Source organism: Muntiacus reevesi, chromosome 9 (genome assembly GCF_963930625.1).
Source record: "Muntiacus reevesi chromosome 9, mMunRee1.1, whole genome shotgun sequence".
Classification (NCBI taxonomy): Eukaryota; Metazoa; Chordata; class Mammalia; order Artiodactyla; family Cervidae; genus Muntiacus; species Muntiacus reevesi.
Genome location: NC_089257.1, coordinates 10987618 through 11059706, shown reverse-complemented (window position 1 = coordinate 11059706; position 72089 = coordinate 10987618). Strand labels below are relative to the sequence as shown.

Sequence of the window (72089 nt, the reverse complement as noted above, 5' to 3'; positions counted from 1 at the left end):
CTATGAAGCCAACCACAACCAAGTTCAAATCCTAATTGAGTCACTTTCCAGCTATGTGACTTTGAGCAGTTCACATCTATTTTGAAACTCATCTGCAAAATGGGGCTGAGGATCAACTGTTAAGACTGACTGAGAAATTGCACTTAACGTTTTGGAACACAGCAGTTGTGCAATAAAAGGTAAAAACAACTATGAGAATCAGAAGATCAACTGCAGTACTGAATGCAAAGGCATGAATCTGCCACTTGCAACAGCAAATGCTTCTTAGAAAACCACAGTTTGGGTCTTTAGTTTGTCAACTGAAGAGTTTGTTAGGCCTTCAGAAATCATCTTTTGCCCTTCATGAGAAGTTGCTTAGCAGACTTTGCAATCAGACTTAAAGAGTATGTAAATGATACAAGAATGCAAACAGCACATCCAAAGATAAATGAGTGCACCGAGAATTAAAGCCCTAAGGACACTCTGACCAGGTGAGAAAGAGCAGGCAGGGATCTCACTGAAGTCAGTCACAGGGCTTGGCACTGCTAAGGTGAGACAGGAGCTGGGGGTTTGAGCGGGGCTTGCACTCACCCCCTCACCTCCATCACAGAAAGCATATATGAGAGAGTAGAGTGTGCACAACTCTGGGCCTTAGCCATCCACTGAACCAGTTATTCACTCTGTAAGCGAATACTGAACACGAGTTTGTGCCTGGTTTAAAAAATGCAGAAGTGAAAAAGACATGCTCCTTGCCCTAAAACAATTGATGATCTAGAGGAGGAAAGAGACAACAGTGGCAACAGAAACACAAACAAGACGTGACCAAAGCAATAATCTCACCGTGCTGAAGGAATCGTGAGAACACAAAGGAGTTTCTCTCTATCAAGATTGAGCATGAAACAATACAAGTTTTTGCTTAAATTGAATTCTGAAGAATGAGCAGGAGTACCCTAGAAAGGCAGGGTGGTGTGGACTAACCTAGGCATGGCGACTTTGTGACATCACACATAGACCTTAACAGGAGTGCAGAAGGAGTGAGCGGGTGGGGACGGGAAACCACTGTGAGCAGAGGTCACACTCGGCCTTTCCTGTGTGTACCTGAGAACGCCTAGCAGGCTGTTTGGCACATATGTTCACAGGAGATAAATATTTATTACGAAATATTATATTATCTGAAGATTTAATCCGATATATAGCAGAGACAAGTATTTATTATGAAATATCACATTATCTGAAGATTTAATCCCATAAGCAATAGAGCAGAACCAGAAGTATACTTTGTCTGTGGTTAAGCAAGAACAATGAAGACCTAACTTTGCCAGAGCAAGGAAACAGACAGGGCTTCTTTTTATCTAAGAGCTGGAAGGAATCTCAGATATTATCCAATGCAGTGTTCAATGATCAGCCAAAACATAGCTCTTGATTTCTAATTCAGTATTCTTTGGGATCACTGAGGCCTTGAGAACAACATTAATGCATCACTCAATGTGAGATGAGGACTTGGAGGCCCCAAAAAGAAAAACGATTGTGCAATGCATCCAGCTAATCAGCAATGTTCAAACTACCGTGCAATTGCACTCATTTCACATGCTAGCAAGATAATGCACAAAATCCTTCAAGCAAGTCTTCAGCAGTATGTGAACCAAGAAGTTCCAAATGTACAAGCTGAATTTAGAAAAGACAGAAGAACTAGAGATCAAATTATTAAAATCAGTTGGATCATAGATAAAGCAAAGGAATTCCAGAAAAACATCTACTTCTGCTTCGTTGACTACATTGAAGCCTTTGACTGTGTGGATCACAATTGTGGGTAATTCTTAAAGTTATCAGAATACTAGGCCATTTTACCCACCTCCTGTATGTAGGAGAAGAAACAACAGGAAGGGGAAACGGACTGGTTCAAAATAGGGGAAGGATACATCAAGGCTGTTTATTTTCACCTTTCTTATTTAACTTCTATGCAGAGTACATCATTTGAAATGCCAGGCTGGATGAATGACAAGCCAGAGTCAAGATTGCCAGGAGAAATAACAACCTCATGTATGCAGATGATATCACTCTAATGGCAGAAAGTAAAGAGGAACTAAAGAGCCTCTTGAATAAAGCAAAAGAAGAGAGTGAAAAAGTTGGCTTAACACGCCACACTCAAAAAATGAAGATCATGGCATACAGTTACATCACTTCATGATAAATAGAGTAGGAAAAAGTAGAAATAGTGACAGATTTTATTTTCTTTGGCTCCAAATCTCTGCAAATGATGACTGCAACCACAAAATTAAAAAATACTTGTTCCTTGGAAGAAAAGTAATGACCAACCTAGACAGCAAATTAATAACCAGAGACATCATTTTGCCAACAAAGGTCCATATAGTCAAAGTATGGTTTTTCTAGTCATGTATGGATGTGAGAGTTGGACCATAAAGAAGGCTGAGCACCAAAGACTTGATGCTTTTGAACTGTGGTTTTAGAGAAGACTCTGGAGAGTCCCTTGGACTGCAAGGAGATCAAACCAGTCCATCTTAAAGGAAATCAACCCTGAATATGCATTGGAAAGACTGATGCTGAAGTTGAAGCTCCAATACTTTGGCCACCTAATGTGAAGAGCTGATGCATTGGAAAAGATCCTGATGCTGGGAAAGATTGCAGGTGGGAGAAGGGGATGACAGAGGATAAGATGGTTGGATAGCATCACTGACCCAATGGACATGAGTTGGAGCAAACTCCAGGAGATGATGAAGGACAAGAAGCCTGGGGTGTTGCAGTCAGTGGGGTCACAAAGAGTTGGACACGACCGAGTGAACAACAACAACAACTAATAATGAGTGTTAGAACCCAGATGCCTTGAGTAATAGCTGCTTTATCACATTTTAGGCACCATCTGTTTGAAAAGACAGCCACCAGCACCATGACTGTCAGGATCTCTAAGTACAGACCCATTCACAATTCACAATAGTGCAATTTATGTTTATGATCAGAGTTTCAGCTACCAGTTTATCTTGAACTAAAACTAAGTCTGTGGAAAGCAAACAGAAAGGGTCAGGATAAATGAGGCCAGCTCACAATGATAAACAGAGGACTTTTAAAAATCCCACATTCTCTGGCCTTGTCATATTACTAATTCGTGCCTTCACATGTAAAAGAGGGGTTTGTCTCACATTCTGATTAGATGGTACCTTGAGACTTCAGAGCCAAAGTAATAATTGTTGTTTTTTTCATTGAAGGATGGTGGCAACTGTATTTTCACCAGGGAATTTTAAAAGCAGAGCAATCAGTTTGTGCTGTTCTTTACATACATGTGATCCTTTCATCAGTAGTCACTGATGAATGGCAAGTTGATGTTATCTATAACACACTTATTTGGTGGCATCTTTGTCTGGTTTTGGAACTAGGGTGATGATGGCCTCATAGAATGAGTTTGGAAGTTTACCTTCTTCTGCAATTTTCTGGAAGAGTTTGAGTAAGTATAATAGCCAGGACATGGAAGCAACCTAGATGTCCATTAGCAGACGAATGGATAAGAAAGCTGTGGTACATATACTCAATGGAATATTACTCAGCCATTAAAAAGAATACACTTGAATCAGTTCTAATGAGATGGATAAAATTGGAGCCCATTATACAGAGTGAAATAAGCCAGAAAGATAAACACCAATACAGTATACTAACGCATATATATGGAATTTAGAAAGATGGTAATGATAACCCTATATGCAAGACAGAAAAAGAGACACAGATATACAGAACAGACTTTTGAACTCTATGGGAGAAGGCGAGTGTGGGGTGATCTGAGAGAACAGCATCGAAACATGTGCATTATCAAGTGTGAAACAGATCGCCAGTCCAGGCCGGATGCATGAGACAAGTGCTTGGGGCTAGTGCACTGGGATGACCCAGAGGGGTGGGATTGGGAGGGATGTGAGAGGGGGGTTCAGGATGGGGAACACATGTAAATCCATTGCTGATTCATGTCAATGTATGGCAAAAACCACTACAATATTGTAAAGTAATTAGCCTCCAACTAATAAAATTAAATGGAAAAAAAATAAAACATACTTAATGGAGTAAAAACTCTAGTACTAGAACTGGGAGATGAATGAACCATAGGGTGTGGGAATTCAATAAACTCTAAAAACCTATTTGTTCAGTAAAATCACCTGGGAACTTTCAGATAAAGCAGAATCTGGAAATCCCATCTTGAACTAACTGAATCAGTATTTCCACAGGCTGACACCTAGGATTCAACATTTACAAGTGTTTTCCAGGTAACTCATGATTATCTAATCCACCTAAATTCTTAAAACATTTTTCAGAACAAAAGATTCTAAGTTCAAACGATGGCATTAACTGTGGCAATCGATTATAATCCTACATGAGATTTAAGAACTAGATCTGCTGTCCCTTTCCTTCTTCCAGGTATTTCATCTTTTTAGAACCCTGCCTATTTATTCATTAAACAAATAATTCTTAAATGCTTATTCAGCTAGACCTGAGAGTATGATAGTGGACACTATAAAAATGATTATTTTCTCATGGAGCCTATTGCTTTCAGTCACTGGAATACTACGAGAGACCTATCCAGGAAATTTTCCTGAATTTATAACCTTGACTTTTTTTTTTACTGGTATTTCACCACTTTTTGCACTTGCTACAGACAAAGCTTTGGGCTTCCTGGCCCAAGTGGTGGAGATCAACTGTGGTCAATAACTCTTAAATCTACATATACTCCATTCAAGATAATAACTAACTCCAAAAGAATTTTCTGGCTCAGCTGGAGCTGAGTAGCTCTCCTGAGTCAGCCTCTGTGGCTTAGAGAAGAAAGGTCACCTTACAGAGACATAGTTGCTCCAGTTGAACTACATCATCAGAGGCTGGGCAATTCTTTTAGAAAGAGATGATGGATAGACAAATACATTTCAACAGCACTTTTTGAGGACAGTTCATTTGGGCTGCTTACTGTCTGAATTTTGGCTCTACTCAAATAATTAAGCTCTTATAGTCATTATTTCATTATTCACTGATAAAGCATTTATTATGCATTGACCTGGTCCCAAGGGTAAAGAGAAGCAAGAATTGGTTAGAGCTTAGCACTGAAGGCAAACAGGCCCATATGAACATTAGTCTGTAGTGAAATATTCTAAGTACCAAGAAAACACAAGAGACTTAAAGAAATCTTCATGTTTCCTTAGATGAGTCTTAATGGATATATAGACATTTTCCTGGTCAGATAAAGTGAGAAGGTTCCCAAACAAAGCATACTAGAGAAACAAAGTTTTGTGCAGCAGAAGGAAGTTTCATGGTCGAGAAGTGTAACTATGGCTAGAAGACTAGTCATTATGTAAGTGATTTGCCAGTCCTACCACTGTGAGCTGTGTGCATAGGAGCAAGTTACTAAAGCTTTTAGTGCTTGTCCCATAGGACTGTTGTGAGGATGAACTTTTCTAATGCCTGTGAAGGGTTTAAAATACTGCTGGCACATCTTTGGTGCTTAATAAATGTTTGATTATTGTTACCACTGTCAAATCATTATCACCATCATTTCAAACAAATGTGCTCTTCCTGGGAGTGTTTCTTTTACTTGTGAGAGGAGAGGCCATTTTGTTTATCATCATACCACAAATACTGTGATTTAGATGTGGCCCAGGTGCAAAGGAGTAAGTTCAAAGATCACAAACAGTAGATTACTGACAAGGTCATGGTAGATGCCATAAACTTAGCAGAGGAAATTCCATTCTTCAAAAAACCACATGCTGTTTTTACATAATCATATACTCCCACCATGAATTACCAATTCTACTTGGTTTCATAAAAGAGTTTTACTGGCTCTACCTGTCGTTAAGCCCAGTCCCCACCATGGAGTCTATAAATAAGAATCCAACTTCATTCTTTCAGAATAATGTTCCAAAGCATGAACCAGTCTCAAAAACATAACACCACATTGCAGAGACAGCTAAATTCCAACTTTAGAATTATTTCCTGCATGTTCTTAGGACTTCGGCTCAAGGGGTAAGACCAAAGCTCCCTTAGGTTTTAGTAGGAGTTAGAGAATTGTTTCTATCCCTGCCAATCCTTTATCTCTTCAGTCAATTACCAACCATGAGGACAGTATCATTTTGAACCAGAAAAATCCATCCCCAAACCACTATCTTTGTTGATTCTTTTATCTCTAGCTTTGCCAAGGACCCAAACCTTGCTTCTTCTGTACAAATAGGGCTCTTTCTATTAAAATTTGCCAGTCACTGTCTAAGTGGTTAGAAATGCAGATATAAAGGTCATGGTCCTTAGTAAATGTCCCTGGTTGAAAGTCAGATGATTAAAATGAACACATACAAGGTTGTAGGAACCAGCACAATGCTGGCACAAAATAGACGCTCAATATGAGCATGTTTAGGTGAATTTTGTTTCCTACACTGAGCCATAAGACACTAATTATATTTGGCTTGACATTTAGAAAGCAGCAATTATATATGTTTCCAACTAATGAGGGTTCTGATGGGATTAATCACTGGGTATTGTTGGAGCATGGGGAAATACCTACATGGAATAAAGATCTGGCTTTAAAAAATTCAACTTTTTTTTCCTTGCTAGAAAAGCAATATATCAGAGAAGAATCTTAAAGTATAAGTTCATTTGCACAATCTCTCCACTTTTACTGCCACTCCTCGTGTGTAATCCATCATCACCTCTCCCTTGGAGTACTGCAAGAGCTTCTTAACTGGCTTCTCCACTTTCACTCATCCTGAACTTGGGCATGAACTTGGGTGAACATACATGTACACATGTACACACATGTACAATGGACAGGAGTTTGAGCAAGCTCCAGGAGATGTTAAAGGGCAGGGAAGCCTGGTGTGCTGCAGTGCACAGGGTCTCAAAGAGTTGGACATGACTGAGCGACTGAACAGCATAAAATAAAAGAAATAAAAGCAAAAATAAACACATAAGAGACTTCCCTGGTGGTCTAGCAGTTAAGGGTTCACCTGCCGATGCAAGGGACACAAATTCAATCCCTTGTCCAGGAGGATCCCACGTGCCATGGAATAACTAAGCCACAACTCCACACAACTACTGAGCCCACACTCTAGGGCCAGCAAGACACCTGCTGAAGCCTGTGAGCCTAGAGTCCACACTGCCCAGCAAGGAAGCCACTTCGACAATGAGTGCCCCTTGCTCACTGCAACTCGAGAAAGCCCATGCTCAGCAATGAGTCTAGAGACCATACTGCCCAGTAAGGAGGCCACTTCAACAAAGAGTGCCCCTTGCTCACTGCAACTCGAGAAAGCCCATGCTCAGCAATGAAGACCAAGCACAGCGTAAAGTAAAATAAATAAAAATAAACTCATGGGACCTACTTAAAAGTTTTCCAAAACAAAGGAAACCACCAAGAAAACAAAAAGGACAACTTACTGAATGGAAGAAAATATTTGCAAATGATATGAGCAAAAAGGGACCCAAACAACTCAACATAAATGGCTCATACAACTTAACATCCAAAAAACAAACACCCCGGTTAAAATATGGGCAGAAGTAATGAATAGGCATTTTTCCAAAGATGATATGCAGATGGTCAACAGATATATGAAAAGATGCTCAATATTGCTGGTCATCAGGGAAATGCAAATCAAAACCACAATGAGGATTAAAGAAAAGGAAAAAGGAAAGAAAAGACCAAAACCCCAAATTGTAAATAGAAGCAAGAACAAAATAACACACACACACACATAAGAAATGAAAACAGAACCAAAAACAAACAAAACAAAACACAAAGGAACATCTAAAGAAACTAAAGAAACCAAAAAGGAAATCAAACAACTTTTAAAAAGCTAAAAATAAATAAATAAAACAAAACCAAAGCAGAGTGCCAACTGAAGAGTAAAGTGAAGAAAACAAAACAGACAAAAATAATCAGAAATCATTAAAAGATAATTAAAATGATAGAAAGATGAAATCTTAACACTTTTGGAAATAGCGATGGCCTTGAGAATTTGGACTTCCCTGGTGGCTCAGAGGGCACAGCATCTGCCCGCAATGTGGGGGAGACCCAGGTTCAATCCCTGGATCAGGAAGATCCCTGGAGAAGGAAATGGCAACCCACTCCAGATTCTTGCCTGGAGAATCCCATGGACAGAGGAGCCTGGGGGGCTACAGTCCATGGAGGTGCAAAGACTTGGACGCAACTGAGCCACTTCATTTTCTTGAGAACATTATACTAAGTGAAAAATCAAGTAGAGAAAGACAGTTACCATACGATTTCACTTCTTTATGGAATACAGAAATGAAATAAGTTAAAACAAACATACAGAAGAGTGCGGTGGCTACTCCAGTGGAAGAGCTGGGAGGACGGTAAAACGGGTAAAGAAGGTCAAGTGTATGGTCACTGATGGAAAATGAAACTCTTGGTGGTGAGCACGCTGCAGTGCTTCAGAAGGTGAAGTATCCCTTTGTACACCTGAAATTTGCATAATGTTATAAACCAAAGTAACTTCAATAGGGTGTTACGAACATTTTAAAGTCAAAAATTATTTTTTTTCAGAAATCTAAAGCCCTTCGGGAGAGAGCCCGCGGTCAGAAGCGCACTCCGCTGAGTGACTAGGGCGCTGACACCTGGTTCCGTGGCCCTCAGAAGGGGGGGAGCTGCGAGGGGTGAGGTCCTGCCCGCAGCTGAGATTGCGGACCTATGACACAAAGCCACAGAATTCTGTACGCAATCACGCTTCAGTTCAAAAACAGAAATTAGAAAAAAAAAGTCATCTGATAAAACCAGAACAAAAGGAAGATTTCCAACCTTAACAACAACCAAGAAAGAACATTTCCCAATTCCAGGAGGCGTTCATATCCTCCTAAAGGTTTTGAAACCTTCTGCTCATGTGTTGAATGAAAACAACTGTTCCTTTCAGAGACACGGGGGAGAGCTAATGCGCCTGAGCCAGCATGATCCAGTGCAAGCAGTCAGCAGAGAGGGAGCCCAGCCCCTCCTCCCAGGGGTCAGGCCACACCATCCTCTGGGCTGTGATTGGCTCCAGCTCTTGACTAAGGGGCATTTAATGATGAATAAGAATGCTGCTAAAAGATCAGCCAGCAGAGAGAGAAAAACTGAAGAAAGAAAGGTAGACTAATGTTCTAGGTGGGGGGAAAGGTAGTCCGGTCTTCATCAGGGGAAAAAAGACTCAGGACAGAGAAGGGAGAGGCTGAGAAGGAGCTCACTATCAGGTTTGCCAAGAGTCAAGTAGTCTAAGAAGTTTTCTGTGTAGGCTTCTCCATAGACTGAAAGGAGAGGGAAAAGGCCATTCTGTAGTTCAATCAGGTGAGAATTGGAAATTCCAGGTGTCAAGCCAGAAACTCTAGAAGTACAAAGACAATGATATTTGAAGAAAAACCTGAGAGCCAGCTGGACCTAGGTGAGAAGTATCAGGCAAAGAGGAAACCAATAGCAAATGGGAAAGCCAAGCTCTCTGCAAGGCAGAAGGCAAATGAGAAGTGTGACTTGCCCAGAAAAAGCCTCTGGCAGGAGATCCAGAGACACAATCAGGAGACTGACCAGTGGCTGGTGATCAATTGCAAGGTCTACGATGTTACTGGCTGGGCTGACAGGCATCCTGGTGGGCCCGAGGTCCTCAGCCACTACGCTGGGGAAGATGCCACGGTAAGGAACTCGAAGTCTGCCCTCTCTCTCTCGCTTCTGGGTGGCTGGACCTTGGCTGTCTTTCCAAAAGCATTTCAGGTACATGTTCAAGCTCCATGATCACTCATCTCTTCCCAAACCAATTTTCTGGATTTCTATCCAGCAAAAACTTGAAAGCTATTTAAGCCTCAAGGTCTAGCTGTTATTTACACTAGGTTTGGGGTGGGCTCAGATTCTGATAGTAGATACTATGTGTATTTCAGGTTTTGGTTTTTGTTCTTCACATTATGATTTTGTTTTATTTGTTTTGTTTTGAAATGGAGTCATTGTCTCATAAGAAGAAAATTACAAATAGGTGAGTAAAATCTGGAAAAAAACATATTCACCCAAGTAGAAATATTTCAGACTCCTACAACTGGAGTGCATGAAATAGACATCAATTCATCTGGCGAGCATCAAAACATTGAACGATCTTGAAGGCATACAATGTCACAGGCTTTTAGACTTCGTAGAGTTCTTTTTTGTCATGTAGTTCATTCAGTGTGATACAGGTAATACAACCCACTTTTATGGAAGAAGTAACTGAAATCAGAGTGGTCAGGTGACTATCCCAAATTCACCCAGCCAACAGATCTCAGAGTCAAAACACTTATCTTTCTTTTCAGTCTTAATCACTTTCCCTCACTGTTTTTCCTCATAACTCTCCTCCACCAAAATAGCTGAAAAAAATAGACTTTCAATGGATGCCTAAAATACCATGCATCATGTATGTTAAGTCGATTTACTGTACTGTGCAGTCGCTCAGTCGTGTCCGACTCTTTGCCACCCCATGGACTGTAGCCTATCAGGCTCCTCAGTCCATGGAATTTTCCAAGCAAGAGTACTGGAATGGATTCCCATTTCCTCTCCAGGGGATCTTCCCAACCCAGGGATCGAACCCAGGTCTCCGGGACTACAGGCAGACGCTTTACCATCTGAGCCACCAGGGAAGCCCCATAGCCACATTCGACTCTTTGCGACCCTGTGGACCACAGCCCACCAGGCACCTCTGTCCTTGGGGTTCTCCAAGCATGAATACTGGAGTGGATTGCCATGCTCTTTTCCAGGGAATCTTCCTGAACCAGGGATCAGGAAGCTGTTTCTTTTACCTCTCCAGCAATGGCAGGAATGTTCTTGACCATTAGCACCACTTGGGAAGCCCAAAGACATCATTCAGTTCAGTTCAGTTCAGTCAATCAGTCACGTCTGACTCTTTGCGACCCCATGAATCGCAGCACACCTGGCCTCCCTGTCCATCACCAGCTCCCGGAGTTTACTCAAACTCATGCCCATCAAGTCAGTATGCCATCCAACCATCTCATCCTATGTCATCCCCTTCTCCTCCTGCCCCCAATCCCTCCCAGCAATAGGGTCTTTTCCAATGAATCAACTCTTCGCATGAGGTGGCCAAAGTACTGGAGTTTCAGCTTCAGCCTCAGTCCTTCCAATGAATACCCAGGACTGATTTCCTTTAAGATGGACTGATTGGAACTCCTTGCAGTCCAAGGGACTCTCAAGAGTCTTCTCCAACACCATAGTTCAAAAGCATCAATTTTTTGGCTCTCAGCTTTCTTCACAGTCCAACTCTCACATCCATACACGACCACTGGAAAAATCATAGCCTTGACCAGATGGACCTTTGTTGGAAAAGTAATGTCTCTGCTTTTTATATGCTATCCAGGTTGGTCATAACTTTCATTCCAAGGAGTAAGTGTCTTTTAATTTCATGACTGCAGCCACAGTCTGCAGTGATTATGGAGCCCCCAAAAATAAAGTCTGACACTGTTTCCACTGTCCCCCCATCTATTTCCCATGAGATGATGGGACCAGATGTCATGATCTTAGTTTTCTGAATGCTAAGCTTTCAGCCAACTTTTTCACTCTCATCTTTCACTTTCATCAAAAGGCTTTTTAGTTCCTCTTCACTTTCTGCCATAAGGGTGATGTCATCTGCATATCTGAGGTTATTGATATTTCTCTCAGCAATCTTGATTCCAGCTTGTCCTTCTTCCAGCCCAGCATTTCTCATGATGTACTCTGCATATAAGTTAAATAAGCAGGATGACAGTATACAGCCTTGACATACTCCTTTTCCTATTTGGAACCAGTCTGTTGTTCCATGTCCAGTTCTAACTGTTGCTTCCTGACCTGCATACAGGTTTCTCAAGAGGCAGGTCAGGTGGTCTGGTATTCCCATCTTTTTCAGAATTTCCCACAGTTTATTGTGAGCCACACAGTCGAAGGCTTTGGCATAGTCAATAAAGCAGAAATAGATGTTCTTCTGGAACTCTCTTGCTTTTTCGATGATCCAGTGGATATTGGCAATTTGATCTCTGGTTCCTCTGCCTCTTCAAAAACATTCAAATGCATGACTTCCCTTAAACCTCACCATAAGGGAAGTGAATGGTAGCCCCATATTAAGGATGAAAAAAAAAAACTGATGCTAAAACATGAAAATTATGTATCACATAGCCCACAGATAACAGTGACACATTTTTAAATCAGATAGTTTTTTTTTTTTACCATAAAGCCCTTTATAGCTGATCTTAGAAATAAAATTTCCATTTAATATTGAAGAGGGAGGTCTTTCAATCATTAACTGCATTTTGGAATCCCTTCTAAAATATTCTATAAGAAAGTTGGTTTTAGTCCAATTAGGAACTTTTTCTCCACATTATACACATGAAGAAATGGAGAACAAATGTGTTAAATAAACTATTTCAAAATCAGAATATTAGCATATTATACAGTAGAAATTTAAACAGATTTTTTTTTTGTTGTTATCCTTGCTGTTTTCATGTTAGTATATAATTTTTCCAACTGGTTTCAAAGCATGGGATTAAAAATATTGATTCATGAAGCTCTGCTTTGTGAGTGTTACTTGACTGATAAACACAGAATACACAAGCATGTCTGCAAAGTAAGAAAGATTTTGTTTTTTGACACTAGCAGCATCTTTTCCCCCCAATTCTCATTTTCCCCCAATTTCTCAACTTCTCTGTCTAATCGGGGTCTTCTACAATCTTCTTGTCTTGATTCTGCAGTCAGAGGAATGCCTTTCTGAACAGATCCTTCCACATCCCCACCAAAGCTCAACCTTTTCCTGGGAAAGTGCACATGAGCCTGTGGCCCATAATGGGAGTCTCACAAGTGTCAGGAAGACCCTAGGAAACCAGAGAGCTGAGGATAGAAGAAGCCAAGTGACAGGCATTTGTGCAAGAATCAAGGGAAAGATTAACAAAAATAAAGGGAAAAAATACTTGTTGATGTGTGACAGAAAACCACAAAACTCTGTAAAGCAGTTATACTTCAATTAAAAAACTAAAGTGGCAAAAAAAAAAAAAAAGGAAAAAAAAAAATACCACAGATCTCATCTCCAACACAAAGAAAATATGGACAATGCTTTTCTAACACAAGTCACAGAATCAGCTCAGAGGATGTGTTAGCAAAAATATGTACCTTCAACCAGCTTGAATGTAACTGGTAGACATAGCTTGCAGGAAGCAGTTCAGCTGATGAATTTGTAATTTTCTGGTGAGTTTTTGTTTTCTTCTGAGTTTCTCAGAAGCTAGAGGAAGACCATGATTCTGCATCCAATTTTAGTGAACAGGGAAGAATTGATTAATAAAATAGAAACAATCAGAACCTTATGGGAAAATACCCACGATACCTTAGGATTTATGTCTTGAGAATGAATACCCTGAGCATGGTCAGTCATGTACCCTAGACTTTTAGAAGGTAGATCCAGAGTGTTCAGAGAAAAGTTTCCAGGAGATGATGTCTAGAGAAGAATGGAATGGTGCCAGGAGAATTCTGACAACCATGGTATTTCATGGCCACTCAGAGGACATGGAGCCTGAGGTGTGTATACTGGTTGTATAACCCTGGGGAAGTCACTGAAATGCTCTGGAACTCAGCTTCATCATCTGCATAATGGGAATGACCTTACCCATCTAATTAGAAAATGAGGCTAAAGTTTGTAAAGTGTTTAGCATAATGCCAGACACACTTTTCATTAGTCATAGCTATTATTATTCATATCACAGCATCCATAGCCTCAGAGGTGTGATTCACATTTCCTGTTTAAAACCTGCTTAGAAGTCCTGACTGCTGCCAACTCTTTGGGAGCAGAGGAGTACGTGGTGGAGAAATGGCATGCTCTCTAGGGAAGGAGGGAAGAACACAAAGTCAGAGAACCTGAGTTCAAATGCTCTCTCTCTACAGCCTAAAAAGTGTTTGCAGACTGTGCCCTGAAAGGCAAATGTGCACCAAATATGACCTCTGTGCACAAGCCCTGGACCATAGCTGCACCTGCCCAGAGCAGGGCGTCTTTCCCCATTTGCATGGAAACTCTTCCCCAAGCCTCCATCCTCCTCATGAAAAGTACATAATGATACCAAGGTAGTCTTTTTCATGGGGTCACTCACTCATTCATTCATTTATGTGGTGAGTCATTCTAAAACATTTTTATGAGTCCAGTCTAATGATTAAGAGTACAAATTTGGGAATGAAAGAGGTGTGGTTTGCATGTGGGCTGCACCACTTACTAGGAATGTCCTGAGGAGCTTGCTGAAGCTCTTGGAGCCTGAGCTACTTTATCTAGAAAGTGGGATAATGATACTTCTACAATGCTAGTAAGTAAAGTTGAGGCTAAGATCTTCTCACCTAGAAAAGTTTACCTATGAAAAGCCAGAAACAACCTATAAATCCAACAAGAAGAATTAATTAGACAGATTACAATATGTCCATATGAAGCATGCTGCATGATAAGTTGCTTCAGTCCTGTCTTACTCTGGGCAACCTTATGGACTATAGTCCACTAGACTCCTCTGTCCTGGTGATTTTCCAGGCAAGAATACTGGAATGGGTTGTCCTCCTCCAGGGAATCTTCCCAACCCAGGTATCAAGCCTTCATCTCTTATGTCTCCTGCATTGGCAGGAGGGTTCTTTACCACTAGCGCCACCTGGGAAGCCCCAAATTTTATATCAGTAAGTCAACAATATTTCTGGGCTCCACAAAAGATGTAAACACAATCTTGTGTGGTGTGCACAAGAGCAGCATATTCAGAACAAAGAAGTCAGGGCTATCACCCAATGGGCATGGTCAGCCACCTCCTTGTGTCTGAACATCAGGCTCTGAGAGGGACACTGAGGAACTCAAATTCTTCATCAGAGTAAAAATCCAATATGACAGGAAAGAGATGACAAAAGCCTAGAGGATATAGCAAAATTTGTTTCAACTGCTTGGAAAACTGCAAGGCGGAAGAGGAATGAGCTGTGTGCAAGTCCAAAAGAGTCATGTGGAATCACAGAGGCAAGCCTGGGGCAGGGCAAGAGAGGATGTGTACAGAGGTGGGATACAGATCAGGTTCACATCGTGAGTAAGCACCAGCAGAATAGGTGTCCCGGCTTGGCCACATCCTTTGCTTAGCACAATCCTGGTCAACATGATGGCTTGAGGATGAGAAGAGGAGAATGAGGAAGAGAGGATGAAAGGTGTGGGAGGTAACGGAAGAGACAAGAGAAGGAGGAGGGGGAGAAAGGGTCTTGAGTTCTGAGTGAAGGACCCTGGATTTTACCATCACTGTAGGTCTTCCTCCCCTCCTGCTGCAGGTAATGACACTTCTCTAGCCCAGCATCCCTTCCTACACCCAGTCCTACAAGGAAACCAACCAGGATTCCAGCTGTTTTTAAAAGGAAATTGTCATCAGTAATAACTGCATCTTTTGTGGGCTGTCAACATTTTTTTTTACTTTAAAATTAAATTTTAATTTGATTCTCATTTGAATGATGGTTCAAGTTGAAAAATAGGTACAAGAGTAAAGAGACAAGGGCAGTTAAAGTGCTAATGGGTGACCATGGCCGTGAAGAGGGACTCTTTTTCAAACACCGGCCTGGAGGTTAAGTAAAGGTTGAGGATCCAGAAGAGTTAGTCAAGGCAGAATGGATACAGGTATCCATATGGCTGAGTCCCCTTGCTGTCCGCCTGAAGCTATCACAACATTGTCAACAGGCTATGGTCCCATGTAAAAAAAAAAAAAGAAAAAGAGTCAAAATGAAGGAAGGAGTCCAGGGAACATGCTGAAGTCCTGAACAAGAAATGAGAGCAAGGGGATGAATAACCAGGAGACATAATTTATAATAGGGGGTAAGTGGCTGGGTAAGTAAGCAGGAGCAAAGAGTCTAAACTGCCTGATGGATGACTTATGTAGGTAAGTGTGTGATAGTTGTCATTATGAAATAATGAAGCCAGGATGATGAACAGGTTCAGTGTGGACACTGGAGAGAGTGAGTCTGGCCTGGAACTCAGTTAAGTATATTATAGGGAAAAAAAAAACTCAAATAATGAAAGTTCTCAAATAATAGAGTGAGTTATGGCAAAAAAAAAGAATAACCCTCTGTTTATCCCTGAAGGTGGAGGGGAATCTTGGTGACTTCATGTAAACATTCTCCACTCCAAAGTGGCTCTTTTTCAGAACGAAGGCAAAGACTGTATTTGCCCCGTAAATCAGCCTACTCAAAACTTGTGATCACCCAGAAATATGAGGAACCTTGATTTAGCATTTGCCTTGAAACAGGTGAGATTTGAGAAGGAACTAGAAGAGGAACTACACAAGGTGTAGGACTCGGTGTCCGTGGTTGGGTATTGAATATTCTAGTGAGGTTTTTTTTTTTTGGGGGGGGGAGTGGGTCTGTGCTACAAGGCATGTGGGACCTTAGTTGCCCAACAGGGATTGAACCCACACCCTCCATTGGAAGCATGGAGTCTTAACCACCAGACTGACAGGGAAGTCCCCTGGTGAGCTTTTTGAGATAAGTAAATCAAAATCTATGTTCTAGTTACATTGTTTTCTGACTATATACATAATTCACCATGGGCAGGTTTTTTTCTGAATTTGGGGAAATTTCAACCCACTTCAGATTGAACCAAATAATAATAATACAAAAAAATCATCATTTAATGACATCTTATTCCAAAGCTTAAGCTCTTTAATGCCAGGCGAAGTCTTCAGCAAGGTTTTATATTGACTTAATAAATGAGTGAAGGAATAAATGTGCCCATGGAACAAAGTAGTATCCACAGTTAGAAAACAGATTGAAGCTTCAAAGATTAAGCAATTTCCCCAATATAAACAACACACTGCACTGCTCCCTATACTGTATTTTTGATTAAATTTTATAGGCACACACTTTGGCTGATTGTAGAACAAGATTTGGCAAATGGAGTGTCTCCTGGATTTCAACCCATACATGCCCTCTAGGCTAAGTGCCTTGATTCAGGGCACAGCCTGTATATCATAGGTAAATTGTAAGGACATGATCCTTCTCAGGCATTCTCAATTTACATACTTGTCTCTCCCACTAGGGATCATACTGCTCTTCCAATAAAGGACATCTTTCCATCCCCCATTAAATAACAGCAAAAAATCAGCAAGATTTCCAAAGTCACATGTGAAAGCAAAGATAAGCACATCTTTCTCTGTGTTGATACTTTGGGAAAGAATCAGTTTTAAGAGGAACTACAGGGTAAATTTATAATTCGGTTAGGAAATAGTGATGATGGTTGAGAAGTAAATCAAAAGATAATAGATGAAATTGAGATGATAAAGTAGTTAAAAGGTAGAAAATAGAGATGCTGACAGTAGGGAAGACAGCAGTGCTTAAGACCCATATCCTTTGAACTCAATACTTCTCAACTTTCTCCTTGTTAGAGAAATCATATACTGCTTTATTCATTCACTTTTTCCCTTATTTATCAGACATCTCTTGATCACATGTCATATTCCAGGCACAGTGAAAAACATCAGGTATAATTTAATCAATAATGCATGGTCCCAGTCTTCAGAAAAAATTAAAAACCACTAGAGAAGGCCTTTGTGAATACACAGGTTCACTGCAACATCATTTGAAAAACTTTAGGAACACAGTGTCATGGGATCCCAGAAGAGATCATAAATAACTTCTCTGTTTTAGGAAGCCATATTTCATTTGGATGCTCAAGAGATCATAAATAACTTTCCTTTTTTTTTTTTCAAAAAACCAGCTTTTAGCTTTGTTGATTTTTGCTATGGTCTCTTTAGTTTCTTTCGCATTTATTTCTGCCCTAATTTTTAAGATTTCTTTCCTTCTGCTAACCCTGGGGTTCTTCATTTCTTCCTTCTCTAATTGCTTTAGGTGTAGAGTTAGGTTATTTATTTGGCTTTTTTCTTGTTTCTTGATGTGTGCCTGTATTGCTATGAACCTTCCCCTTAGCACTGCTTTTACAGTGTCCCATAGGTTTTGGGTTGTTGTGTTTTCATTTTCATTTATTTCTATACATACTTTGATTTCTTTTTTGATTTCTTCTATGATTTGTTGGTTATTCAGAAGCGTGTTATTTAGCCTCCATATATTGGAATTTTTAACAATTTTTTTCCTGTAATTGAGATCTAATCTTACTGCACTGTGGTCAGAAAAGATGACTGGAATGATTTCAATTTTTTTGAATTTTCCAAGACCAGATTTATGGCCCAGGATGTGATCTATTCTGGAGAAGGTTCCGTGTGCACTTGAGAAAAAGGTGAAGTTGATTGTTTTGGGGTGAAATGTCCTATAGATATCAATTAGGTCTAGCTGGTCCATTGTATCGTTTAAGGTTTGTGTTTCCTTGTTGATTTTCTGTTTAGTTGATCTATCCATCGTTGTGAGTGGGGTATTAAAGTCTCCCACTATTATTGTGTTACTATTAATTTCCTCTTTCATACTCGTTAGTGTTTGCTGTACATATTGCGGTGCTCCTATGTTGGGTGCATATATATTTATAATTGTTATATCTTCTTCTTGGATTGATCCTTTGATCATTATGTAGTGTCCTTCTTTGTCTCTTTTCACATCCTTTATTTGGAAGTCTATTTTATCTGATATGAGTATTGCGACTCCTGCTTTCTTTTGGTCTCCGTTTGCGTGAAATATTTTTTTCCAGCCCTTCACTTTCAGTCTGTATGTGTCCCTTGTTTTGAGGTGGGTCTCTTGTAGACAGCATATATAGGGGTCTTGTTTTTGTATCCATTCAGCCAATCTTTGTCTTTTGGTTGGGGCATTCAACCCATTTACATTTAAGGTAATTATTGATAGGTGTGGTCCCGTTGTCATTTACTTTGTTGTTTTGGGTTCACGTTTATACAACCTTTCTGCATTTCCTGTCTAGAGAAGATCCTTTAGCATTTGTTGAAGAGCTGGTTTGGTGGTGCTGAATTCTCTCAGCTTTTGCTTGTCTGTAAAGCTTTTGAATTCTCCTTCATATCTGAATGAGATCCTTGCTGGGTACAGTAATCTAGGTTGTAGGTTATTCTCTTTCATTACTTTCAGTATGTCCTGACATTCCCTTCTGGCCTGGAGGGTTTCTATTGATAGATCAGCTGTTATCCTTATAGGAATCCCTTTGTGTGTTATTTGTTGTTTCTCCCTTGCTGCTTTTAGTATTTGTTCTTTGTGTTTGATCTTTGTTAATTTGATTAATATGTGTCTTGGGGTGTTTCGCCTTGGGTTTATCCTGTTTGGGACTCTCTGGGTTTCTTGGACTTGGGTGGCTATTTCCTTCCCCATTTTAGGGAAGTTCTCAGCTATTATCTCCTCGAGTATTTTCTCATGGCCTTTCTTTTTGTCTTCTTCTTCTGGGACTCCTATGATTCGAATGTTGGGGCGTTTCACATTGTCCCAGAGGTCCCTGAGGTTGTCCTCATTTCTTTTGATCCTTTTTTCTTTTTTCCTCTCTGCTTCATTTATTTCCACCATTTCATCTTCTACCTCACTTATCCTATCTTCTGTCTCCGTTATTCTACTCTTGGTTCCCTCCAGAGTGTTTTTGATCTCATTCATTGCATTATTCATTTTTAATTGACTCTTTTTTATTTCTTCTAGATCTTTATTAAACATTTCTTGCATCTTTTCAATCTTTGTCTCCAGGCTATTTATCTGTACCTCCATTTTGCTTTCAAGATTTTGGATCATTTTTATTATCATTATTCTAAATTCTTTTTCAGGTAGATTCCCTATCTCCTCCTCTTTTGTTTGACTTGGTGGGCTTTTTTCATGTTCCTTTACCTGTTGGGTATTTCTCTGCCTTTTCATCTTGTTTAGATTGCTGTGTCTGGAGTGGGCTTTCTGTATTCTGCAGGTCTGTGGTTCCTTTTTATTGTGGAGGTTTTACCCAGTGGGTGGGGTTAGACGATTGGCTTGTCAAGGTTTCCTGATTAGCGAAGCTTGCGTCAGTGTTCTGGTGTGCGGATCTTGATTTCTTCTCTTTGGATAGCAATGGAGTGCCCAGTAATGAGTTTTGAGATGGGTCTATGTGTTAGGTGTGACCTTGGGCTGTCTGTATGTTGACGTTCAGGGCAATGTTCCTGCGTTGCTGGAGAATTTGCGTGGTATGTCGTGCTCTAAAAAAAAAAATAAATAAAAAAAATAACTTTCCTGACTGTTTTAGGAAGCCATATTTCATTTGGATGTTGAATGAGAAGGAACTTTTAAGTTGAAAAAGTGGAGGAAAGCAGTCAAGGCAAGGGGAGCCATATGTATCACGAAGCTTCAGAACTACACAGGGTCACGGAATGTTTATAAACAGGGAGACTTACATCGGGCAGGATGAGGCCTGAAGGGGATGGTGAGAGGCAAACCTGGAGAAGCAGGTTGGGGCCACAGACAAAGTGATGCACGTGATTAAGACCTAGGGTGGGAAACGCCTTTACTAACTGCCTAGCATGCGTATAGTGATCCTAACATCCTCCCAAAGCAATCTCGTGTCCCACCTCCTTCAGGAAAAGAACTGTTCATGTTAAGGCTGGAATGGACCTTATGGCTTCCTGGCTTTAAAGCCACATAGACTTGAGTTCAAATCCTGGCTCTCCCACTGACTGTGGAAATGTCCTGAGATTTGGGGTTTTTATATGTATAACAAAAATGATGGAAACTCACAAAACTAAGTTGATGATGATGAGTGGGCCCATAGAGCACCTTGTACACAGGATGCACTAAAAAGAAGGTGTTACTCCCTCTCCCCTTCACTCAGCCCAGGCTTTCTTCAGGAGGAGCATACTTGCCAAATAATGTTAATTTAAAAAAAAAAAAAAAAAAAACTCGTTTTTGAAGGTCTTTTGAGAAGGAGATTTCACAACTTACTGAATATCTAGACTCTAATAGGGAATTCCTTCAAACTGATTAGTCTAAGACTGCCTAAGCCACTTTTGTGCTGCCCACTAACACAATGAAAAGAGTTCCACGCAGCAGGGCAGCTCTTACTCTTCTGGGAAACTCGGTGGGTCTTCAGGCTCTGCTGTCACAGTACTCACCTGTGAATCTTGCTGAAGATCAGAAGAAGCAGTGAACCCAGAGGAACACTAGCGCCAGCACCCTGTCCCAGGGCTCCGGATGACTGCTCAGAGTAAGATGCAAATCCAGGGCCTCACCCCGCCTCGACACGCTGATCTTGATCCCTCAGAGTGTTTCTCACCCTCATCTGTTGCTTAACAACAGGCAGAACATGATTTTTCAGTATGGGCCACCCTGAAACGTTTAGTCACACTGGTAATCACCGAATGACTCTCACCCTGGTTAGGTAAACTAACTTTAGAGTCATTGAATGTGACAATGAAAACACATCTTTGAAAGCAGCGTTTCCCAAGGGGGTCAGAGAAAGTGTGCAAAGAATGAACAGTAGAGCCTGGACTGGTTCTAGCAGATGCAAATCCCTTCTTACATCACTGAATCTAGAAAAGTGAGTCTGAATAATTAATATTTCACCCTTCTGCATAATCTCATCATTATATATATATATGTATGTATGTATGTATATATAAAGTCTACACATATAAAAGGCTTGTATGTAGTTCTAGATATATCTAAAGTTGCTTTAGATTTTGAAGATGGAGGGTTCATTATATTCATTAAAATAATACATAGATCATTCCACATTAAACATCAAAGTATGGAAAGAAAATCTCTGAACTGTTATATTTTATTGAAGAGAAGGAAGGCAGATAACTCTTATCCCTGTATGTCTTAGTCACTCAGTCGTGTACAATTCTTTGCAACTCCGTGGACCGTAGCCCGCCAGGCTGCTCTGTCCATTGAATTCTTCAGGCCAGAATACTGGTATGGGTAGCCTTTCCCTTCTCCATGGGATCTTCCCAACCCAGGGATCAAACCAGGGTCTCCTGGATTGCAGGCAGATTCTTTACCATCTGAGATACCAGGGAAGCACAGAGGCATACACATAGGAAAGAGAACTAATATGATTGAGAATTTACTATAAACCACTCAGATTCTAATCAATTTACTTAATTTTTATAATAACTCTATAAATTGAGTAGCTATTACTGTCACTCCCGTGTTACGGAAGAAGAGAAAATAGGAGTATGGACTGGTCAAGAGACTTGAACTTAGTTGTAGGAAGGCTGCTCGGGGATCCAGTGTCTTAATCAGCACTAGGCAACACCAGCACTCCAAAGTATTGTGCATGGATTCCACACATCAAATTAAAACCTTGGCTATTGCTCTTCTTACTTAGTCATTTCTATTCTCAAAGCCATAATAGCAAGAAGTCCAGTATCTCACTTTTGGAGAAGCTTCCTTCCCCCCAAAACAGTTTAAATCCCTAGAGGGAAAAAAAAAAAGTATCTCATTTCCAAACTTAAACAGGACATGGGAATCAACACTGCTTCTCATAGCCACTGGGAGTTACTACTTAACATGGGAATGGAGTTGGAAAAATATAGTTGTTCAGCTTTATTTTGTGCCTGTCTCAAGCTCCTACAGAGAATGCTATTTTTTTTTTTTAAGAAAGAGTGCCAAGGCATCTTCAGTGATAAACTTAGCCAAGAAAGTACTACTTTAGACAGCTAAGTGTTTGAAGGCTTTGCTCCCATCCTCTTGAGAGAATCCATTCTTAGGCAGGTTGAGAAGAAGTCTAGGGGTCCCCATGGAGAGAGGGTTCTGGAATTCTCAAGAAGGAAAAAAGGACAAACGTTTCCCCCCCCCCCCACATTCCTTAGGATTGTATAACAATAATGTAGCTTGCTTGAGAACAGTCTCTGAAAAATCCTTCTGGCTATTTCTGCTATCTCAAATGTAAATTATGGGAGTGGGTCTGGTGAGGTCTTTACAACCTCCAGACATTCTTTTGATTCACTGTAGTAACTAATTTGAGAGTATATAATCCCATTGCTAACACTAGCAAGGGGGTACTCTTTCTACCCCCTTCTGATGCCTACGTCAGAAGCTTTCTCTATCTCCTTTATATTTTAATAAAACTTTACTACACAAAAGCTCAGAGCAATCCAGCCTCATCTCTGGCTCCAGATTGCATTCTTCTCCTCCGGAGGCCAAGAACCCTGGCGTCTTTGCATGATTTAGCAATCATCTTGGGGTCTCTTCTGGGATTCTTCAGGAGAAGGTAAGGATGCTTGGAGCTCTAGCTTTTTGTTCTCCCAGCTAACACATTTCCTGCTGTACTTTACTAACTCTACGGTGTGCTTGTGTGAATGAATGACACACCCTGTGGGAAGCAAGTGAGGAGCCCTGCTCTGTGGTTCCGCGGTGACCTCATAAGGCTTATGGCAGAAACCTGTCGGGGGTTTATACCGACCTGCCAATGCCAAGAGGCACCCAATGTCTCCTTTAGACCGAGCAGAAATGGGCAAAGCATGTGGACCGAACTCTCCTTTCTCGGTCAAGCTTTTCAGTCTCTTTTACCATTTCATAACTCCTTGAAAATTAGAAGTACTAACCAAATCTATCGGATCATAGACTTTCAACGGACTTGTGATCAGTTACTGTGCACTATGACTTAGATCTCAAACTTGGATTGGTAGTCAGGAAGCGCCTAGCCTCGCTAGGCTTGGAAAGCTTGGAAGCTAGATGGAGCTCTAGCTCCAAGAGCATCTCTGAGGTTAAAGGTTACTTAGATTGGAACTACAAGGGATTTTTCTTCCGTTGGCAATGCTGGCTCTTAGTGGATAAGAGGAGGCTCATACTGGTGAGGTGACATTTGGAAGAAACATCTCAGTTTCATGTTCGTATTGGTCTTACTGTGGTCAGGAATATATTCAGGGTCGTTCACAGGCACAGGTGATGAATGTTTCTCCCAGTGGTTTAGCCTGGGAGGCATTCCGGAAGGTTACTCTGATTGCACCCCGGGTGGCATCAGAGGCAAGCTAGGTTTTAATGGTGAGGAGTTGGACGTCAGTCAGAGATGCCATCAGGCCTACCCCTGGGGCATCTCCACCCGTCTCAGGGGTAGGACAGGGAGGGATGAGTAGGTCGCCTGCGTAGATAAAGGACAGACTAAGTCCGACCAGGGAAGGAAAGCTTTTGTGTAAAGTCTGTCTACACCCCCATCTAGAGCAGGTAGGGACACCTCCCATAGAAAGATGGTGCTGGTTGCTTTTTTTCTCTCTTACAGATGGGAGCTAACAATTCCAGCCTTACTCCTTTGAACTGTATCCAGAAAAACTGGGATAGATTTGATCCCCAGGGTTTAAAGAAGACACACCTGGTCTTCCTATGTGATACTGCATGGCCACGGTATCCACTGGAGGATGGCGAACGGTGGCCGGTTGGAGGGTCTCTTAAAGATAATACTGTTTTAAAATTAGATCGGTTCTGTAGAAAATAAGGGAAATGGGTGGAAGTAGCATATGTGTTGCCCTTTTTCTCTTTGTGGAATATGCCAGATTTATGTCCTTAGTGTATAGATTTGGGTGTGACACCTTCAGCTCCCCCCGTCCTCCTACTTTGCTAGATGAGATTGAAGACAGGAGACAAAGAGATAAAGAAAAGCAGGTTTCTACAATCTATCTCTGGGATCATATGTGTAGAGCAGGAAGAGAGTCTGAGGAACAGCCACACAAGCTGTTGCCTCTTCATGAAGCACCCACCAGGAGAAATAGTCAGTTCATGAGAGTTAATAAGCCTTTTTCTTATCAAGAAATACAAAAAATCAAGGAGGATGGGAGACCATTTAGAGGGCCCAGAAAAATATATTAGAGCTTTAAAAGGTGTTACTCTGCATTATGACCTTACTTGGAAGGATATGATGTATATCTTGGGACAAACCCTGACTCCCGACTCAAAGACTAGAGTTTTGGGAAAAGCGGTTGCTTATGGAGATGAATGGTTTGGTAATGAATCAGTAGGGAAGAGGGAGGATGAGATAACTGCCATCCCCACTGGGAATGAGGCGGTCCCAACAACAGAACCAGGCTGGGACTACAACACAGCTAAAGGAAGATGGGATCAGTCATTTTGTCAGATGTATTCTTGAAGGACTCAGGCAGGTGTGTGCTAAGCCTTTAAACTACAGCAAACTGGCAGACATAGAACAGGAGGAGAGGGAAGCTCCTGGTAAATTCCTAGAAAGACTGAGAGAAGCCCTTCGCAGCTTCACTGAGATTGATCCTGAAAGTGAGGAGGGAAAGGTGATCTTAAAGGATATATTTCTCACTCAGTCGGCTCCAGATATCCACCGTAAGCTATTAAAACAGGCGTGTGAACCAAATCAGTCCTTATATAATCTGTTACAACTGGCTCAGGCAGTCTGTTATGGAAGGGAATAAGAGGAAAAGAAAGAAAGGCAGAAAAGGACAAAGGAAAAGGCAGAAGCCCTCGCAATGGCTGTGAAAACTGTTCTTAAACAGCCTGAGAGAAACGCCCAGAGGGACCCAGGTGAAAAGGGATGGGCTTGCTATTGCTGTGGAAAGGAGGGGCATCTCAAGCGAGATTGCCCTCAGGCATCTAAGCCGCCCCCGGCTCCATGTCCGGTCTGCAAGGGACCACACTGGAGGAGAGACTGCCCCCAGAGGCGTAGGTCTCAGGGGTCTGACTCTCAAGGCAATCAGGACTGAAGGTGCCCGGGGGTCCCCACACAAGCTCCCGTCCTAATTACACCTGAGGAACCCCGGGTATTGATAACGGTGGGAGGCCAATCTGTCAATTTCCTTTTAGATACTGGGGCAACTTACTCTGTGCTTACTGAAGCCCCTGGCCCACTTTCTTCCCGATCCGCTTCCGTAATGGGACTGTCTGGACAAGCCAAAAGGTATTATTTCAGTTATTCTCTACCTTGCACCTGGGATTCTGTGCTATTTTCACACGAGTTTCCTATTGTGCCAGAATCCCCGTCACCCCTTTTGGGGAGGGGTATACTGAGCCAGGTTCATGCCTCTGTTTTCATGAATATAGAGCCCTCCCTTTCTCTCCCTTTAGTTGAACAAAACGTGAATCCTAGAGTATGGGCTGATGGAAGATCTGTGAGTTGAGCACAAAATGCTATTCCTGTAGTTGTCAAGCTCAAAGACCCGCTCTTATTTCCACATAAGAAGCAGTATCCCCTGAAACCTGAGGTTAAGGAAGGGTTAAAACCCATCATTGACAATTTAAAGGAGCAGGGACTGTTAGTTCCCCGTAACAGTCCATGCAACACTCCTATTCTGGGTATAAAGAAACCAAATGATAGATGGAGACTAGTTCAAGATTTACGAATAATAAATGAGGCTGTGGTTCCTTTACACCCCATGGTGCCTAATCCTTATACTCTGTTGTCTGAAATTCCTGAATGAGCCAAATATTCCTCAGTAATTGATTTGAAAGATGCCTTCTATTCAGTGCCTTTGGCGGAGGAAAGTCATTTTCTATTTGCCTTTAATTAATTAATTAATTAATTAATTAATCTTAAGCCACGTAGTCAGCTTCTCAGTTAACCTGGACAGTTTTGCCCCAGGGATTTCGTGACAGTCCTCACTTATTTGGGCAAAGTTTGTCACAGGATCTACAAAACTTTAATAGCTCTGAAGCAGTGGTGTTACAATATGTGGATGATATTTTGCTCTGTGCTGAGACAGCGGAAGCTTGTTCAGGAGCCTCAGAAGATTTCTTAAACTTTCTGGCAGGCTGCGGTTACAAGGCATCAAGAGAAAAGGCTCAGCTTTGTCAACAATCTGTTAGCCATCTGGGCCTAATCATATCAGAAAGGACTAGGGCCTTAGGCCCTGAGAGAATTAAACCTATAATAAATCATCCCCTACCTATGACTTTAAGACAATTGAGAGGATTTTTGAGAATCACAGGCTACTGTCACATTTGGATTCCAGGGAACTTGCCCAGCCTTCATGTAAACTTATAGCTGAAACTCAGCAGGCCCGAACCAACAAACTGGTTTGGTCTCTAGATACTCAAAAGGCTTTTAAGTTTCTTCAGACTGCTCTCCTGCAAGCTCCCGCTCTGAGCTTGCTCACAGGGTCAGAATTTAATTTGTTTGTCACTGAAAGAAAAGATGTAGCCTTAGTTTTGACACAACGTCAAGGACCTCACCAGCAACCCACTGCTTATCTAAGCAGAGAATTGGATATAGTTTCATGTGGGTGGCCCCACTGCCTAAGAGTAATTGGGGCAGCGGCTTTATTAGCACCTGAAGCTTTAAAAATAATTAATGGACAAAACCTTACTGTACTGACTTCTCATGATGTGAGTGGAATCTTAAATTCTAAGGTTAATATTTGGATGACAGACAGTAGGCTTCTTAAATATCAGTCATTTTTGTTAGACCAGTAACTAAGCTCAAAATTTGTGGAAATTTAAATCCTGCCACTTTCCTTCCTGAGAAGAAAAATGATACACCTGATCACGATTGTTCCCAATTCCTAACTTTAACCTCTGCAGCTCGGGAAGATCTAATGGATACCCCATTAGACAATCCTGACGTGGAAATATTTACAGATGGCAGTTCTTTTGTTTGGAATGGAAAGCGTAAAGCAGGTTATGCCGCGCTGACTGCTGAACAGGTTTTAGAAGCAAAATCTCCCCCAGGAAACCAGCGCCCAGTTAGCGGAGCTTGTGGCTCTGACCCGAGCTCTAGAGTTAAGCAAAGGGCAGCGAGTAAATATCTACACTGATCCTAAGTATGCTTATTTGACTTTACATGCTCATGCTGCAGTATGGAAAGAAAGACAGTATAAAACAGCAACAGGAGGACCTATTAAGCATTTCAGAGAGACTGAGAGACTTTTAACTGCATATATATTGTCCTAAAGAAGTAACTGTTATGCATTGCAAAGGACACAAAAGGGAGGGAGTAAAGTAGCAGAAGGTAATCAACTGGCTGACTGTCAAGCCAGAAAAGTGGCACTTTACGAAACCCCCTCACTGCAGACGCCTTTGATCTGGACAGGTCCTGTGGAACAGGAAAAAACTCAATAAACTGAGGAAGAGTTAGAAAGATTTGAGAAAAGAGGAGCAAAGATTACTGATAAAGGATGGTTACAGTCTGAGGATGGACGATTAATAATTCCTGAAAGTGCTCAATGGAAAATTCTTAAGGGTTTACACCAGAGTTTTCATTTAGGTGCAGAGTCCTTACCAGATGGCTTCTCGTTTGTTTGAAGGTAAAAATGTAATGAAAACTTTAAAGAAGATTATTTAAAGGTTTGAGGTTTGTCAGAATTAAACTAAATTAAATTATTGTTAAATTAAATAATTTAAATTATTTGAGGCTTATCAGAAAAATAACCAAAAGACTGAAAAGCTAGCAAAATCTGGATTACAATGATGTGGAAATTATCCTGGAGAGGACTGGAAAATTGATTTTACTCATATGCCAAAAGCTAATGGATATTCTTGCTTACAAGTTTGCATGGATACTTTTACTGGATGAATTGAGGGCTTTTCCCTGTTGTACTTTGGCCACTTCAAGCGAAGAGTTGACTCATTGGAAAAGACAGTAATTCTGGGAAGGACTGGGGGCAGGAAGAGAGGGGGATGACAGAGGATGAGATGGTTGGCTGGCACCACCGATTCGATGGACGTGAGTTTGAGTAGACTCCGGGAGTTGGTGATGGACAGGAAGACCTGGCGTGCTGCAATTCATGGGGTCGCAAAGAGTCAGACACGACTGAGTGGTGCTGAAGAAGAATCTTGAGAGTCCTTTAGACTGAAAGAGCTCAAACTAGGCAATTCTAAGGAGATCAAACCAGTCAATTCCAAAGGAAATCAATCCTGAATATTCATTAGGGGGATTGATGCTGAAGCTGCAATACTTTGGCCACCTGATGCAAAAAGTCAATTCAGTGGGAAAAGAAAAAAAAGAACCAACAACAACAACCTGATGCTGGGAAAGATTAAAGGCAAAAGGCAGAGGGTGGGGTGGAGGATGAGATGGTTAGATAGTATCACTGACTCAATAGACATGAATTTAAGCAAACTCCTGGAGATTGTGAAGGACAGGGAAGCCTGGAGTGCTACAGTGCAGATGGGGTCGCAAAGAGTCAGACACAACTTAGCGACGGAAAGCACACACACTAATTTATTTATAATCAATGGCCAGAGAAAAATTATCTTTCACTGACTGATTTCATCTTTTCAGGATTGGCAGATACACTGGAGCAGCAGGTTATCCGCTTTTTGCTCTTTTCTGTGATTTACACACTTACAGTTGGGAATGTTAGGATGATCCTCTTAATCAGGACTGATTACTGACTTCACACACCCATGTACTTTTTCCTGGCTAAGCTGTCCCTTTGTGGGTATTTTTTATTCATCCATCATGACTACAAAGATGCTGGTAGATTTATGATCAGAGAAGAAGACCATCTCCTTTGCTGGCTGCTTTCTGCAGATGTACTTATTTTCGGCCTTGGCCACAAGTGAATGCATCCTTTTTGGGTTAATGGCCTATGACCACTATGTGGCCACATGCAACCCTCTCCTTTACTCCTTGACCATGTCCAGGAGAGCCTGCCTGAAAATGGCCGCAGGGGCTTTCACTGTAGGACTGCTGACTTCCATGTTTCAAATTAGTTGAAGAAGTAGCTTTGCATTCTGCCGTTCTAATGTTATCCATCACTTCTGTGACTTTCCTTCAATTATTACGCTTTCAAGTTCAGACACATATCTGTATGAAATCATCTCATGTATAGGAGCTGTTGTGAATACAGTCAGAAGTTCACTGGTGATCCTCACTTCCTATTCCTATATTCTCTTCTCCACCTTTTGTATGCATTTAGGGAAGGAAAAGTGCAAAGAATTCTTCACATGTGCCCCTCACCTGACTGATATCATTCTGATTTATTCCACCTCCATCTACACTTATCTGAGACCTACTTCCAGCTACTCCCTGAGTCAGGATTAATTGGCTTCTGTGTTTTACATGGTGGTGATCCCCATGTTGAATCCTCTGATCTACAGCCTCAGAAATAAGGATGAAAAAAAGCGTTTATGAAATATAATTACTAGGAAAAGGGTTCCTTTGTTTTGTGAGTGGTTCATTTTCAGGACTAAATGGACTATGTCTTGAAATTTGAAATACTGGTCAAACTTATTTTCATTAGAGCATTGTCTATGTAATCATGTTCTGTTAATACTCAGTTCAGTTCAGTTGCTCAGTCGTGTCCGACTCTTTGTGACCCTATGGACTGCAGCATGCCAGGCTTCCCTGTTCAACACCAACTCCCAGAGTAAACTCAAACTCATGTCCATTGAGTTAGTGATGGCATCCAACCGTCTCATCCTCTGTCATTACCTTCTCCTTCCACATTCAACCTTTCCCAGCATCAGGGTCTTTTCAAATGAGTAAGTTCTTCACATCAGGAGGCCAAAGGATTGGAGTTTCTGCTTCAGCATCATTCCTCCCAATGGATATTCAGGACTGATTTCCTTTAGGATGGACTGGTTGGATCTTCTTGCAGTCCAAGGAACTTTCAAAACTTTTCTCTAACACCACAGTTCAAAAGCATCAATTCTTTAACATCCAGCTTCCTTATAGTTCAACTCTCACATCCATGTATGACTACTGGAAAAACCATAGCTTTGACTAGACGGTCCTTTGTTGGAAATGTAACGTCTCTGCTTTTTAATAGGCTGTCTAGGTTGCTCATAACTTTTCTTCCAAGGAGTAAGCATCTTTTAATTTTATGGCTACAGTCAGCATCTGCAGTGATTTTGGAGCCCCCCCAAATAGTTTGTTACTGTTTCCCCATTTATTTGCCACGGAGTGATGGGAACAGATGCCAAGATCTTAGATTTCTGAATGTTGAGTTTTAAGCCAACTTTTTCACTCTCCTCTTCCACTTTCATCAAGAGGCTCTTTAGTTCTTCACTTTCTGCCATAAGGGTGGTGTCATCTGCATATCTGAGACTGTTGATATTTCTCCCTGCAATCTTGATTCCAGCTTGTGCTTCATCCAGTCCAGCATTTCTCATTATATACTCTGCATATAAGTTAATATTATACAGCATTTATTTGAAAAATATAATTTATCCCCATTAGGTAAGAGCATAGAACTTTCTTCTAATCATTGTATATTTCACTAGATCCCTAAAATAGAGATTATAAACAAATTTAGATTAGGGAAATAAAGGACTAAGTATATAGAGACAAAAGCAACAAGGTCACATGAAATGAACTATTTAATGAATTTTCCCTTTTTTGATGTTTTCACCATTTATGATTTGTAAGCGATATATATTACTGGTGGCAAAATATTTTAAATTCATAATATATTTCCATTTTATTTTGCTGAATCATTTCCTGGGAATAAGCTTAAATAAAATTCAAGAATGTTATTTAAATGTAATAGTAAACTTTTCAGCTTTTATTTCCTTTGTTTCCACAAATGCATACATATTCACTAATATATGAACTGTGTGCAGTGTTCTATATAGAAAAGAGCTGTTTAGTTAAAAAGCACAGTTAGACCAGTTTTTTTCTATTCTTTTCTTTTTTTCTCCAACATATCCTATTCTTCTATGAGTCTCTTCTCCAGAGTGATACACATACACAAAGCACATGAACACACACTCAGTTTTGTTTAATTAGGGCATAGTTCCAAAACAGGTATATCAGTGTTTAATGGGTGAAACTGACATATTCTGTATAATAGACTCATGGATTTCCTGCTTATGGTAATCTTCTGTCGACTACCAACAAAATCCTTTAAAGTTAATCTGAATGTGAAAAGCAAGTCTTAATATGAAAGTGGAATGGGAGTGACTTAATAGAACTCAGGAGTAAATTGAGAGTGGGTCAGCTCTTGTTAAGATGGTAACTTTATTATATAGTTTTTGGAGAGAAATTCTTGAGCTTGCTGCTGAAGCGGCACCTGATAGAAGCTGTGATGTTCAAGTCAACTGGGATGCGGTGAAGCTGACCTCATGACCTGTCATAAAGCTGTCATCCAGCTCAGACATCTAGGTCCATTTGCGGCCCACATAATTCATACTGGTCGGAAGAATATTCATGAGTTTAGTAGCCAGCATCTTCTCCGATTTATTTCACTCAAACAGTGTTGGATTTCAGGTTAAACTTACCCAGAAATGTGGTGAGTTACATACACACTTTTACACACAGACACACACTCACACATATGCATACAGGGGGAGAATCATAATTTTGGAGTGGGTTATGTACCCTTTTGGAATAAGCTAAAATTATCAAAAAATAGGCAAGTAAATAGCCAATTAAAAAAATTGTTTATCCTTGGAAAGCAACTTTAAAGTAACACAGAGATATATAATCAAGTTATGATGAAAATCCGTACAGTGTATGATTCCATTTACCTGTATGTGATCATATTTTAATTACTTTTGAGAATGGAGTTTCTGCCATTAGAGTATTGACTCATAATTAAAAGCTATAGTCTAGTCCCCATTGTCTCCCAACCCTCTTTCAGGAAAAAAAAAATCCAGCTTGTGTATATATTCAAGACGTGTCTCAAATTTTTACACAGAAAGAATCCATACTGTCTCTGATTTCATTTCACTTCAAACATGAAAATTGTCTCTCTATAATTTTTATGCCTCAACTGAGTTATTAGAGAAGATTCTGATAAGAAAGAAAATAGCAGACCAGATGAATTAGCACTGGGAAGGATGTTATTGGGTACATGCTGCTGTCTCTGTTGCTCCCTGCTGAGGACAGGTGCAGGCACTGCTAGTATGGGCACTGAAGTGGTCACGTGTTTTGTAAATGAGAACAGTTGTGCGGTTAACTTTTAAAATGCTACATAATCATTCTCAAGAATATAATAGGTGTCAAAATACTGGTTATTTGAAACAGGCTATGCTTGCTGCTTGGAGAACATAAAACTGATGTACGGATGGCAAGTCATACATTTTGAAGATGAGGGAATATAGAGTCGTCTTTGTGAGAAAAAAATGCATTTGAGTTAAATAAAAACCTCCTCAGAGAATGGGAAAGACTTCAGCAAGGTTAGTTCTGAAACTTATATTTTGGATATGGGCAATAGGAGAAAGAATGGAACATGAATGCTGCATTTGCACAAAACTGAAGAGAAACATGTGAACTTAGACCAAGGATTTGTGGATGCCTCAACCTACATTTAATACAGAGAATCGCTTAATAAACTTCAGCATTTATTCATTTTTTCACGAATTTCTACATTATTTCAGTTGCTCTATTTACTATACACTTTTATCCAAAGCCTTTCCCCAACCCTCGCATGTGACACTAACTTCATTAACATTCCTATTACTTCATGTAAACATTGAACAGTGAAATGTTTCCATCTAATGCAAGTTGAAGCATGACATATCTGCAATAAATGGACAGAAAAAATTATACTTCACTGACAGAGTTCATTCTGTTGGGATTAACAGACACATTGGAGCTACAGGTTATCCTCTTTTGCCTTTTCTCTATGATTTATACACTTACATTTGTGGAGAATGTTGGGATGATCTTCTTAATCAGAATGGATTTCCGACTTCACACACCCATGTATTTCTTCCTGGCTAACCTGTCCTTTGTGGATGTTTGTTATTCATCCACCATCACTCCAAAGATGCTGGTAGATCTATTATCAGAGAAGAAGTCCATCTCCTTTGCTGGCTGCTTTTTGCAGATGTATTTCTTTATAGCCTTGGCCACAACCGAATGCATCCTTTTTGGGTTAATGGCCTGTGACCGCTATGTGGCCATATGCAACCCTCTCCTTTACTCCTTGATCATGTCCAGGACGGTCTGCCTGAAAATGGCCACAGGGGCTTTTGCAGCGGGCCTGGTGAATTCCATGGTAAACACCAGCTATGTAAGCAGCTTGCCATTCTGCAGTTCCAATGTCATCCATCACTTCTTCTGTGACAGCCCCCCGCTTTTTAAGCTCCCCTGTTCTGACACACACCTGCAAGAAAGCATCTTTTCCACATTCGCTGGTGTGAATATGTTTGGGGCTCTGCTGGTGATTCTCACCTCCTACTCCTACATTCTCTTCTCCATCTTCCGTGTGCATGCAGGGGCGGGGAGGCGCAAAGCGTTCTCCACGTGTGCGTCTCACCTGACAGCCGTCATCCTCTTCTATTCCACCTCCATCTACACTTATCTGAGACCTACTTCCAGCTACTCTCTGAATCAGGACAAGGTGGCTTCTGTGTTCTACACAGTGGTGATCCCCATGTTGAATCCTCTGATCTACAGCCTCCGGAATAAGGAAGTGAAGAAGGCTTTATGGAATGTGATTACTAGGAAAAGGGTTCCTCTATTTCTAGGATTGTTGCCTTTATTTTCTTGACTAAACAGAGCATGTTTTGATGTTTTAAAGTGTGGATCAAGTTTACTGTTTTTCATTAGAATATTTTCTAATTAATAGTGTTTTACTATTACTCATGTACTTGTATCCAATTGGGTATAAACTAACTCATATAAAATGTGTATCAGACTGTTACGAAATTATAAACTTTCACCTGATTATTTTATATTTCCATTGCATTATCAAAATCTGTGCTTATTCATAAAGTAATCATGGTTAGAGAAGTGAAGTTATTAAGTATTTAAAGACAAAAATGACCGTATCACATGAAACTAGCCAAGTAAATAACTTAGAATTTTCAGATTATTTTTTCCAGTGCATACGTTTTCACCATTTATGCTTTGTGATAGATTCTTATATAGGATATATGACATATTTTTAGTTTTGTTTAGATTCCCATTTTATTTCATGGAATAATTTCCTGGGGATATGCTTAAATCAAAATTCAGGAATATCATTTTAATAGTAAACACATCAACTTTTATTTCTGTTATTTCTACAAACATATTCATTATAAAGAAGTTATGAATTTATATAAAAGAATGCAATTTAGAAAATTATTCTCTGATTAGAGTGCACCACTTACAATAGTTTTTCTTCTATTGCCCTCTTTCCTTCTCAAAAATTTCCTATTCTTTTCTCACTTTCTGTCTTCCACGTGATTTATACACTCAAAGCTACCTCACACACATTTAGCTAGGTACTCCAGAATTTAATTAGTTCTACTGATAGATGTTGACATTGAATGGATGTAACATACATATTATGGAAATCAATCAATTATCAATAAGTAATCAAAATTAATCATAATACTAAAGCTAAGCAATAATATGAAGGTGGAATGGGAATTGGCTTATTAGAACTCTGGAGTAAAGTTAGTGGGGTTCAGGGTTTGCTAAAAAGATCAACTCACATATAATTTTTGAAGGAAATTCTCCATGGCCTTCCTTTGCTCTTTCTGCCAAAGTTGTGTCTGATAGAGGCTGCGATGCTCAAGTCATCTGGGGTGTGGCAGAACAGATCATGATCTGTCACAAAAGGTCATTCAGGTCAAGCGCCCATGGCCCTCTGTGGTCTGAAGAACATCCACGGGGTAATTCGTCTTGTCTCTGCACCCCTGGGCTGTGCTCTCGGTCCATATTTTTTCTCTGTTCCTGGAAGCCCTGCAACAAGCTCATCAGGCTGGTCTCAGCAAAGATTCAGTCCTTCACTAACTGACTCACCTGCATTCCGCTGCACCAGCCAGCTGCTCTTTGCTTGGTCTCTTTCTACTTTCTCTGTCGTAGGTATTTCTGGGATCAAGATAGTTCACTGATAAATACTAATATTCTTCTCCTTCCACTAAATGATTTACTTTCTAGTAAAACTTAGGAATAGAAACATTGTGTTCAGGATGAAATAGAGTTATTCTGAGATTTGGGTGTTTTGACATATTGCCTTTAGATCATGTCACTGTTCTCCTACTCAACCTTCTACATTTAATTAATCTTGTCTAATTAAGCTTGCAAATATTTAAAACTTTGGGAGGTTTTTTTTTTTTTTTTTTTTAATTAATGGATATGCTCCTTATATCTGGAGAAGGAAATGGCAACCCACTCCAGTATTCTTGCCTAGAGAATTCCATGGACAGAGGAACCTGCTGGGATGCTGTCCACAGGGTCAGAGTCGGACACGACTGAAGCGACTTAGCATGAATGCATGCATTGGAGAAGGACATGGCAACCCACTCCAGAGTTCTTGCCTGGAGAATCCCAGGGACGGGGGAGCCTGGTGGGCTGCTGTCTATGGGGTCGCACAGAGTCAGACATGACTGAAGTGACTTAGCAGCAGCAGCAGCGGCTCCTTATATACATTTAGACTAATTTTTAACCTGCAAATTTTGTAAAATGTGTTTTTAAAATTATTGTATGTTCTTTCTTATTAGGGCTTCCCTCATAGCTCAGTTGGTAAAGAATCTGCCTGCGATGCAGGAGACCTGGGTTCAGTCCCTGGGTCTGGCAGATCCGCTGGAGAAGGGAAAGGCAACCCACCCCAGTGTTCTTGCCTGGAGAACCCCATGGACAGAGGAGCCTGGGGGGCTACAGTCCGTGGGGTCACAAGAGCCGGACACGACTGAGTGACTAAACCGCCACCACTGCCTTTATGCCTGTGTGAGCCTGTTTGCTCTACTCCACACTACTTCCTCTTTGTCTGATTTTCCAAGACCTTTATCTCATTTGAAAGTTTAATGTTACCACCTTTTCCAAATATAGTTATCAATACATGTTTTGCCCTATTTAACTGTTTATGAATAATTTATTCACTGAAAGTAGTGAAGTTTGAAACCTACACCTTTGGCTTTGTTTTGCTCTACATTAGTGTTTAGGTCAGATAAATCAGGCTTATAATACCTGCGAATGTCACAGTTTGGAAAAGATGGAAAAAGTAAGTAAACAATTTGGAAGGAATGACATAATCCGTATTCAGTAACCACATGGATCCAAATAAATAACTAAAAAGGGGGATATTACTAAGAAACAGAGCCCTGAATTTAGGCAAAAAAAAAGTGCAGAAAGTGTTTGATATTAATATATAATGATGATTTTTTTAAAATTTAATTTGTTAAACAGAAATTTCATAACAGAATTTTCATGGGTCTACTGAAAGCTGAAAATTATACATTTTGTACACAATAATTAGGTAAAAGTTAGTACTGAGATTAAGTGAAGAAATAATCTTATTTCACTTCATACTGCTCAAGTTAAATTAAACACTGTATTAATTCATAATCACATTTCAATGGACAGAGATGAAAAAATACGATGTCAAAAAGGTAAAATGTAAATAGTTAGGTGTGCAGAAAATATTCTAATATGAATTAATTGAATTGATATGAGAATATTCAATCTAGATATTAATGTACACATAACGATAATGAAAATATGTAGTTTTATTGCAAAGATATAGCTTTATTGGACATTATATAACTTTATAGCAACAATCTTAAGGCAAATAATTTTATTAAAACTATGTGGAATATATGATAAATAGAACTGTGGCCAGAACCAGAACCAGAATACAGAAATTTGGTCATTTTTTGCTAATGCGGGATACAACTTATATCTTTGGTGGGAAAATGCTGAGATTCTCTTTAAATGCTGTAATATTAGTCCTAAAATGGAAACATTGCATGTACCCAGACACCACCCTTAAGTCTCAAAATAGTCCCTGGAATATTTTAGTTATAGAATAAATATTATTCTCCTCAGATTTGTTACTAAAAAAAAGGTAGTAATTATTGGCCATGGGATTTCAAAGTTTTGCAAACAAGAGATCAACCTGTGTAGAATAGCCATTTTGACAATATTGATTCTTCCAATCCATGAACACGGTATGTTTCTCCAACTGTTTGTGTCCTCTTTGATTTCTTTCATCAGTGTTTTATAGTTTTCTATGTATAGGTCTTTTGTTTCTTTAGGTAGATAAACTCCTAAGTATTTTATTCTTTTTGTTGCAATGGTGAATGGTATTGTTTCCTTAATTACTCTTTCTGTTTTTTCATATTTAGTGTATAGGAATGCAAGGGATTTCTGTGTGTTAATTTTATATCCTGCAACTTTACTATATTCATTAATTAGCACCAGTAATTTTCTGAAAGAGTCTTTAGGGTTTTCTATATAGAGGATCATGTCATCTGCTAACAGCGAGAGTTTCACTTCTTCTTTTCCTATCTGGATTCCTTTTACTTCTTTTACTGCTCTGATTGCTGTGGCCAAAACTTCCAACACTATGTTGAATAGTAGTGGTGAGAGTGGGCATCCTTGTCTGGCTATTCTACCCAAAGCAATCTATAGATTCAATGCAATCCCTATCAAGCTACCAACGGTATTTTTCACAGAACTAGAGCAAATAATTTCACAATTTATATGGAAATACAAAAAACCTCGAATAGCCAAAGTAATCTTGAGAAAGAAGAATGGAACTGGAGGAATCAACCTACCTGACTTCAGACTCTACTACAAAGCCACAGTCATCAAGACAGTATGGTACTGGCACAAAGACAGAAATATAGATCAATGGAACAGAATAGAAAGCCCAGAGATAAATCCACGAACCTATGGACACCTTATCTTTGACAAAGGAGGCAAGGATATACAATGGAAAAAAGACAATCTCTTTTACAAGTGGTGCTGGGAAAACTGGTCAACCACTTGTAAAAGAATGAAACTAGAACACTTCCTAACACCGTACACAAAAAATAAACTCAAAATGGATTAAAGATCTAAATGTAAGACCAGAAACTATAAAACTCCTAGAGGAGAACATAGGCAAAACACTCTCCGACATAAATCACAGCAAGATCTTCTATGACCCACCTCCCAGAATATTGGAAATAAAAGCAAAAGTAAACAAATGGGACCTAATGAAAATTAAAAGCTTTTGCACAACAAAGGAAACTATAAGTAAGGTGAAAAGACAGCCCTCAGATTTGGAGAAAATAATAACAAAAGAGGAAACAGACAAAGGATTAATCTCAAAAATATACAAGCAACTCCTGAAGCTCAATTCCAGAAAAATAAACGACCCAATAAAAAAATGGGCCAAAGAACTAAACAGACATTTCTCCAAAGAAGACATACAGATGGCTAACAAACACATGAAAAGATGCTCAACATCACTCATTATCAGAGAAATGCAAATCAAAACCACAATGAGGTACCATTACAGGCCAGTCAGGATGGCTGCTATCCAAAAGCCTACAAGCAATAAATGCTGGAGAGGGTGTGAAGAAAAAGGAACCCTCTTACACTGTTGGTGGGAATGCAAACTAGTACAGCCACTATGGAAAACAGTGTGGAGATTTCTTAAAAAACTGGAAATAGAACTGCCATATGACCCACCAATACCACTTCTGGGCATACACACCGAGGAAACCAGATCTGAAAGAGACACGTGCACCCCAATGTTCATCGCAGCACTGTTTATAATAGCCAGGACATGGAAGCAACCTAGATGCCCATCAGCAGATGAATGGATAAGGAAGCTGTGGTACATATACACCATGGAATATTACTCAGCCGTTAAAAAGAATTCATTTGAATCAGTTCTAATGAGATGGATGAAACTGGAGCCCATTATACAGAGTGAAGTAAGCCAGAAAGATAAAGACCATTACAGTATACTAGCACATATATATGGAATTTAGAAAGATGGTAATGATAACCCTATATGGAAAACAGAAAAAGAGACACAGAAGTACAGAACAGACTTTTGAACTCTGTGGGAGAATGTGAGGGGGGTGGGATGTTTTGAAAGAACAGCATGTATATTATCTATGGTGAAAAAGACCACCAGCCCAGGTGAGATGCATGAGACAAGTGCTCGGGCCTGGTGCACTGGGAGGACCCTGAGGAGTCGGGTGGAGAGGGAGGTGGGAGGGGGGATCGGGATGGGGAATACGTGTAACTCTATGGCTGATTCATGTCAATGTATGACAAAACCCACTGAAATGTTGTGAAGTGATTGGCCTCCAAGTAATAAAATAATATTAAAATAATAATAATAATAAAAAAAAAACCAGATCAACCTGATGATGATCATAGCAAAAATTCTGAACTAATAAATTGGGTTCAAAACATTCAATCTCCTGAAATTGTCTCATCACTTAAACCTTGCAGTGTGAAAAATAAAATTTTTAAATATAATTTATTAACTGTGGTTGTGTTGTGTGTGTCAATCATTAACTCACTGGTAAAGGAAAACAGGAGAGATTAAAATACATAGATCTGTTACACATATGCATGATTCTACTTCATGTCCCTGATATCAGAGCTCAAGTTATGTCCATTCAGTATGGAGGGGGAAATGGAATAAAATTCCCAAGTGTAAAAAATTACAACTACAGAGGCAAAGACAGAAAGATTTTCTCTAGGTTCTTATTCAAACAGTTGCAGGAAATGGCCTAGTTCAGCTGTTTGGTGTAACAGGCACTGTGGAACCAGTGACTTGGAGCCAGGTGAGTGCAGTTATGTGGTATATTATGACCATGTGGAAGGAGGGGGCAAGGGTGAAGGATGTTCTTGGATCATTTATGCAGAGGGAGAGGAGAACAAAAACAATGCCTCTGCACTAATTGGTTGAACTATGACAAAGATAGGAAACTCCTATAATTCTAGGACCTGAGGGCTCTAAAGAAGGGATTCTAAGACAACATCCCAGGTTTAGGGGAAGCTCCCTGTGACGCTGCTGTTCAGTCGCTCACTCGTGTCCAAGTCTTTGTGACCCCATGGCCTGCAGCACACCTCGCCTCCCTGTCCTTCACTATCTCCCGGGGTTTCCTCAGACTCGTGTCTTCTCCAGTGTACAGCTCCACTCTTAACAATCATTCAGGGTCAGGTGGCTCTGATACTGGTCAGTTCCATAGCTTCTGGGATCATTCTGAATGTGTTCTTTCCTATTTCATTGCCAAGCACTGAGTCAAGCAAGTGGAACGAGAAACTGGAAAAGCATTTGGGTTTCTGTGGAAAAAGATAAATGAAGGAGAACTGCATTGTTAGTGGTCTTTCAGTCTCTTTCATGGTGTATGATACAATCATGAGAACCAAGAAGAGATAGTGAAGGGAATCAAGGAGAGAAATGACATGATTTTATCTACCTCATAGAAAAAATACTATCTTAGAAAGAGAAGAGATTGATGAAAATTAAGTATGAAAAATAAAGTTGAATAAAGCATATTTCAATATAAAAAGTATACAAAAATATAAATTTTTCAAATTCCCATAAAAATAGAAGGAAATGAGTGAAATTAATTAATCTTTAGAAGAAACAGTAAGCATAATTTGATGACTGACTAATGTAGGTTAAATAGATGAAGAAATATAAATACATCATATTTTCTCTGGTGGTTGATTTTATGTATGATAAAATTGAGAATGAAAACAGAGGAACAAGTTTGGAAAGAAACTGTATGTAGATGCTGTGGCCATTTCTCACAATATACATACCATACCAACCCTAGTTTCCCACATGGGTTATTGCAACCACAACTGTCTGCTTCCAACTTTGGTGCACTAAAGTGTATTGTGTTGCTCTGTCATAACATCTCTCAGACATTTTCCTCACTACTAGCAATGGAAGAGTACACATTATATATGACTTAGTTCAGTTCAGTCACTTAATCATGTCTGACTCCTTGCGATCCTATGGACTGCAGCATGCCAGGCCTCCCTGTCCATCATCAACTCCCAGAGTTTACCCAAACTCATGTCCATTAAGTCGGTGATGCCATCCAACAATCTCATCCTCTCTTGTCCCCTTCTCCTCCTGCCCTCAATCTTTCCCAGCATCAGGGTCTTTTCAAATGAGTCTTCCCATCAGGTGGCCAAAATAATGGAGCTTCAGCTTCAACATCAGTCCTTCCAAAGAACAACCAGAGCTGATCTCCTTTAGAATGGACTGGTGTGATCTCCCTGTAGTCCAAGGGACTCTCAAGAGTCTTCTCCAACACCACAGTTCAAAAGCATCAATTATTCTGAGCTCAGCTTTCTTTATAGTCCAACTCTCACATCCATACATAACCACTGGAAAAACCATAGCCTTGACTAGATAACTTTGTTGACAAAGTAATGTCTCTGCTTTTTAATATGCTGTCTAGGTTGGTCATAACTTTCCTTCCAAGGAGTAAACCTCTTTTAATTTCATGGTTGCAATCACCATCTGCAGTGATTTTCAAGCCCAGAAAAATAAAGTCAGTGACTGTTTCTCCTATTTGCCAATCTATTTGTCATGAAGTGATGGGACCAGATACCATGATCTTAGTTTTCTGAATGTTGAGCTTTAAGCCAACTTTTTCACTCTTTTCTTTCACTTTCATCAAGAGATTTTTTAGTTCTTCTTCACTATCTGCCATAAGGATGGTGTCATCTGCATATCTGAGGTTATTGATATTTCTCCCAGCAATCTTGATTCCGGCTTGTGCTTCATCCAGCCTAGCGTTTCCTATGATGTACTCTGCATATAAGTTAAATAAGCAGGGTGACTATTTACAGCCTTGATGTACTCCTTTTCCAATTTGGAATTAGTCGACTGTTTCATATCCAGTTCTAACTGTTGCCTCCTGACCTGACCAGATTTCTCAAGAGGCAGGTCAGGTGTTCTGGTATTCGCATCTCTATCAGAATTTTCCAGACTTTATTGTGATCCACACAGTCAAAAGTTTGGCATAGTCAATAAAGCAGAAATAGATGTTTTTCTGGAACTCTCTTGCTTTTTTGATGATCCAGCAGATGTTGGCAATTTGATCTCTGGTTCCTCTGCCTTTTCTAAATCCAGCTTGAACATCTGGAAGTTCATGGATCACATATTATTGAAGCCTTACTTGGAGAATTTTGAGAATTACTTTACTGGCGTTTGAAATGTGTGCAATTGTGCGGTAGTTTGAGCGTTCTTTGGCATTACCTTTCTTTGGGATTGGAATGAAAACTGACCTGTTCCAGTCCTGTGGCCACTGCTGAGTTTTCCACATTTGCTGACATGTTGAGTGCAGAACTTTCACAGCATCATCTTTCAGGATTTGAAAGATCTCAACTGGAATGCCATCACCTCCACTAGCTTTGTTTGTAGTGATACTTCCTAAGGCCCACTTGACTTCATATTTCAGGATGTCTGGCTCTAGGTGAGTGATCACAATATTGTGATTATCTGGGCCATGAATATCTTTTTTGTATAGTTCTTCTGTGTATTCTTGCCACCTCTTTTAAATCTCTTCTGCTTCTGTTAGGTCCATAACATTTCTGTCCTATATTGAGCCCATCTTTGCATGAAATGTTCCCTTGGTATCTCTAATTTTCTTGAAGAGATCTCTAGTCTTTCCCATTCTATTGTTTTCCTCTATTTCTTTGCATTGATCTCTGAGGAAGGCTTTCTTATCTCTCCTTCCTGCTGTTTGGAACTCTGCATTCAAATGGGTATATCTTTCCTTTTCTATTTTGCTTTTGGTTTCTCTTCTTTTCACAGCTATTTGTAAGGCTTCCTCTGACAGCCACTTTGCTTTTTTGCATTTCTTTTTCCTGGGGTTGGTCTTGATCCCTGTCTCCTGTACAATGTCACGAGCCTCTGTCCATAGTTCCTCAGATACTCTACCAGATCTAGTCCCTTAAGTCTATTTCTCAGTTTCACTGTATAATCATAAGGGATTTGATTTAGGTCATACCTGCATGGTCTAGTGGTTTTCCCCACTATCTGCAGTTTAAGTCTGAATTTGGCAATAAGGAGTTCATGATCTGAGTCACAGTCACCTCCTGGTCTTGTTTTTGCTGACTGTATATAGCTTCTCAATCTTTGGCTGCAAAGAATAAAATCAATTTGATTTTGGTGTTGACCATCTGGTGATGTCCATGTGTAGAGTCTTCTCTTGTATTGTTGGAAGAGGATGCTTGCTATGACCAGTGCATTCTCTTGACAAAACTGTATTAAGCTTTGCCCTGCTTCTTTCAGTAATTTGCCTGTTACTCCAGGTGTTTCTTGACTTCCTACTTTTGCATTCCAGTCCCTTATAATGAAAATGGTATCTTTTTTGGTATTAGTTCTAGAAGATCTTGTAGGTCTTCATAGAACTGTTCAACTAAAGCTTCTTCAGAATTACTGGTCGGGGCATAGACTTGGATAACTGTGATATTGAATGGCTTGCTTGGAAACGAACAGAGATCTTTCTGTCATTTTTGAGACTGCATCCAAGTACTGCATTTCAGACTCTTTTGCTGACTATGATGGCTACTCCATCTTCTAAGGGATTCTTGCCCACAGTAGTAGATATAATGGTCATCTGAGTTAAATTCACCCATTTAGTCCATTTTATTTTGCTGATTCTTAATATCATCTCCTGTTTGACCACCTCCAATCTGCCTTGATTCATGGACTTAACATTTCAGGTTCCTATGCCATATGGCTCTTTCTAGCATTGAACCTTGCTTCTATCACCAGTCACACCCACAGCTGGGTGTTGTGTTTGCTGTGGCTCTGTCTCTTCATTCTTTCTGGAGTCGTTTCTCCACTAATCTCCAGTAACATATTGAGCACCTACCATTCTGGGGAGTTCATCTTTCAGTGTCCTCTCTTTTTGCCTATTCTTACTGTTCATTGGGTTTTCCAGACAAGAATGCTAAAGTGGTTTGCCATTCCCTTCTCCAGTGGACCACATTTTGTCAGAACTCTCCACCATGGTCTGTCCATCTTGAATGGCCGTACAACACATAGCTCATAGCTTCATTGAGTTAAACAAGGCTATGGTCCATCATTGAGTTACAGTTAATCTAACTGAGATGATTAGGTTTTACTGAATGATTCAATAAATAAAGGCTGAATGCATGAATTATTTTTCATAGTTTAGCAAAGATTCATAGTGCAAAAAAGTAACACTACAATCTCTCATATGTATGTAACTTTCAACTAAAGATAAATTCTATATATGGTGTGAAGAGAGGACCTTAACTCATAACAGACTAGATGATGGGTGAATTCTAGATAGTTTCCAAATTCCATTCTGTGTGGTTAAAGAATCGTATTTTAATACTTTTAAATTTTGGATGCACTGATTGCATAAATAGATACTGCCCAAGTTAAGACTGCGAGTATCTTAAACAGCTTTCCTAGGAAGACAATTACCCTACTCTCCAAAGACGTAGAGTACTTGGAGACACATAAGGGGACGTGGGTAGGTAGCTAGTGCTCCCCAGACCATATTCCATAGAGAGAGAAACTGTTGCAGCACTAATTGACTTGGAGGAGGCTGTGTTTATTTCTTAAGTTGTCTCAGTAAACAGCTTATTGTGGTTAAAAATGGAGTTTGTCATGAAGAGATGTCTCCATGGTAAAAACAGATCATTTCTATTTAAGTGCACTAATTGATTTAAGGTATGAGCTTCAAGGGAAAATAGTAAGGATTGAATTAGTTTCTTGAATAATTCAAATCAGACATGTATATTATATAAGGCAATGTTCATTATAAAAGAGAAAGGCATAGTGACTTCTTCACAACATTAAAAAAAAAAAAAGGTAAGCAGCAAGTATTTTCACCAGCTTATTTTATAGCAGTGTATTCTTTATAATTAAAGAATGAAAAAAAGAATAAAAAACTTCCTTTCAGTCAAATTCATTAATGAGATAAACCTCCTGAACTTGAAATATGCAGGCTGTAACCACAAGAAATCAGACTCTCGTTTTTATGACTGTGAGTGAGATGCTGCATTTCGCACTTGCTTTCTGGTAATTATCCAGACATAGGTATTTTAAATAGATACTACATGACCTTCACATGTCTATAATGCATTTTGCATATTCACAATATCTATGTAGTTTCATAAGTATACATGCATACTCATATATATATCTGGAGGTAGAAACATATGCAAAAGCTGACTTTGCATTTGTCTGTTGTCAGATCTGTGGCTGTTATGATCAAATTTCTTTACCCATTTTTTCTCTTTTTCTTATTTAATTACTGCTAAAGACTTCAGAATTATCTAATTACCTTTCAAGGTCTAACATGTAAAATATAAGTAGAAGCATTTTTCAGAAGATAGGGCCCTCTGTTACCTAGAGCAACTCTTATCCTGAAAATAGGCCACACAACATATTTTTTGTTGTTGTTTTTGTCTGTTTTACTGTTACTCACAAACCCATAATCCTTATGTGAGCCAAAAGAAAGAGTCTAAGATTATTTTTTATTTTTACATTGTGGTATTTTAGGATGCTGGATTTGATGTATTAACAAAAATACAACAAAAAAAAATGGGTAGCTATCATGTGAATTGATTTGAAATCATTGAATTATTTTGTCTGGTTTTGCTGCTGGACAGGGTGCATCTGAGTGACTTTAAACATTTATTTATTTTACTGCACAACATTGTATTGGTTTTGCCATGCATTGACTTGAATCCTCCATGGGTGTACACGTGTTCCCCATCCTGAACCCCCCTCCCACCGCCCTCCCCATCCCATCCCTCTGGGTCATCCCAGTGCACCAGCCCCGAGCACCCTGTATCATTCATCGAACCTGGACTGGCGATTCGTTTCACATGTGATAATTTACATGTTTCAATGCCATTCTCCCATATCATCCTGCCCTCGCCCTCTCCCACAGAGTCCAAAAGACTGTTCAATACATCTGTGTCTCTTTTGCTGTCTTGCAGACAGGGTTATCATTACCATCTTTTTAAATTCCATATATATGCATGAGTATACTGTATTGGTGTTTCACTTTCTGGCTTACTTCACTCCATATAATGGGCTCCAGTTTCATTCACCTTATTAGAACTGATTCAAATTATTTCTTTTTAATGGCTGAGTCATATTGCATGGTGTATATGTACCACTGCTTCCTCATCCATTGGTCTGCTGATGGGCATCTAGGTTGCTTCCATGTCCTGGCTATTATAAACAGTGCTGCGGTGAACATTGGGGTGCGCGTGTCTCTTTCAGATCTGGATTCCTCAGTGTGTATGCCCAGAAGTGGGATTGCTGGGTCATATGGCAGTTCTATTTCCAGTTTTTTAAGGAATCTCCACACTGCTCTCCATAGTGGCTGTACTAGTTTGCATTCCCACCAACAGTGTAAGAGGGTTCCCTTTTCTCCTCACCCTCTCCAGCATTTATTTCTTGTAGCCTTTTGGATAGCAGCCATTCTGACTGGTGTGTGATGGTACCTCATTGTGGTTTTGATTTGCACTTCTCTGATAATGAGTGATGTTGAGCATCTTTTCATGTGTTTGTTACCCATCTGTATGTCTTCTTTGGAGAAATGTCTGTTTAGTTCTTTGGCCCAATTTTTGATTGTGTCTTTTATTCACAGATGGAATCCAGAGGATAAAATCCACCAGAGTGGAAGCAGACTACATTGGTGGAGTTCATCTTGCTTGGCTTCTCTGATCTTTCTGACCTTCAAGGATTTCTTTTTGGGATGCTTTCAATCATGTATAGGATTATTCTGATGGGAAATAGTCTCATTATTATAATAACCAAGATGGATCCTTCCCTCCAGACTCCCGTGTATTTTTTTCCTAGGGAATTTTTCTTCCTTAGAAATATGCTATGTATCAGTCACTGTCCCCAGGTTATTAACAGATCTCAGTAGAGAATCTAGAAATATATCCTTTCTAGCCTGTGCTTCTCAGATGTATTTCCTTCTGGTGTTTGGGGTCACTGAGTGCCTTCTTCTGACTTCCATGACTTGTGACAGGTATGTCGTCATTTGTAACCCACTGCTGCATTCTCTCCTCGTGAACAGTAGGCTGTGTGTCCAGCTGGCTGCTGGCAGTTGGCTCAGTGGAATCACTGCATGCATAGGATTTACTTACCAGATCTCTCTAACCCTCTGTGGCTCTAACCAGTTGAATCACTTCTTCTGTGATGTATATCCAGTGTTTAACCTTGCCTGTGGGGACATTTTTATGATTGAGATATTAGTTTATGTGATTGCTGTTCTAGTTGTCACTATTCCTTTTATGTTGATTCTTGGATTTTACATGAGAATAGTTGAGACCATCTTGAAGCTGCCTTCAGCACTGGGCAAGCCAAGGCATTCTCCACCTGCTCTTCCCATCTCATGGTTGTGGCTTTATTCTTTGGATCAGGACTCATTACATGTTTAAGACCAAAGTCCAGTCATTTGATAGGAAGGGACAAATTTCTCTCTCTTTTTTACACCACTGCCACACCAATGTTTAACCCTATAGAATATTGTCTGAGAAACAAAGATTGTATGGTGGCTTTGAGAAAATTCCTACTAAAATTGGACTGTGATTTAAAAATATTAATTCATAAAATTTGTTTCTTATTCATTATAGTCTCCACTCAATTTCTGTTATTTTCCCATTAGCTGTGACTTCATATTATAGGTAAATGATCTGTTATTTTTATATCACATAAAGTCTGATGTCATTTTAAATAAAAAAAAAATAATCTCAACCTCTATTCAGGGTATTGAAATGTTTGATATAACACATAGCATTCATTAATGGGTCTTGTGAACTGTTGTTGCTTTTTAATTTTGCAGAACATTGCCTATGTTTTGTCTTTCCAATGAGATTATTCAACTTTCTTTCTCTAGTCCCAATGTATAGCCTGAAAACTAATAGGCATCAAATTAGCTTTATCAGATGAAAAGACTAAAAGCATGATGTAGCAGGCCTGGTATTGATAGTTCCACTAAAAGATGAGTGTTTGAGAAAAAATTATATTTGAGGCATCATATTCAAGACACAAAATGTTAACTCATTGGCAGTTGTACCTCTGCTGACTGTAGAGAACAATGGGAAGAAGCAGAGATCATTTGTTGCATTTAATTTGAGAAAGGCTTTCCAAATTTTCCATGTATGCTGGTAGGGCACCTTCAGATACTGGTTTCTGGACTTAGTTTTCATGTCAGAACATACTACCTGCATGAGAAGAATATAGTTTTTAGAAGAAATATTATTCTGATTGATAAAGGGTGGCAAAGAGAGATTTTCCAGCCATGACTGACTCGCTGACTTCCTGGATACAAGATCACTCCTGCAGAGATTTCCTTCAACATAGCATGCAAAGAAAGCCTTCCCAAATTTGAGTCTCTGGTTTTGAACACTTATTCAGGCTCAAAAATCTTATTTTTAACTGGGTGATTTGCTCTGAATATGCCTTTTAACATTCTGTCTATTACTATTTGCTTTGAAACATCCTTATTTTCCTCACTGAGATGGTGACTGAAGCCATGAAATTAAAAGATGCTTGCTCCTTGGAAAGAAAGCTATGGCAAACCTAGACAAAGTATTAAAAAGCAAAGACATCACTCTGCTGATAAAGGTCCATATAGTCAAAGTTATGGTTTTTCCAGTAATCATGTATGGATGGGAGAGTTGGACCATAAAGAAGGCTAGGTGCTGAAGAACTGATGCCTTTTAATTGTGGTGTTCAAGAAGACACTTGGCAGTCCTTTGGCATGCAAAGAGAGCAAACCAGTTAATTCTAAAGGAAGTGAATACTGAATATTCATTGAAAGAACTGATGATGAAGCTGAAGCCACAATACTTTGGCCACCTGATGGGAAGAGACAACTCACTGGAAAAGTCCCTGATGCTGGGAGTGACTGAGTTTAGGAGGAGAAGGGGGCAAGAGAGGATGAGATGGTTGGGTGGCATCACGGACTCAACGGACTTGAGTTTAAACAAACTCTGGGAGATGGTAAAGGATGGGGAAGCCCGGCATGCTGCAGTTCATGAGTCGCAGAGTCAGACACAGCTGAGTGACTGAACAACAGCATAGGATATTAAATAGAGCTCCTTGTGTGTGTATATACGCATGCATGTGCGGGCACACACTCACACACATACTCTGACCTTGCTGGTCATCTATTTTGTAAATAATAGTTTGTATCTGCTAATCCTAAACTCCAAATTTGCCCCCCCCTACCCTTTTTTTCCTTTGGTAACTATAAATTTGTTTCCTATGTTTGTGAGTCTCTGTTTGGTAAATAAGTTCATTTGTATCAGTTTTCAGATTCCACATATAAATGATATCATACCATATTTGGATATTTGCCTTTCTCTTTCTGACTTGCTTCATTTATGAACATAAGGAAGCATATATCTTTTCGAATTATAGTTTTATTCAGATAGATACCCAGGATTGTGATCACTAGATCATTTGGTAATTCTATTTTTTATTTTTAAGGAACTTCAATAAGTTTTCCAAAGTGGCTGCACCAGTTTGCATTCCTACCAACAATGTACTAGGATTCCCTATTCTCCATCAGCTCTCTAGCATCTATTATTTGTAGATTTTTTTGGTTGTTTTTTAATGGTGGCTATTTTGACTGGTGTGAGGTGACACCTCATTGTAGTTTTGATTTACCTTTCACTAACAACTCTTGCTGTTGAGCATCTTTTCACGTGCCTGTTGGTCATCTGTATGTTTTCTTTGTAGAAATGTCTAATCAGGTCCTGTCAATTTTTTCTTGGACTGTTTTCTATTTTGCTGTGTTGTTGTTATTGAGTTACATGGGCTGTTTGTATATTTTGGAAATTAAGCCCTTGTCATTTGCATGGTCTGCAAAAGTTTTTACACAGTCCTAAGTTTTCTTTGCATTTTGCTTATGGTTCCGTATGCTGGCAAAGGCTTATATGTTTCACTAGATCCTATTTATTTATTTCAATTTTTATTTCTACTACCTTGGAGTTTGAACTAAGAATATGTTGCCATGATTTATTTATTTCTCTCTGCAAACAGACTGTCTTCATATGGACACCTAGTGTGATTCATTTCTCTTTGTGATTTGTGTGTTTTGTATGGAATATTTGTAGTTTAAATTCTTTGTAAGATCAGAATCACAGACAATTTCAAAAAATAAATGTAATTACAGAATTTTGAAAGTATGTTTTTTTTAATATATTGTCTTATTTAATCAGAGTATTTAAAAGGGTTTTTAAAAAGGGTTGAAGTGAGTGTCGTTTTCTTATTTATTTCACTCAATTACTGAGTTGGAATAAAGGCTAAACTCACTGAGACAAGGGGAGGGGTGAACACACACATGAACACACATAAACTCAAACAGAAAAGGAAAAATAATAACTTGGTAGTGGGCTCTGCACCCTTTTGGAATATGCTAAAGCTACAAGGAAGCAATTAAACAGCCAATTAAAGTTAATATCTTATAAACATTGGGGAAACATTAAGGTAACAAAGAGATCAATAATCACATGAGGATGCAGGATCCACATCCCGTTTGACTGCATCTAACTGCATGTGATCTTATTTTAACTACCTCTGAGATTAGAGTTTATGCCTTTAGAGGACTGATGCCACAATGAAGACCTGTAATCCCATCCTCATGGTTAACCAGTCCTCTTCACGGAAGACAAAATAGAAGGCAGCAATGTGTATATGCTGAGTGTCTCAGATTTTTACTAAGAGGTAATTCCAAATTTCTCTGCTTTTCATTTCATTTAGAAAATGAAAATCTTCATTTCACTTTTGTGCCTCAACTGAGTTATTTGGCTTTGTAATAAAAAAAGAAAACAATAAACTAGACAAGTGAGTAATGGAAAGGATGCTGCTAAGCACTTGGCGCTGCCATTGACTGATGGGGACAGGTACAGTGTGTGCTAATAGTAATGCATGGCATTAATTTGATAGCGCGCTTCGTAATGAAAGACTTTGGCTTAATTTAAAACATGACAAAATCATGTTTATGAGTATGGTAAATGTCAAAATGGTGATTATTTGAAATGGACTTTTTTTACTACGTGGGGAATAGAGAAGTGATTTTCAAGTGTTGATGTACAAATTTTTTTTAATTTATTTATTTTAATTGGAGGCTAATTACTTTCATAGATTTTAGAGTTGCAGAATATATAGAGTGGTCCTGAGGAGAAAAAATTGCATTGATTTAAACTCACATACCTGTTCAGACCATGGGAGAGACTTCAGCTAGAATAGTTTGGTACTTTGCATTTTGGTTGTAGGCTAGAAGAGAAAGTATAGAATATATATATTGCATTTGCAGAAACTGAAGTGAAATATGTGTACTTAGTGCAATAATTTGAGAATCCTTCAACCCAGGTGTATTTTAACATGGAGAATTGTTTAATAAATTCCAATGCTTGTTCTTAGAGAAGAAAATGGCAACCCACTCCAGTATTCTTGCTTGCGAAAACACCATGGACAGAGGAGGCTGTTGGGCTACAGTCCATGGGATCACAAAGAGTCAGACATGACTGAGCGACTAAGAACAATGCTTATTCACTTTTTCACTAATTTTCTTCTTGCTTCACTTTTTCTATATATTATGCTCTGTTATCCTAGATTTTTTTTAGGCCTACTACTACCTGTAACTTTTTGAGAGGAAAATATTTAGAGTGAATTCAAGTTTAAGCATAAAATTTCTGTAATAAATGGCCAGAAAAAATTATACTTTGCTCACTGAGTTCATCCTGTTGGGTTTGGCAGATTCATTGGAGTTACAGATTACCCTATTTTGCCTTTTTTCTGTGATTTATACACTTACAGTTGTGGGGAATGTTGGAATGATTCTCTTAATCAGAGCTGATTCCCGACTTCATACACCCATGTACTTCTTCCTGGCTAACTTGTCCTTTGTGGATGTTTGCTATTCATCCACCATCACCCCAAAGATGCTAGTAGATTTTTTATCAGAGAAGAAAACCATCTCCTTTGCTGGCTGCTTTCTGCAGATGTATTTCTTTATAGCCTTGGCCACAACTGAATGCATCCTTTTTGGGTTAATGGCCTGTGACCGCTATGTGGCCATATGCAACCCTCTCCTTTACTCCTTGATCATGTCCAGGAAGGTCTGCCTGAAAATGGCCACAGGGGCTTTTGCAGCGGGCCTGGTGAACTCCATGGTTCTCACAAGTTGTATAAGCAGCTTTCCATTCTGCAGTTCCAATGTCATCCATCACTTCTTCTGTGACAGCCCCCCACTTTTTAAGCTCTCATGTTCTGACACACACCTGTATGAAAGTATCGTGTCTACTTTTGCTGGTGTGAGTATCGTTGGGACTCTGCTGGTGATCCTCACCTCCTACTGCTGCATTCTCTCCTCCATCTTCCGTGTGCATGCAGGGGCGGGGAGGCGCAAAGCGTTCTCCATGTGTGCGTCTCCCCTGACAGCCGTCATCCTCTTCTATTCCACCTCCATCTACACTTATCTGAGACCTACTTCCAGCTACTCCCTGACTCAGGACAAACTAGCTTCCGTGTTCTACACTGTGGTGATCCCCATGTTGAATCCTCTGATCTACAGCCTCCGGAACAGCGAAGTGAAGAAGGCTTTATGGAATGTAATTACTAGGAAGAGGATTCCTTCATTGCTGTGATTGATTAATTTTCTGAACTAATTCGAGTATATAGTTTAACTTTCAGAAACTGGATCAAGCTTATCTTCATTACAACCTAATCTGTATAACCATGTTCTGGTAATGTTCATGGACACGAGTCCTGTTAGATATAACTTATCAATTTAGGTAAGATCATGAAACTTTTTTTCTAATCAATGTATGCTTTCCTATAGGTTTCTAAAATGTGGTTTATTCATAGAGCTGTCTTTGTTATAGAAATAAAGGGTAAAGTATATGGAGATAACTTTTGCAATGTCACAGGAATCTAATTGTGTGTTATATTTGTAATTGTCAGCTTTTTTACTGTATTTTTTCAACATTTATGATTTGTAAAGGGTTGTATATATCACATGTGCAAAAATGCTTTCAATGTAGATTTCCACTTTATTGAATTAGGGCTATAATGCTTAAATTTTAAATTAGCAATATCATTTAACTGCTATAGTAAACATGTGGACTTTCATTTCCTTTATCCCCCAAAACATATACTTATTCATTAAAGAATATATAGGAATTTGTTTAAATGTATTTTGTTTAGAAAACTGTTGTCTGGTTAGAAGGCACCAATTGCAACAGCTTTTCTTCTCTTCCCATCTTTTCTTCTCAAAAATTTTCTGTTCTCTCACATTTTATCTTCCAGACTGATCCACATATTATACACAAAGCCACATGCACATGCAGTCAGCTATAGCAGAGTTTAATCAATGTATAGTTCAAAGTAGGTAGATCGATCTTTGAAAGATAAAACAGACCCATATCCTTTAAAAGTGCCTCATGGATGTCCTGATAATGGAAGTGTTCTCCCAGTCATCAATTACATCCATTAAAGTTAATCCGTATATTATATTAAAGGTAAGCAATAATATATAGGTGGAATGGAGTGGCATAGTAGAATTCTAGGGGAAATTGAGTGGGATTCAGGGCTTGCTAAGATGCTAACCACACTGAGAGCTTTTGGAGGGATATTCCCCATGGCTCTTTCCTTGCTGCTGAAATTGCTCCTGATAGAAGCTGCAATATTCAAGTCGTCTGGGATATAACAAAGCAGACCTCATGACCTGTCACACCATCCAGTGCCCTCTGCTGTTCACATATTCCAGCTGGGTCTGATGAATATTCATGTAGGCATGTAGTTAGAAGTTAGTGTCTCCTTCTAATTATTTCACTTAAAAACAGAGCCTCCATTTGGCTAAGTTGGTAAAGAATTTTCCTGCAATGCAGGAGACCTGGGTTCGATCCCTGGGTTGGGAAGATCCCTGGAGAAGGAAATGGCAACCTATTTCAGTGTTCTTGCCTGGAGAATTCCATGGACAAAGGAGTTCAGCAGGCTACAGGCCAAGAAGTCCCAAAGAGTCAGACACAATTGAGTGACTAACACACTCACTTTCAAGAACAGAGCTAGACTGAAGGTTAACTCCAGTCAGACAAGTGTAGGGGTACGCACACACACAAAAAAAGGGAAGGATCATAATTTGGTAGAGGATTATGTAACCATTGGAATCAGCTAAAACTTCAAAGAAAGAGAAACTTAAATAGATCTTTTTTTAATTTGGCAAATAGCTTTGAAATAACAGAGCAATCAGAGAGTTCCATATAGTGTTTAATCACATCTACTTGCACGTGATCATATTTAAATACTTCTGAGACTGCAGTTGTTGCCTTTAGAGGGTTCATGACACAATCAAAACCTATAATCCAGTCCCCATGGTTACCCAACCCTCTTTAAGGAAAGCAAAATAAAAGGGTAGCAATATGCATATACTCAGAATGTGTCTCAAATTTTTACAAAGTGTTAATCTAAAATTTCACTGCTTTACATTTCATTTAAAACATGAAAATTGCATTCTTTATTTTTTTTGTGTGCCTCATCTATGTTATTAAGGGTTCTAGTAAAAACAGAAATAATAGACTAGACAAGTTAGTACTGAGGAAAATGCTGTCAAGTGCTTGGTGCAGTCTCTGTCATCCCCCGCCATAAAGAGGTATAGCGTGTGCTCCCACACGGCATTAATTTGAGAGTGTGCTTTGAGAGGTGAACAGTTATTTGTGTACCTTAATACACTGCAGTTCATCATTAAGAACATGATAGATGTCAAAATATCAGTTATCAAACTGGGCTATTATTCTTGCTGCCCGGAGAACACACAAGTGGTTTCCAAGTGACCATGCATAAATTTTGGATTTGAAGAATATAGAGAGCAGACTTGAGGAGAAAAAAAATAATAAGTTCAGTTAAATTCAAATACCTGCTCAAAGAATGGGAAAAAAACTTCAACAAGAATGGTTCTGTACTTTGCATTTGGATATGGACTAGAGGGGAAAAAATAGATCATAGGTGCTGCATTCGAAAAAGAACCTTAGGTGATGGATGTGTATTTAGAGGAGTCATTTGTGAATCCCTCAGTCCAGAATTAATAGAGCCAATTACTTAATAAAATCCAATGCTAATCCGTTTACCAATTCTCCTCTGATTCTGTTTACCATTCTCTGTTGTCCTAAGTTTATTTTCCATATATATTTTACTTTATCATTATTTCTATTTCTGGTAAATTGTGCAACTGGAAATATGCATGCCCAGTTTAAGTTTAAGCATACTGTATCTGTAATCAATGGGCAGAAAAAGTTCCACTTCATTCACAGAGTTAATCCTGTTGGGATTAGCAGATACACTGGAGCTACAGGTTATCCCCTTTTGCCTTTTCCTGGTGATTTACATGCTTACAGTTGTGGGAAATGTTGGGATGATCCTGTTAATCAGGACTGATTCCAAACTTCACACACCCATGCATTTCTTCCTGGCTAACCTGTCCTCTGAAGATGTTTGTTATTCCTCCACCATCACTCCAAGGATGCTGGTAGATTTATTATCTGGGAAGAAGACAATCTCTTTTGTTGGCTGCTTTTTGCAGATGTCCTTCTTTATAGCCTTTGCCACACCGAATGCATCCTTTTTGGGTTAATGGCCTATGACCGCTATGTGGCCATATGCAACCCTCTCCTTTACTCCTTGATCATGTCCAGGACGGTCTGCATAGAAATGGCCGCAAGGGCTTTTGCAGCGGGCCTGGTGAACTCCATGGTAAACACCAGCTATGTAAGCAACTTGCCATTCTGCAGTTCCAACGCCATCCATCACTTCTTCTGTGACAGCCCCCCACTTTTTAAGCTCTCCTTTCTGACACAGGCCTGCATGAAAGCATCTTTTCCACATTCGCTGGTGTGAATATGGTGGGAACTCTGCTGGTGACCCTCACCTCCTACTCCTACATTCTCTCTCATAAAGTTGTCATGGGCCTCAACCAGCTGTGGTCCATGTTGTTCATCTCGGTCGATAGATATTCATGTAGGCCTGAGGTTAGTACTTATTTTCTCCTTCTGATTAATTTAACTCAAGAACAAATGTGGAATAAAAGTTAAAATTACTCTTCTAAGGGGAGGGATACACACAAACTTCACACAGGGAAGGCCAGTAGTGTGAATGTAGATTATATACCCATTTGGACTAAACTGCTAACACTACAAAGAAAGAAGTAGTTAAATAACCATTTTTTAAATAAAGCAAAAACTTAAAAAAGTCAGAAATCAGGAACCATATTATAATGAAGATCGCACTAGTGTTTGATTTCATCACTCTGGGTGTGATCACATTTTAATTACTTTTGAGACTGTAGTTTCTGCCTTTAGAGGATTGATTTCACAATCAAAATCTATAAGCCAGTCCCCAGGTGTACCCAACCCTTTTTAAGGAGAACAAAATAAAGAGGCAGCAATGTGTATATACTTAGAAGTTGTCTCAAATTTTTACAAAGAGTTAATTCAAATTTTCACTGATTTTCATTTCATTTGAAACATGAAAACTGTCTTCTTTTAATTTTTGTGCCTGAACTGATTTATTAGAGATTTTGAAAAAAAAGAAAATACTTGACTAAGTAAGTTAATACTGGGAAGAATGCACTAAGAACTTGGTGCTGTCATTCATTGCCATGGACAGGTACAGTGTCGTTACGATATGTCATTCATTTTACAGTGTGATTTGTGATGAGAATGGTTGTTGCTTTACCATAAAATCATCCTTAACAATATGCTGTGCTGTGCTTAGTCACCCAGTCGTGTCTGACTCTTTGCGACCCCATGGACTGTAGCCCACCAGGCTCCTCTCTCCATGGAATCCTCCAGGCAAGCATACTGGAGCGGGTTGCCTTGCCCTCCTCCTCTTAATAATACAACATATGCCCAAATTTTGGTTATTTGAAATGGGCTTCTTTTGCTGCTTGGAGAACACAAAAGCAATTTCCAGGTGGTGATGCATGAATCAATGGGTTGAAGAACATACAGAGCGATCTTGAGGAGACGAAAAAAAATGTTTTTGAGTCAAAGTTAAGTGTCTGTTCAGAAGATATGGGAGAGACTTCAGCAAGGACATATCTTTAATCTATATTTTGTATGTGGGCTAGAAGAGAAAGAATACAACATAGATACTGGATTTGCAAAAAAAAAAAAAAATTAATCTGAAATGAATTATCTGGACCTTGACCAGTCACTTTTTAATCCCTCAACCCGAATATGATACAACTGCTTAATAAATTCCAACGGGCATTCATTTTTTCTACTAACTTAACTATTATGTTAATTTCAGTATTCACTATGCTCTATGATCCTAGGGGTTAGGTTTTCTACATGCCAACCACTGAAACTCATTCGTATTTGTACTATTTCCTGTAAACTTTGGACCTAATGTAAATTTAAGCATACTATACCTGTGACAAATGGCCAGAAAAAATTATACTCTGCTGACTGAGTTCATCCTCTTGGGATTAGCAGACACACGGGAGCAACAGGTCGTCCTCTTTTTCTTTTTTTATGTGATTTACACAGTGACAGTTGTGGGGAATGTTGGGATGATCCTCTTAATCAGAGCTGACTCCCGAATTCACACACCCATGTATTTCTTCCTGGCTAACCTTTCCTTTGTGGATGTTTGTTATTCATCTACCATCACTCCAAAGATGCTGGTAGATCTATTATCAGAGAAGAAGTCCATCTCCTTTGTTGGCTGCTTCATGCAGATGTATTTCTTTATAGCCTTGGCCACAACTGAATGCATCCTTTTTGGGTTAATGGCCTGTGACCGCTATGTGGCCATATGCAACCCTCTCCTTTACTCCTTGATCATGTCCAGGACGGTCTGCCTGAAAATGGCCACAGGGGCTTTTGCAGCGGGCCTGGTGAACTCCATGGTTCACACAGGTTATGTGAGCAGCTTGCCATTCTGCAGTTCCAATGTCATCCATCACTTCTTCTGTGACACTCCCCCACTTTTTAAGCTCTCCTGTTCTGACACACGGCTGCAAGAAAGCATCTTGTCCACTTTTGCTGGTGTGAATATGGTTGGGGCTCTGCTGGTGATCCTCACCTCCTACTCCTACATTCTCTTCTCCATCTTCCGTGTGCATGCAGGGGCGGGGAGGCGCAAAGCGTTCTCCACGTGTGCGTCTCACCTGACAGCCGTCATCCTCTTCTATTCCACCTCCATCTACACTTATCTGAGACCTACTTCCAGCTACTCCCTGACTCAGGACAAACTAGCTTCCGTGTTCTACACTGTGGTGATCCCCATGTTGAATCCTCTGATCTACAGCCTCCGGAACAGCGAAGTGAAGAAGGCTTTATGGAATGTAATTACTAGGAAGAGGATTCCTTCATTGCTGTGATTGATTAATTTTCTGAACTAATTCGAGTATATAGTTTAACTTTCAGAAACTGGATCAAGCTTATCTTCATTACAACCTAATCTGTATAACCATGTTCTGGTAATGTTCATGGACACGAGTCCTGTTAGATATAACTTATCAATTTAGGTAAGATCATGAAACTTTTTTTCTAATCAATGTATGCTTTCCTATAGGTTTCTAAAATGTGGTTTATTCATAGAGCTGTCTTTGTTATAGAAATAAAGGGTAAAGTATATGGAGATAACTTTTGCAATGTCACAGGAATCTAATTGTGTGTTATATTTGTAATTGTCAGCTTTTTTACTGTATTTTTTCAACATTTATGATTTGTAAAGGGTTGTATATATCACATGTGCAAAAATGCTTTCAATGTAGATTTCCACTTTATTGAATTAGGGCTATAATGCTTAAATTTTAAATTAGCAATATCATTTAACTGCTATAGTAAACATGTGGACTTTCATTTCCTTTATCCCCCAAAACATATACTTATTCATTAAAGAATATATAGGAATTTGTTTAAATGTATTTTGTTTAGAAAACTGTTGTCTGGTTAGAAGGCACCAATTGCAACAGCTTTTCTTCTCTTCCCATCTTTTCTTCTCAAAAATTTTCTGTTCTCTCACATTTTATCTTCCAGACTGATCCACATATTATACACAAAGCCACATGCACATGCAGTCAGCTATAGCAGAGTTTAATCAATGTATAGTTCAAAGTAGGTAGATCGATCTTTGAAAGATAAAACAGACCCATATCCTTTAAAAGTGCCTCATGGATGTCCTGATAATGGAAGTGTTCTCCCAGTCATCAATTACATCCATTAAAGTTAATCCGTATATTATATTAAAGGTAAGCAATAATATATAGGTGGAATGGAGTGGCATAGTAGAATTCTAGGGGAAATTGAGTGGGATTCAGGGCTTGCTAAGATGCTAACCACACTGAGAGCTTTTGGAGGGATATTCCCCATGGCTCTTTCCTTGCTGCTGAAATTGCTCCTGATAGAAGCTGCAATATTCAAGTCGTCTGGGATATAACAAAGCAGACCTCATGACCTGTCACACCATCCAGTGCCCTCTGCTGTTCACATATTCCAGCTGGGTCTGATGAATATTCATGTAGGCATGTAGTTAGAAGTTAGTGTCTCCTTCTAATTATTTCACTTAAAAACAGAGCCTCCATTTGGCTAAGTTGGTAAAGAATTTTCCTGCAATGCAGGAGACCTGGGTTCGATCCCTGGGTTGGGAAGATCCCTGGAGAAGGAAATGGCAACCTATTTCAGTGTTCTTGCCTGGAGAATTCCATGGACAAAGGAGTTCAGCAGGCTACAGGCCAAGAAGTCCCAAAGAGTCAGACACAATTGAGTGACTAACACACTCACTTTCAAGAACAGAGCTAGACTGAAGGTTAACTCCAGTCAGACAAGTGTAGGGGTACGCACACACACAAAAAAAGGGAAGGATCATAATTTGGTAGAGGATTATGTAACCATTGGAATCAGCTAAAACTTCAAAGAAAGAGAAACTTAAATAGATCTTTTTTTAATTTGGCAAATAGCTTTGAAATAACAGAGCAATCAGAGAGTTCCATATAGTGTTTAATCACATCTACTTGCACGTGATCATATTTAAATACTTCTGAGACTGCAGTTGTTGCCTTTAGAGGGTTCATGACACAATCAAAACCTATAATCCAGTCCCCATGGTTACCCAACCCTCTTTAAGGAAAGCAAAATAAAAGGGTAGCAATATGCATATACTCAGAATGTGTCTCAAATTTTTACAAAGTGTTAATCTAAAATTTCACTGCTTTACATTTCATTTAAAACATGAAAATTGCATTCTTTATTTTTTTTGTGTGCCTCATCTATGTTATTAAGGGTTCTAGTAAAAACAGAAATAATAGACTAGACAAGTTAGTACTGAGGAAAATGCTGTCAAGTGCTTGGTGCAGTCTCTGTCATCCCCCGCCATAAAGAGGTATAGCGTGTGCTCCCACACGGCATTAATTTGAGAGTGTGCTTTGAGAGGTGAACAGTTATTTGTGTACCTTAATACACTGCAGTTCATCATTAAGAACATGATAGATGTCAAAATATCAGTTATCAAACTGGGCTATTATTCTTGCTGCCCGGAGAACACACAAGTGGTTTCCAAGTGACCATGCATAAATTTTGGATTTGAAGAATATAGAGAGCAGACTTGAGGAGAAAAAAAATAATAAGTTCAGTTAAATTCAAATACCTGCTCAAAGAATGGGAAAAAAACTTCAACAAGAATGGTTCTGTACTTTGCATTTGGATATGGACTAGAGGGGAAAAAATAGATCATAGGTGCTGCATTCGAAAAAGAACCTTAGGTGATGGATGTGTATTTAGAGGAGTCATTTGTGAATCCCTCAGTCCAGAATTAATAGAGCCAATTACTTAATAAAATCCAATGCTAATCCGTTTACCAATTCTCCTCTGATTCTGTTTACCATTCTCTGTTGTCCTAAGTTTATTTTCCATATATATTTTACTTTATCATTATTTCTATTTCTGGTAAATTGTGCAACTGGAAATATGCATGCCCAGTTTAAGTTTAAGCATACTGTATCTGTAATCAATGGGCAGAAAAAGTTCCACTTCATTCACAGAGTTAATCCTGTTGGGATTAGCAGATACACTGGAGCTACAGGTTATCCCCTTTTGCCTTTTCCTGGTGATTTACATGCTTACAGTTGTGGGAAATGTTGGGATGATCCTGTTAATCAGGACTGATTCCAAACTTCACACACCCATGCATTTCTTCCTGGCTAACCTGTCCTCTGAAGATGTTTGTTATTCCTCCACCATCACTCCAAGGATGCTGGTAGATTTATTATCTGGGAAGAAGACAATCTCTTTTGTTGGCTGCTTTTTGCAGATGTCCTTCTTTATAGCCTTTGCCACACCGAATGCATCCTTTTTGGGTTAATGGCCTATGACCGCTATGTGGCCATATGCAACCCTCTCCTTTACTCCTTGATCATGTCCAGGACGGTCTGCATAGAAATGGCCGCAAGGGCTTTTGCAGCGGGCCTGGTGAACTCCATGGTAAACACCAGCTATGTAAGCAACTTGCCATTCTGCAGTTCCAACGCCATCCATCACTTCTTCTGTGACAGCCCCCCACTTTTTAAGCTCTCCTTTCTGACACAGGCCTGCATGAAAGCATCTTTTCCACATTCGCTGGTGTGAATATGGTGGGAACTCTGCTGGTGACCCTCACCTCCTACTCCTACATTCTCTCTCATAAAGTTGTCATGGGCCTCAACCAGCTGTGGTCCATGTTGTTCATCTCGGTCGATAGATATTCATGTAGGCCTGAGGTTAGTACTTATTTTCTCCTTCTGATTAATTTAACTCAAGAACAAATGTGGAATAAAAGTTAAAATTACTCTTCTAAGGGGAGGGATACACACAAACTTCACACAGGGAAGGCCAGTAGTGTGAATGTAGATTATATACCCATTTGGACTAAACTGCTAACACTACAAAGAAAGAAGTAGTTAAATAACCATTTTTTAAATAAAGCAAAAACTTAAAAAAGTCAGAAATCAGGAACCATATTATAATGAAGATCGCACTAGTGTTTGATTTCATCACTCTGGGTGTGATCACATTTTAATTACTTTTGAGACTGTAGTTTCTGCCTTTAGAGGATTGATTTCACAATCAAAATCTATAAGCCAGTCCCCAGGTGTACCCAACCCTTTTTAAGGAGAACAAAATAAAGAGGCAGCAATGTGTATATACTTAGAAGTTGTCTCAAATTTTTACAAAGAGTTAATTCAAATTTTCACTGATTTTCATTTCATTTGAAACATGAAAACTGTCTTCTTTTAATTTTTGTGCCTGAACTGATTTATTAGAGATTTTGAAAAAAAAGAAAATACTTGACTAAGTAAGTTAATACTGGGAAGAATGCACTAAGAACTTGGTGCTGTCATTCATTGCCATGGACAGGTACAGTGTCGTTACGATATGTCATTCATTTTACAGTGTGATTTGTGATGAGAATGGTTGTTGCTTTACCATAAAATCATCCTTAACAATATGCTGTGCTGTGCTTAGTCACCCAGTCGTGTCTGACTCTTTGCGACCCCATGGACTGTAGCCCACCAGGCTCCTCTCTCCATGGAATCCTCCAGGCAAGCATACTGGAGCGGGTTGCCTTGCCCTCCTCCTCTTAATAATACAACATATGCCCAAATTTTGGTTATTTGAAATGGGCTTCTTTTGCTGCTTGGAGAACACAAAAGCAATTTCCAGGTGGTGATGCATGAATCAATGGGTTGAAGAACATACAGAGCGATCTTGAGGAGACGAAAAAAAATGTTTTTGAGTCAAAGTTAAGTGTCTGTTCAGAAGATATGGGAGAGACTTCAGCAAGGACATATCTTTAATCTATATTTTGTATGTGGGCTAGAAGAGAAAGAATACAACATAGATACTGGATTTGCAAAAAAAAAAAAAAATTAATCTGAAATGAATTATCTGGACCTTGACCAGTCACTTTTTAATCCCTCAACCCGAATATGATACAACTGCTTAATAAATTCCAACGGGCATTCATTTTTTCTACTAACTTAACTATTATGTTAATTTCAGTATTCACTATGCTCTATGATCCTAGGGGTTAGGTTTTCTACATGCCAACCACTGAAACTCATTCGTATTTGTACTATTTCCTGTAAACTTTGGACCTAATGTAAATTTAAGCATACTATACCTGTGACAAATGGCCAGAAAAAATTATACTCTGCTGACTGAGTTCATCCTCTTGGGATTAGCAGACACACGGGAGCAACAGGTCGTCCTCTTTTTCTTTTTTTATGTGATTTACACAGTGACAGTTGTGGGGAATGTTGGGATGATCCTCTTAATCAGAGCTGACTCCCGAATTCACACACCCATGTATTTCTTCCTGGCTAACCTTTCCTTTGTGGATGTTTGTTATTCATCTACCATCACTCCAAAGATGCTGGTAGATCTATTATCAGAGAAGAAGTCCATCTCCTTTGTTGGCTGCTTCATGCAGATGTATTTCTTTATAGCCTTGGCCACAACTGAATGCATCCTTTTTGGGTTAATGGCCTGTGACCGCTATGTGGCCATATGCAACCCTCTCCTTTACTCCTTGATCATGTCCAGGACGGTCTGCCTGAAAATGGCCACAGGGGCTTTTGCAGCGGGCCTGGTGAACTCCATGGTTCACACAGGTTATGTGAGCAGCTTGCCATTCTGCAGTTCCAATGTCATCCATCACTTCTTCTGTGACACTCCCCCACTTTTTAAGCTCTCCTGTTCTGACACACGGCTGCAAGAAAGCATCTTGTCCACTTTTGCTGGTGTGAATATGGTTGGGGCTCTGCTGGTGATCCTCACCTCCTACTCCTACATTCTCTTCTCCATCTTCCGTGTGCATGCAGGGGCGGGGAGGCGCAAAGCGTTCTCCACGTGTGCGTCTCACCTGACAGCCGTCATCCTCTTCTATTCCACCTCCATCTACACTTATCTGAGACCTACTTCCAGCTACTCTTTGAATCAGGACAAAGTGGCTTCTCTGTTCTACACAGTGGTGATCCCCATGTTGAATCCTCTGATCTACAGCCTCCGGAATAAGGAAGTAAAGAAGGCTTTATGGAATATGATTACTAGGAAAAGGGTCCCTTCATTTCTGGGGTTGTTTGGTAAATTTTCTGCATTAAATAGAGTACACTGAAATTTGAAAAGCTTGATGTAAGTTAGTTTCTCATTAGAATATTGTCTAATTAATTAAGTACATTCATATTCACATACATGTATCCAATTAGATATAAGCAAAGTTACTGAAGTTATATATAAAACTATGGAAGTGTCATCTAATCATTTTATATTTCCTTTGGGTTCTCAGAAATAGGGAAAACTTGTAAAGAAATTTGGGTTATGAAAATAAGCAATTCAGTGTTGAGAGTCAGAAGTGACAATATCACATGAAACTAGCCATGTAGAGTATTTGCAGTTGTCAATTTATTTTTTCCTGATGCATATTTTTTCACAATTTATAGTTTGTAATGAGTGTTATATACAATATATATCAAACTTTTTAAACTTTAAAATAGATTCCAGTTTTATTTATGGAATTATTTCCTGCAGAGGTGCTTAAGTCTAAATTCAGGAATATCATTTTAATAGCAACAGTAAACATGCCAACTATCATTTCCTTTATCCCTGGAAAAACACACATATCTGGTAAAGAAAAAAATATGAATTGGTATAAAAGAGTGCTGTTTACAAAACTGCTGTCTGATTTGAATGCACACATTTATGGTAGTTTTTCTTCTATTCTTTGTTTTCTTCTCACAAGTTCCCTAGCCTCCTCTCACTTACTCTGTTCCAGATGCTATTACTACAGAAACACAAAGACACATGCACACATACTCAGCTAATCACGTTTCAAAGGAACATAAACTATAATGTCAAGAAGGTAAAATGCAAAGGGTTAAGTGTGGAAGAATAAAAACGCCAATATAAAGTAGCTGATTTGATGTGAAAATATGTAAGCTGTATTGGTAAATGTGCACATAACTTTACTGCCAATACGTAGTAGTAATGGTAATGTTAGTTGCTTAGTTGCATCCAATTCCTTGACACCCCACAAACTGTAGCCCACCAGGCTCTGCTATCCGAGGGATTCTTCTGGCAAGAATACTGGAATAGGTTGCAAATATATAACTTATTGCAATTAGATAGCTTTATTGCCCATCTGTAGCCTTATAGAAATAATTTTAAAACAGATAGATTTGTTGAAACTATACGGGATGTATGTCAAACAGAAAGTGCAACACCAGAAAACAGAAATGCGGTCATTTTTTGCTAAACTGAGATATAATTTACTGCCGTGGGTTGGAAATTGATGTGTACTTATATTAGCATTCTCTTTAAACTTTGTAATACTAGCCCTTCTGTAGACACACTGCTATGTCAAAAACTAAATTTGTGACTTGGGGTCAAAGCGTTAAATCTCCTGAAATTGTATTATCATGCTTCCCTTTGTTATAAAACAAATAAGATGAAAAAGATAATTTATTAGTCATGGTTGTTTTGTGTGTGTCAGTCGTTAACTCATGGGTAAAGGAAAACAGAAAGATGAGAAATGCATACATACTTTTTATACATCTGTTTGATTGTCCTCTATCTCCCTGATGTCTGACTTTAAATTTTCTCCAGTCAATACTGAGGAAGATATGGAAAACAACAAAAAAAAAACAGACAGAGAGAGATAAATACTTTCTCTAGGTTCTTACTTGAACAGCTGCAATAAATAGTCTGGTTGAACCATCTTTGTATAACAGGCACTGTGGACTCAATCACCTGTGGCCAGGTGAGTGCATTCACATGTTAGTGCAATGGCTATGTGGAATGTGGGAGATGAGTGTGAAGAATGTTCTTAGATAACTTATGCAGAGGGAGAGCAGGAAAAACGTAGTGCATCTGTGCTAACTTGGTTAAACTCTGATAAAGTAGGAAACCCCTTCATTTCTAAGATCTGAGTGTCCTAAAGCAGAATATTTGCAAAGAGTTGGATGCTGCTGAGTGACAAACACATACCCATCCCAATTCAGGGGAAGCTTCACTGAAAACAGTCATTCAGGGGCAGATGGTTTTGATATTTCCCACTGGTGACTTCCATGTCTTCTGGCGTCATTTGTGGGTTTGCAGTCAAAATAGGGAGAAGGGAAATTCTAGTAGATGTCCTCTTGTTACTGAGCCCAAGCTCGCTCTGCTCTCCACACGACAGGCCAATGAATGAATCTGAGAGACAGGTGTTGAGGCAAGGAAAATGACTTTCTTCAGAAAGCAGCTGACCCTGAATAGTCACTGGAAGGACTGATGCTGAAGCTGAAGCTCCAATACTCAGCTTGATGTGAAGAGCCGACTCATTGTAAAAGACCTTGATGCTGGGAAAGATCGAGGGCAGGAAGAGGAGGGGTGACAGAGGATGAGATGGACGGCATCATCAGTTGCCATGAGTCTGAGTAAACTCAGGGCAACAGTGAAGGACAGGGATGCCTGATGTGCTGCAGTCCCTGGGGTCGCAAAGAGTCAGACATGACTGTGTCTGAACAATGATTGTCACGTATGGTTGATCATTTTCTCGAGGCCAGTTGTTTCCACGACATTTTCTTCAGCCGTTTATTTTGGTCCCCTGATCCTGGTCCAAATGCTCCTCCTTGGATAATTCTCGCTTTGCTGGCTTTATGGCCTTGTGCTTCTGTGGTCAAGTCAGGAGGAAGGAGCAGGAAAGTTGCAGGAAGGGGAACCCCTTCCAGAGCTCAAAAGGGGACTCTCGTCTAACACTCAGAAATGAACTCTCCGAGGAGACACACTTGCTGACAAAGTAAGAGGCTTTATTGGGAAGGAACGTCCAGGCAGAGGCCAGGATGGTGAGGGAACCCAGGAGGACTGCTCTGCCTCGTGACTCACAATCTAGGGATTTATGTTGATGGAATTGATTTCCAGGTTGTCCTTGGCTGGTCATTCTGACTCAGGATCCTTCCTGGTGGTGCACGCATTGCTCAGCCAAGGTGGATGTCAACGAGAAGGCTTCTGGAACGTAGTAGAACACATGGAGTCTCCATTTGACTTTTCCCAGACTGTGGAAAATCTGACTTTTCCCAGATTGTTGATGGTGTCTTGTTAGCTCCTTACGAGGACTTCCTGTGGTAAAGTAATTCATGTGAATATGTACTAAGATTTCTAGCCAGGGTGGGGAGTTTCAGTCATTGTGTTTCCCCCAAAAGAAACAATGAGGATGTCATGTATGTGAAACAGCAACAAAGAATGCATATTAACAAAGAATGCAGATTTTAGTTCTCAGTTATAACAGGAATGTAGCCGACCAGGCTCCTCAGTACATGGGATTTTCCAGGCAAGAGTACTGGAGTGGGTTGCCATTTCCTCCTCCAGGGGATCTTCCAGACCCAGGGATCAAACCCAGTTACCCCGCATTGTAGGCAGATATTTTACCATCTGAATCACCAGGGAAGCGAGGTATAAGAAAAATGTATATATGTTAGATATTAAAGAGGTCATCATGCAAGTATGTTCAGCATGGGGATGTGTGTAGGGGGCCTGAATTGTTTCAGTAGAATCGGATTCTTTGCGACCCTGTGGGTTATAGTTGGCCAGGCTCCTACATCAGAGATTTCCCAGGCAAGAAAGCTGGAGTGGGTTTCCATGCCCTCCTCCAGGGGATCTTCCCAACCCAGGGATTGAACCCTGTGTCTCTTACGTCTGCTGCACTGGCAGGTGGCATCTTTAGCACCAGCGCCACTTAGAGTATGTTCTGGAGTGAAGTCACTCAGTCGTATCTGACTCTGTGACCCCATGGACTGAACCCTACAAGGCTCCTCTGTCCATGGAATTTTCCAGGCACGAGTACTGGAGTGGGTTGACATTTCCTCCTCCAGGGGATCTTCCCGACCCAGGGATCAAACCCGCATTGCAGGCAGACGCTTTACCATCTGAGCTACCAGAGAGTATGTTCTGAGTATAAAGCAAATCTGTCAAAATCGGAAGCAAAGACAGCTCTCAAAGAGCAGGTTTGAAATAGGAAAGCGTTTTTCAAGCAGCAGTCAGACGGGAACAATATATCAGACATTTGCGTGTACTGTATGTAGTTTATCTCGTTTCCCTGCTTCACCCATAAAGTTCCATAAACAGATACAGCTTTTGTTGGTAATAAGAAATTTTCCAGCTTCAGCAAGGGGATTTTGGTAAGAATTCCTCCCAGCGGTGAGTGGTGTGTGTGTGTACGCGGGGCGAGGGGCGGGATAGAAGACGCATCTTCTTTTCTGGCTACAGGGAGCTCGTGTCAGAGCCTGGTCAGGACCTTCAGTTCTCACTGCTGCACACCGGGCGTTTAGGGATCCTTTCCCAGGAATAACGCGATTTGAGACCCAGGGTTCCTGGTCCCAATTCTGTGTGTGGCACAGTCGTGAGGTTCCCGCTGGCACACGCTGCGTGGTAAGGGCCCGCCCTAAGGCCTGTGGGGATGGTAGGGCACATGATTTAGAGTCAGAAAACAGTCTCTATTCTTTTGCTGCTGCTGCTGAGTCGCCTTAGTCTGTCCAACCCTGTGCGACCCCACAGACGGCAGCCCACCAGGCTCCCCCATCCCTGGGATTCTCCAGGCAAGAACGCTGGAGTGGGCTGCCCTTTCCTTCTCCCATGCACGAAAGTGAAAAGTGAAAGTGAAGTCGCTCAGTCGTGTCAACTCTTATGTTCCTTTAGAGTCTAATCCTACATTTTTGGCAGTGAAAGTGGAATCCAGCCGGTAGAGGCCAGTGTTAGGGACTATTTGACATTACCCAACTTCCCCTAATAGAAGTGTGGTAAAATAACTGCAAGGGAGTCAAACCTCCAGACTAAGGAAAAACGCTGCGACTGAAAATTTGAAGAAGTAGTCTCCTAATACAGTGTAGATGAGCAGAACCTCGGGCCTGGAAAATGGCTCTGTTACAGGAACAATAGCAAAACTTAGCCTGTAAATATTAGATTCATGCTTAAAGTGCTTCTCTCCACAAAATACATGCATGTGGGTTGAAAAAGAGAAATGTAAACTACTAAATGTTTCAATAAGAAAGAGGAGTTTTTAATTTAGAAAATGTTATAAGTAATGGTTGTTCTTGGGACTTCCCTGGCAGTCCAGTGGTTAAGACTTCACCTTCAAGTGCAGGGGACGCGAGTTCAATTCCTGGTTAAAAAAACAAAAAACATGAAACAGAAGCAGTATTGAAACACATTTAATAAAGACTTTAAAAATGATGCACATTAAAAAAAAAACTTCAAATGATATAGTTGTTCTTAATCTTTGTTTGTAGATGTCATTAATGAGCTGTATGTGTCTATTCAGGGATTCCCAGGGTGCTTGAGAGATTATCATACTTTGAATAGAATAATCATAGTTTTGCTTAAAGGTGAGAGAGTAATTGAGTGTGTTCCGATGATAATGATGCTTGGTTTTCGAAAAAAGACTATTCAGAAGAATTATAGAGAATAAAATAACACAGGTAAGAAACCAGTTGATAAAGAATTTGAACATTTTCCTGCAGATACTGTTGGACCATTCAAAGTGTTTCTTCTTCTAGGACATCTTTGTCCACTGACTGCATTTAGGAAATGGAGAAGGCATGACATTATATTCTGTGGGAGACCTGAAGGAAAGTCTGGTCTATCATGGAAGAATTGTTTGCAAAAACACACCAACTTAATTACCAACAGGAGCATTTAACTAGCAATTTGCATTTAACTAGCAATTTAGATGTATAGAGGGAAAAGAAATATTCCCTTGAGGAGAAGTGAGGATTTCCTCTATAAAAAGCCTTGCTTTATAAAAGCAAGTTAAGTTCTTGTTTAAAAATCTTATAGATCTTAAACAATGCAACATTTTAAAATATATTTAAAAATTTGTCAACAGAAATAAAGTAGTCAGAAAAATTTGAAAAAGGTAAATATAATCTATTCTGTACTAATATTCTATTTTAATTCAGCTTTGTTTCTAAATTTCAAGATCAAGATTTGATAAATAATATCAAACAAATATGGGCTTTCCCTTGTGGCTCAGATAGTAAAGAATCTGTCTGCAATGCAGGAGACCCAGATTCGATCCCTGGATTGAGAAGATCCCCTGGAAAAGGGAATGACTACCCACTCCAGGATTCTTCCCTGGAAAAGTTCAGAGTAGGTAAGGCTATTCTCCATCGTGTCATAAAGAGTCCGACATGACTGAACGACTAGCACACATGTCAAACAACTGAAATCATGAGTATATATGGGTTGAACACCTGTTTATTCTTTAAGGTAGCCTTATTTAAGTTAGATTTCTTACTTCTTGCATTAAAAAGTTAAATAATGTGCTTGAAGCATTTGAAATATATGTTTCTAATGTGTCTATTGTTAACATAATACTAACGTTAATGTTATTCATTTCTAGAAATAATCTATTAAGAAAGCTGTAATCAAAGAGTGCTATATTGCATTCAAATTAATCAAACATATTTTGCTAAACTGTCAATAAAGTAAACGTTGCCATTACAACTAAAATAATTTTAATGAGAAGAATCACGTTTTATTAGTGATTTCCTTCCATAGAGCTTCCTGAGTGGCACCGGTGGTGAAGAATCCGCCTGCCATGCAGGAGACGTAAGAGACATGGGTTCGACCCCTGGGTCAGGAAGAGCCTTTGGATGAGGGTATGGCACCCCACTGCAGATTCTTGCCTGGAGAATCCCATGAACAGAGGAGCCCGGCAGGCTACAGGGTTGCAAAGAGTTGGACACATCTGTATATCTGAGCACTACCTCTATAGAGGAATATAGGAAGCATTTTTCACAGCCAAATTATAATTTCCTAAAAAAGAATATTTAACTTAACTCTTTTGGTTGATTTTTATTTTTGTTTGTGTTAATCAAATCAGACCGCAAACAGGGAAGGAATTGGACACAATATCTGACTGCATTTGTGAAACTTTTATATATATTGATATTTCTTTTCCCTAGGAACATTTAATTTTGGCGGAAAAGTATTTAAATGTCCAAAGTTACTGCTGCTGTTGCTAAGTTACTTCAGTCGTGTCCAACTCCGTGCGACCCCATACAAGGCAGCCCTCCAGGCTCCTCCGTCCCTGAGATTCTCCAGGCAAGAATAGTGGAGTGGGTTGCTATTTCCTTCTCCAGCAAAATTACTAGGATTAAAAACAGTTAAATGTCAAAAAGTTGTGTTTCTAAGCAATGAGATGTATTTTAGTTCAGTAATTTGGAATTCTAATCCTTGGAATGTTATGAACTTGAATATAAAACTTTGTCTCTTACATTCTTACAGTTTTAACTTCCTCACTCCTTAGAAAATAACCACTTCTAATAATGATTTCTACTTTTAAGTTAATTAGAAGCATTTATGAAGCAATAAATTAGGGTGGAGCCTTATGCCATATCTTTATAGAATGAGTTATTAGATATAATGTTAAGGGTAAAAAGGATACATAAATAGTCAATACAATATTGTGTTAGATGTTTTAGACCAGATAGATGAGGTTGATTGGGGAATAAAAATTATGAAAGTTAGACAATTAATAGTTAGTAAATGGTTTGACTGCAAACAGTAGTTTATCTGCTTTTTCCATTCTCCATTTTGCCATAATTTAAGTTAAAATGATGAGACATATGGATTTTATTAGAATGTAGATGTAACATTATAAATCATTTAAGATTTTTT

General features: G+C 39.5%; 3 protein-coding genes and 3 pseudogenes across 3 annotated transcripts; all 6 read left to right on the top strand.

Moving 5' to 3' along the window:
* The first annotated feature begins 25281 nt into the window (after positions 1-25281).
* LOC136175587 (olfactory receptor 5F1-like) lies at positions 25282-29882 on the top strand (annotated as a pseudogene).
* Positions 29883-33222: 3340 nt separating this feature from the next.
* On the top strand, positions 33223-34188 carry LOC136175586 (olfactory receptor 5F1-like). Its single transcript, XM_065945847.1, has one exon. The coding sequence runs from the start codon at positions 33223-33225 to the stop codon at positions 34186-34188; it is 966 nt and encodes a 321-aa protein (XP_065801919.1).
* Positions 34189-35266: 1078 nt separating this feature from the next.
* LOC136175585 (olfactory receptor 10AG1-like) lies at positions 35267-48085 on the top strand (annotated as a pseudogene).
* Positions 48086-52106: 4021 nt separating this feature from the next.
* LOC136175126 (olfactory receptor 5F1-like) lies at positions 52107-53051 on the top strand. The gene has a single exon (XM_065945435.1). It carries the CDS (start codon positions 52107-52109, stop codon positions 53049-53051), a length of 945 nt encoding a protein of 314 aa, XP_065801507.1.
* Positions 53052-57838: 4787 nt separating this feature from the next.
* Positions 57839-58783, top strand: LOC136175089 (olfactory receptor 5F1-like). The gene has a single exon (XM_065945399.1). It carries the CDS (start codon positions 57839-57841, stop codon positions 58781-58783), a length of 945 nt encoding a protein of 314 aa, XP_065801471.1.
* Positions 58784-63570: 4787 nt separating this feature from the next.
* Positions 63571-64414, top strand: LOC136175092 (olfactory receptor 5F1-like; annotated as a pseudogene).
* The last annotated feature ends 7675 nt before the right edge of the window (positions 64415-72089 follow it).

Bases quoted from the DNA above. Each gene is read 5' to 3' on its own strand.
- LOC136175126 (XM_065945435.1), top strand. From the start codon at position 52,107: ATGGCCAGAAAAAATTATACTTTGCTCACTGAGTTCATCCTGTTGGGT.
- LOC136175586 (XM_065945847.1), top strand. From the start codon at position 33,223: ATGGACAGAAAAAATTATACTTCACTGACAGAGTTCATTCTGTTGGGA.
- LOC136175089 (XM_065945399.1), top strand. From the start codon at position 57,839: ATGGCCAGAAAAAATTATACTCTGCTGACTGAGTTCATCCTCTTGGGA.